General features: G+C 38.9%; 2 protein-coding genes across 3 annotated transcripts; one reads left to right on the top strand and one right to left on the bottom strand.

Annotated features, from left to right (window-relative positions):
• Positions 1–7,221: 7,221 nt before the first annotated feature.
• TUBAL3 (tubulin alpha like 3) lies at positions 7,222–16,206 on the bottom strand (the record flags this gene model as incomplete). The annotated part of the gene is made up of 4 exons (XM_084254022.1): positions 7,222–8,165; positions 9,739–9,891; positions 14,395–14,638; positions 16,051–16,206. The coding sequence occupies 4 exons, from the start codon at positions 16,204–16,206 to the stop codon at positions 7,222–7,224; spliced, it is 1,497 nt and encodes a 498-aa protein (XP_084110148.1).
• Positions 16,207–24,002: 7,796 nt separating this feature from the next.
• NET1 (neuroepithelial cell transforming 1) lies at positions 24,003–59,188 on the top strand (the record flags this gene model as incomplete). Of its 2 annotated transcripts, XM_084253706.1 has the most annotated exons (12): positions 24,003–24,175; positions 32,009–32,075; positions 37,621–37,680; positions 53,882–53,989; positions 54,391–54,558; positions 54,970–55,032; positions 55,359–55,455; positions 55,586–55,662; positions 56,357–56,614; positions 56,981–57,151; positions 58,382–58,568; positions 58,785–59,188. In XM_084253706.1, 12 exons carry the CDS (start codon positions 24,003–24,005, stop codon positions 59,186–59,188), a joined length of 1,833 nt encoding a protein of 610 aa, XP_084109832.1. The 2 variants fall into 2 exon arrangements, with proteins under 2 accessions (XP_084109832.1, XP_084109833.1); XM_084253707.1 differs by lacking the exons at positions 24,003–24,175; positions 32,009–32,075; positions 37,621–37,680 and adding an exon at positions 48,835–48,927.
• Between the last annotated feature and the right edge of the window lie 12,901 nt (positions 59,189–72,089).

Below are 72,089 nucleotides of genomic sequence, written 5' to 3'. Positions count from 1 at the left end.
CAGAGTCAAATCATTATGATCACAAAACCTCAACTCATCCCTCCATGCAGAACTGCCCCATTCATATGCACAAAGCATAAAAATACCAGCCATATATCACTGTCTCTCAGGTTCTGCCTGAGCCCCACTAAGCCCCGGATGCGGAAGCTGCTTCAAGAGCAGCAATAGAAACTCAGATTTGCAAAGATTATGTCTCCAGCAGTGAGTCTGGTTACTGAGAATGCTTTCAAAGCCTAACAGATGATTTAAATGTGAGTGTAAGTATATAATTAAGGTAACTAGGGTGGGCTTGTCAAACTACCACTGACAGGAAAGGCCAGTGCTCTGCTGTGTGATGTCAAGGTCCTAGATTCACACACTGATCTGAACCTCCTCTAAGGAGACAAGAAATCCTGAAAACGGGCCTCACTTGTGGCCCAGGCGGTTGAGTGCAGCTCTGTGAAGCTGTCCACAGCCTCTGCAGTGCTGGTTCCATCCCTGCTGGTCTCGGAGCAACCCACATGGCGAGTAGACCTCTCCTGTCTCACCTGCTGCTCCCCTCAGCAGTGTATTTCAGTCAGTCTGCCTGTTCTGTTTCCCGCTCTGTCTCTGGTGAATCCCTCTCACCCTCCTGTACATCTGGCCTGTACCCTGGCTCTTGTATAAATAAAATAAAATCTTTAAAAAAAAAAAAAAAAGAATTCCTGAAAACAATACTGCCAGTAAACAAAGGTATCTACTTCAGGACAATAGAATAGAATAATAGAATAGGAACTCTAACAAATAATGAGGGCAAGCTGAGTGATTTTTCAATCTGATATTTATATAATTCCAAGAAATGGAGGGCAAGTTCGAAAGTATGTAGTATTAAACTAGAAAGACATCTCCATATATTAGGAGTCAAAAGAAATGCAAAATCTAATCAAATGGTGTAGCTGACTACCTTCGAAAGAATTACAGATGTAATCTGAGTTGGAAATTCAGTAAACATGACTCAAATCTAAGTATTTTATGAACACTGCTTTCTTTCATTAATGAAGTTCCTATTATGGACTATTGCATACTCCACCACTGTCACAAAGACCAGGTCACAGCCTGGTCAATGTCACCTAGAAGCTTCAGCATGCTGAGAGGACAAAGACAGACAAAACAAATAACTGTGGGAAGGTAACACCAATCTCGTAGGATGTAACCCGGCTTCCTTAAAGCATATTTAGTCTCGGTCCAGAATTACCCCTTCTTTCTCTTGAAGCCATCATCCCCCAACTGAACCTCATGTCTTAGATTGACTCACGGTCACTGTCCCACCACCATTGTTGTGATTTACCAACACCTAGTCCACCCACCTCCTTTCTTGATCATTTTTTCTTGTCTCTCTAACACTGCCCCTCCATAACACTTGGTTTCAACATACTCATAGACCACCTATTCAGCACATCCTGGAATTCAGTTCCTTAAGCTCCTCTGCTTCGTGATCTGTTCCCCTCCTCTTTCAGCCACACTCCCAGTACCATACTCTAGACTAGGTCGTTACAAATTATAAACTTTCTAACCACCCCTCCTATCCTTCAAAGATGGAACACCAACAACCTTTCAGCCCCACTGAGACCAATAATCCATTGATCCTTCTTCCTTTGTATACTCCCTAACCCCTGCTTATAACTTCCCTTCACTCTTATTCTAATGGTCAATCTTTTTAAGTGTTCCCTGTATACATCTGTAATTTCCTTGTTCCACTTTTGCTTTGTCTGAAATTAAGCCTTGATAAATTCAAACACTCTCTGTTCTTCCCCTGTACCCTGAAGCGTACCACAACTTAAAACACACATATACACACACACAAACATACACACATACACACAGTTTGATATTGATCTCAATCTAAAATCCTAAAGACTCCTTCCTTACATGTTTTTTTTTTTTTATACGGTTGGGCAATGTATCACATTTCTGTATACCATCCCTCTCTTGCTGTCCTAGATTTTCATCTCTCCTCAAACTTTCAACATATCAATGCATTCCCCTGTCCAATCTCAGCTGGTATCTTTGCTTTCTATTTCACTAAGAAAAACAAAAGCAAAACCACCTATCTCCCTACTCTGCCTTCTGTTCTGAGTTAGACAAACTATTCAAGTGCCTAGTGAAGGGCAAACTTTGTGTCATGCACTAAATTCTCATCCCCATTTGCTTACTTGAGACATTGATCCAACAACTGTCTTTCTTCTGCCGTATTATCACTGTCAACCCTCCACCGAATCATTCACATCAGTGTACAAGCCCATTAGAAACCAGACTTCTGTATATTTAAAAAAAAAAAACACTGCTGACCCACCACACCTTCCAGACAGTAGCCCGTTTCTCTGCCCCCTTTCATGGCAAAATTCTTTAAACTGTTTCTCTGCACTTCCTCTTCAAAGCATTAAACCCACTTTAGTCAGGTTTCCATTCTTCTCATTCCACTGAACTGCCCTTCAAGGTCAGCTAAGATCTCCATGTTGCTAAATTCAGTGTTCCAGTCATAGTCCCCATCCCTCATGACCAGCAAGCATCATCTGAAATAGTGGCCATGATAAACTTTTTTCCAGCTACACTTTCAAGACAACATACTGCTCCCCTTCTTCCTCAATGACCACTCTTCCTAAATCTCCCTTGCTTGTTCCTTTTGCCAGGTAGACTTCCTCCAGATATCTGCATTCTCCTTTGTGACTTCCTTCAAGTCCTTGTCAAATACTTCTTTCTCATCAAAGTCCCCATCGGCCACCTGTTAACATGCACTGTGATGTAATTATTATGTTTCTTGCCTTTGTCCCTACCTGCTTTATGTTATGAATTTAAAGAGGGCAAGAATTATTGTGCTTGGTTAGGGGGTCAGAATAGTGAGTAGAACAAGATGATGCTCAGTCACAGGTGCTGAAAGAGCAAATTAAGTAGGATGTTTTAAAGTTCTGTGATAAAGAATCTGTGCATACTCAGCATTTAAAGTGTAGTATTTGGAATATTTAACAGTATTTATCCTAACAGAATCATATTCAGCCTTATAATTCTAATTTGAAAATACATAAATTGAGTAAATAATTTACACATGGGATCTTAAGTAAAACTAATGATAGATGGTTTGGATACACCATGTTTATACTTTATTAGATTTTAATAGAACCACTGAGGTACTTGAGAAAATTTGTTGAAATCTTTAAAGGAAAATGTATTAAATTTATAAAAGCAATTTAAAATAGTTAAGAAGGTTTAAGATTGCCAAGGGGACCAAATATTCATATATACTATCTTAAGGATTAATTATTTAAATTTGCTAGAGTTAGAAATAATAAAATTCACATGTTGAACTTAAAAGTTCAATAAACAATCAGGCCTTGACTTAATTTTAGTAGGTTATTAATTTTTAAAAAGAAAAACCTTATCTAAGTGGTCTGTTCTGGGGGGGGGGTGTGTATGATGATGCAAAAGTGCCACACACGCCCCAACAACTGAACAGTTACTGAGGCATTTCACTAGTGACCTCCAGTGTCTGAAGAGAGAAACAACACTTGTAAAGACAAAATTTAAATGGTCAGTAAACGCCCAATAAAATGGATAAGGACAAAATTTTTGTTAATGAGTATATAACTACTTTGTTTTCAAGATAGTAAGAGATCTTACATATTTCAAATATCCATAAGTCCTGGGGTGGGAGACTTAGATATATAAGTAGGGAAGAAAAAAATCAATGGAGAAATAGAATATAGATAGAATATTCTAGAGAGATTAAAGGAGCAAGGTTTTCTAGAAGAATAAAGGGAGAAGGTATAAAAATAATAGATGGTCTTGGAAATGAGAGTATTTTTCCTTAGTAAAGGGGATATATGAAGACAGAATAATTTAAAAAGAGAGATTGAGAGACATAAAAGAAATTAGGGTCAGGTGTATGTAATTTCAATAAAATAATAGGCAACAATGTCATCTCCTTGTGCTTTTCAATTAAGTAAATGTTTGGATACCTATTCTATGTCTTCCACAGTTGCCTCAAGATCACATTTAAATTATGTTTACAGTCATCATATTTATTTAAATGATTATCTCATGTGACCTCACTCTTTAAGGAAATATCATTTCCTCTCAACCCCAGCATTAAATCTGAAATCAAGAACATTAAGGGAGTTGGCCAAAGTCAACAGATAGTTTTGAAGATGAAACTTAGACTAAGACCTAATGTCACTTCCTCTCCTTAATTACTGTTATAAAACATAGCCTCTGTCATAGCTTACTTTCTATTTTTTGATAAGTTTCAAATTCCCTTGCTCCTTCATTTATAATGCAGAAGTTCAGAAGTACAAAATAAGAAATGATAGTAATAAGAGACAGTTAAAATAAATCTTTTTTAAATTTTTTTAAATTTAAATTTTATTTTTATATTCCCCATACAATTACAACCCCCTTATTTTGACCCCAATCCCTCCTTTCCCTGCCCTCCACTCCCCATAGAGTGTCTCTGGTTCATAGTTGTTTGTTGATTTTGATATTTTCTTTCTTATAGTTATTCTTTTTCCTGGTCCCTTATTTAAGTTTTCTAGATTCCTGCTATGAGTGAGACCATCTGATATAAAATAAATATCTTAATATCTTTCCCAGATCCCTCAGAAGTAGCATCATAACTTCAAAATCCATCACTCACTATCCATTATATTCATGACACTGTGTCAGATGCTAGAAGCACAAAGATTAAAAAAAAGTCTGTTTTCTTAGAAGTCACAGTTTAAAAGAAAAATAAGAAAAGAACAAAAATAACACACCAGCTCTAACCATGTTGAGACCAAGAAGAGAATAACTGGAGGAATAAAACTGAAGTTAAACATTATAGGAAGAGTACCTGAAAATGAGCTACCTGATCAAGGGTAACACCATAGCCCAAGAGAGCAGTAGCTAGTTCACCTTAATTCAATCATTAATTAGACTAAACTTTTTTTTTTTAAATCTGACTAGTGGTTATAAAGCATTTACAGCATTTTAGCCCATTGTAAAATTATAACTTGTCTGCAGATGGGACAGTTTAGTACCAAAAATTAATTCCATTAAGTATACAGGTAACCCCAAATTGTTCCACTGTTTTTTTGTATAAAACGCAAACCGAGGGCCTCCCTGGTGGCGCAAGGGGTTAGGCACTGCACTATGAAGCAGTCCACAGCCTCTGCAGCATGAGTTCGATCCCTGGGTGGCCAGGGAGAAACCCACATGGTGAGGCAGACCTCTCCTGTCTTTCCCGTTGCTCCCCTCAGCAGTGTATTTCAGCCAGTCTGCCTGTTCTGTTCCCCACTCTGTCTCTGGTGGATCCTCTCACCCCCTCCCACCACCCACATCTCTAGCCTGTACTCCAGCTCTTGTATGCATAAATAATAAATACTAAAAAAAAAAAAAAAAGCAAACCAAGACATTAAGGTCCACATTTGAAAGAAAGGGGGAAAAAAATCACACTGAATACTCATTTAATTACTGTACAAAATATATCCCCAGGGGGAAGAGCACTAATAATTAGTACGTATGTTTTCCTCTTTAAATATAGGAAAGAGAAAGTATAAATTTTACGGGTTCATAGTCTCTTGGTTGAAAAAACACAAGAATAAAGCCAGGCATCTTTCCTGGTAAAACTAAACAAGGCAAAAGATTCACACTGAGACACAGGGCAAGCTAGGAATTATGCAGTTTTAGGGACAGTGCAGGAGGGGACCTTTGAAGAATTTAGGGAGGCTTCAGAAATAAGGACAACCCAGGAAAAGTAACCAATTCCACTAGGAAAAACAAACATCCCAGAACCAAGGACAACATTGTTAATGCTAGTCCTGGTTTCCTTCAGGTGGTAAAGGGAGGTAGAGACTAAAGAAATGGAGAGTGGTTTAATTTATGGACAACTTAGAAGGGCAGCTGTTTAACTTCAATGTAGAAATACTCACCCAGAGGACTAGGCCATAAAAATAAAGCGATAAGCATAACAAACGGGAAAAGACAAACCTGTTAAATAAGAAATGTGAAGATCCCCCACTCAGTAACAAATTAAGTGAGACAGCCGAGAACTAACCAATCACAAAGAGACTGGTGGAGCTTTAGAATAATCAGGGAAAGAAGGTATATATTCCCTGAGACACAACTCCACTTTGGCTTCCTTGCCCCTCCCAGGCCTGGTTCCCTGGCCTGGGAGTCCCACTTTATTTCTGCTCTTTTTCTCCTCAATAAACTTTTTCTTTCTCTAAACAAACCTGCCTCTTCTCGCTTGCTTGCCTGTGCATCTGCGAAGTTCCTGCTGCGGCTTCGTGAGACACCAACCCATGGGGGTCTAGTGACTGGGACTCAGCGCTGCCCTGCAGCCTGGGATCAGTTCCGGGTTGGGAGACTAGGCCTGACAATTGCGATATCAACACGATCCAGTAGCTCACAGTCACTTCCAAACCTTAGAAGATTCCCAGGTTGCAGTGCTGACTTACACGAAGAGACTGTCCCTTGTGATTATCAACCCATTTGGTTTAGAGTGGAATCTATGGCCTTATTTGATTTGCTTTCCTTTATCTTCTAATTGTTACAGGACAAGGAGAAGGGCACACCAAACCCCACAAACCTGCCTGCTCTAAATAGGTTCTGCCATCCGCCACAGCAACACAAAACATATGAGACTTTAACAAAAAAGAACTTTAATACAATTAGTAAACAATACAAGAAAGGCAAAGAATATAATTTCTAAATCAAGCACCCAAAGTTACCCGTACCCTCGTGGGTAAAACTCCATCCAAATGGGATTGGCCGAGAGCATGGCCCCAAAGCCTGTCACAAGGCTAAAGCATCTTCCAGTGGGGACCCACAGAAAAGGATCAGAAACAACCAGACAAGTTTATAAGGTAAAGGGCAAAATCAAAATCAAGACAAAAACTGCCATTGTCACCTCCCCACAGGTCTCACCCACATCTGTGTCACCCAGTCCACGACCAAAAGGGAAGCGCAGTTTCTTCACACGTCTCTCGGTCCATGTGCCTCCTCCAGATCTCCTTCTGGCTCCATCCTGCTTCCTTCCTTCCTCAGTCTCCTCTCCAGCTTCTTCTCCTCCCTGCTCAGCTCCACCCTCCTTTTGGGTGGGGCAGGGAACCTGGAACCTCCCCCTTTCCTGGGGACCACCCTGTTACATAATCAAGAAAACTCTACCCACTAAATGTATAAGGTCCTGAAAAGAAAGTATGACACTTTAACATCCATTTTCACCACTCATATTTAATCAGAAACTTTGCCCACTTCCTCATAATCCTTCTCCAGAACTGCCAAATCTTCCCTGGCCTCTGAGAACTCCCCATCTTCCATGCCTTCTCTAAGATACCAATGTAGAAATGCCCTCTTGGCATACATGAGGTCAAACTTGTGGTTCAGGTGGGCCCAGGCTTCCACAATTGCTGTGGTGTTGCTCAGCATACAGACTGCCCGCTGGACCTTGGCCATCTCCCCTCCAGGCACTACTGTGGGCGCTTGCCTGCTGATGCCCACCTTGAAACCAGTTGGACACCAGTCTACAAACTGAACAGAGTTCTTTGACTTCATGGTTGCAATTGCTGCATTCACATCTTTAGGAACTACATCTCCTCTGTACAGCAGGCAGCAGGCCATGTACTTCCCGAGTCGAGGATTGCACTTGACCAGCTGGTTGGTGGATTCAAAGCAAGCAGCAGTGATGTCTGACACAGAGAAATCCTCATAGTAGGCCTTCTCAGAAGAGATGATGGGGGCAAAGGCTGTCATGGGGAAATGTATTCTCGGATAAGGTACTAGGTTGGTCTGGAATTCAATGAGATCCACATTTAAGGGTCCTTCAAACCTGAGAGAAGCAGTAATGGAAGATATCACCTGACCTATCAGCCTGTTAATGCTGCTGTAAGAGGGACGTTCAACATCAAGTTTATGATGGCATATGTCATAGATGGCCTCGTTGTCCACCATGAAGACACAGTCTGAGTTCTCTATGGTGGAATGGGTGGTGAGGATGGAGTTGTAAGGTTCTACTACAGCAGTGGCAATTCTGGGAGCCGGATAGACAGAGAACTCCAATTTAGTCTTCCTGCTATATTCTACTGAGAGCCGTTCCATTAGGAGAGATGTAAATCCTGATCCAGTACCTCCTCCAAAGCTTCGGAAAATCAAGAATCCTTGAAGCCCATGGCACTGTTCTGCCTGGGGAAAGTAAGTGAGACATGAGAACTCAGCCATAAGTCCAGAAACAGAGATCATGGTGGGATACAATTCCCAAAAACAAACAAAGCTCTCAGAAGTGACTGGCTTGCCATTACTGAGTCTACAACAAACTTCTTACTTTGAATCATACTGGTTACTTCTGGAATGGGGGAAGTGCTTTAGAGCTTTACTATAAGCAAAGCATAAATATTCAACTATCTTTCCTGCCCTCCATGAATTTATCTGTATGTGATCTAAGGCAAGTTCATTATCGATCACAAAGAAAAAAAGGAAAAAGACTAGCAAAATATCGAAGCAAAATACCCCCAACCAGTAGATAAAGTGCATTATCCCCCTTACCTCCATCGACTGTGCTGGTGTAAAAGGCATTCATTATCCAGTGACTATGCCTAATACCAGAACATTTACTAGACAAAGGTTCTCTAGAGGCAGCTACTTGCAGACTTAACTCTCAGTAAACAGAGTAATCTCCAGGCAGGGCTTAACCCCTGTTAATTTACAGAGAGTGGTTACCATGGAAAATGACCAGGTTTGGAGTGTTTTTGGAAGTCTCTGATAAGGAGACAAACCTTTGCCTAAGCAGAAGGATGGGGCTATTCTTTAAAAAGAAGGAAATCATATGCAAGAATGTGGATAAATCTTGAGGGCATTACGCTAAGTGAGATAATTCAGACACAGAAAGACAAATACTCCTTGACTTTACTTATTTGTAGAATCAGAAAAGGGGAACTCTTAGAAACAGAATACTATTGATAGTTGCCAGGACCTGGGGGTGGAAGGGTGAGGGAAATATGTTAAAGGATTAAAATTTCCAGTTACAAGATGAAAAACTTCCAGGGATCTAATGATTGTGATAGTTAATACTGTATCATATACGGGCCTCCCTGGTGGCGCAAGGATTAAGAAGCAACCTATGAATCTGTCCACAGCCACTGCAGCACGAGTTCAATTCCTGGCCAGGGTGCTACCCACACGGCGCAGCAGACTTCTCCTGCCTTGCCTGCTGCTCCCCTCAGCACTGTACTTTGGTCAATCTGCCTGTTCTGTTCCCCACTCTGTCTCTGGTGAACCCTCTCACCCCCCACACCTCTGGCCTGTACCCCAGCTCTCGTATGCATAAATAAATAAATCTTAAAAAAATACTGTATCATATACTTAATATTTTCTAAAGAGCAGACCTTAAGTGTTCTCATCACCAAAATAATAAAACGAGATCATTTTGTGAGGTGATGGATGTGCTAACTAAACTTATAGAGGTAAACATTTCATAACTCATATGGACATTAAATCATCAAGTTGCATGCCTTAAATTTATACTGTGTTTATGCCAATTAATATTGCAGTAAAGCTGAGGAAAATAAATTTTTTAAGGAGTAGATAGGGGTTACACAGTTGCAGCATCTTTCACCCTTCCTACAAAACCCAGTGTAACTGAAGCCAACGGCAGGACACATCTTAGCTCTAAGAAAGGAGGCAGGTGGTGATGGTAGTGGGCAGTGCTGATGACAATTGGGAGGTGTCTGCAGGAATTATGGAGAAGGAGGTCACTTGCCAGCTTCCGGATCCTCTCTAATACAAGGTCGATGATCTCTGAGCCCACAGAGTAATGACCTCGGGCATAGTTGTTGGCAGCGTCTTCCTTTCCGCTCACAAGCTGCTCAGGGTGGAAGAGTTCTCGATACTTGCCGGTTCGAATTCCATCTGCAGAAGGAAAGCAGGTCAGGGCATCTATCCCACTCAGTGGCTACACTCTGTACATCTTCACACAGCCAAGGACTCTTACCCCAATTCTTTTCCCTAATATTGTGGTAAAGTAATAAATCTTAACTATCTTCCTAAGTCCAGGAAAAGGTACAATTATTTACATAAAGACTGAAAGCATAGTTTCTGTCCTACACCCTTTGTTAATTTCTTAGGGTTACCAATACAAATCAAATAAATTAGAACCTGGTGAATTAAAACATGAGAAATTTATTTTCTAACAGTTTGGGAGACCAGAAGCCCAAAATCAGGGTGTTGGCAGGCTTGGGTTCTACTGGAGCTTTTGAGGGGGAGATTGTTCTGGGCCTCTCTCCTAGCTTCTTGTGACTACTGACAATTCTTGGAGTTGCCTAGCTAATAGCTGGATCACCCCAATCTCTGGTTCCATCATGCATTGTCCTTTGTCTCTGTCTATGTGTTTTCTCTTCTTAAGAGAACTTAGATCATTGGATTTAGACCTACCCTAACCTAGTAAGACCCACTCTTATATAAATACATTCGCAAAGACATATTTCCAGACAAAGTCATATTCTGGAGTTCCAGGCTGATGTAGACTTTTTGGGAGACACCATTCAACATGGTACATGGAGTGTGGCACTTGGAAAATTTTAGACAAGTATTTCTACCCTCAAATAGCAGCTATGTGCTAGGAAAGCATACCTTAGCAATATATATTACTATTTTTGTGCTTTAAAAAAGACTTAACAAAGGTGAGGCAAACTCAAATGCCCACATGACTCAGATGCAGTTTTCTGTGTAGACAACAGCAACCTTTGCTGGGGTTCATTGCCTTTCAAAACCCTGAGAAGCATGAGAAATATCAAAACACAGCCTGTCCCACAACTCCACCCAAAGAGCATGATTCCTGAAGAGTTACACAGTGACATTTGCTGTAAATAGGCCTGGGAAATGTTGCCATGGTTACAGTGGGCACAGCATCCCAGCCCATAGTAGTTAATAGCCTCATTCAAGAACCACTTTCCTGGTTTATAACTTGCCTTCCTCACTTAGCTCTAGAGTAGTGACTTAGACTATCTGAGTCTCAATTGTTTTACCTCACAAATAAGGACAATAATAAGACTGACTCCACTGAGTTACCATGAGGATTAAATGACAACTTAATGCCCTATGACAACTTCCCCCAATAAGACCTATGACTCCTCTGAACTCTTTTCCCAGTCTTATCTCCATTGCTCTTCTGCACACACACCTAAGTTTTAGCCTCTGGCTCCTGTTAAATTTGCATGTTCTACCAAACACACACACCTAAGTTTTAGCCTCTGGCTCCTGTTAAATTTGTATGTTCTACCAAACCTCTGTGAACTTGCAAGTGCTGGCCATTTGTGGGAAGATATTTGATGGTTCCAGTTAGTCATCCCTTCCTTGGTGATACCTCTGCAACTTGCAGAAATTTCTATTTATTATTAGGTTGACTCATATGAAATTGACATTTTTAAGTTTAAGAAAGGTCATTCATTGGTAATTTTATGTGGTTCAATATAATACATTTTTCAGTGTTGCTATAACTGTTTACATTTTCTTCTCCACTATGTTTTGCTGCTTCCCTGGTAAAAGAGAATGGCTTTTATAAGACAGCAAACCCAGTGGCTCAAACCCAGTTCTGTCCTCAATAATTCAACTATCTTAGGAAAGTTTCATAACTCCCTGAGACTCAGTATCTTCATCTATAAGCTGAGAATGACAATAATATTTCCTGATAGAGTTGCTGAAAGGACTAAAGCAAAGTATCTATGTAGTTCCTCAAGTAATAAATAATAGCAGCTTTGAACTGACTAATTATTCACAAAATTCATCTGTTGAGGCTCCAGTTCCCAATATAATGGTATTTGGAGGTGGGAGATTTGGAAGGTAATTAGTTCAAGAGGGTAGAGCTTTCATGAATAGAATTAGTCCACTAGAGAGATAATCTCGCTACCACATGAGGGCACAGCCAGAAGATGGCTATCAGCAAATCAGGCAGAGAGTACTCACTATGTTGCCACCCTGATTTTGGACTTCCAGCCTCCTGAAATGTAAGAAATAAATTTCTATCGTTTAGCCAACAGTTTACAGTATTTTGACTAAAGAGCCCAAACTAAGAGAGTAGAAGGGCAGGCATCAGCATATATTTAACTTTATATTTCCACTCCCTAACCGAAATGTTGACTGAATTATGTTCAATTCTCCCCTCTTACAACTTTGACTCTCTCAGCCTTTCCTTTTCCCCACCCCTCCTCCCTCCACAGCATTTTCATTTGTCTCTGCAGGCAGCCTGGCTAATGATCAGAGTGATGGACTCCTTGCCAGCTCAGAGTCCATCCTTACCCTGCCCCCTCCTTGCGTGCAACATGAATGACCTCAACATCCAGTACAGTAGATCAAGACAAGCAGGAACTTTGCTCTCTGGTTCCCTTCAAACCCATGCTCAGCAGCCTCTTCTTTCTTCACTTTGACCCTCAAGCCTATTTTTCAAAATGAGTACTCTAAACTTCTCCTTTCTTCTTGTTCTTACAAACCACCCTCATTACCCCATTTCCTGAATAAACCCTTATTGTTGCCACTTCTTCTGTCCTCTCCTTCAAAGAAGAAAGAGGGAGAAGGAGAAGCACAAACTGCAGTCTTTCCTGCCCATCTGTAACATAACCGTTCCTCCGCTTCTCTCCTTGCTCTGTCTAAAAATATTCTCAGTGGAATTCTTGAAAAAACACAACCAAAAATGCATTTTCTTCATTCTAAAACCACTAAGACTGATTTGGTCTGGATCATCACCCACTATCTTTGAATATCACATCTGTTGATAACTCTTTAACTCTGACTTTTCGCTGAACAACTATATATCCATTTTTTCAACTAGAATCACTCTACTGACACTTTTAAATGTGTCATGCCCACAACTGAACTAAATTTATTTCCACAAAAATAGGTCTCACTCTGGAATTCCTATTTTGCTAATCAATCTCATTATTGAATCAGTAACATCTGGTGGCACCTCCTATTAATCTCTAGAATATTCATTGCTCTTATATCAGGTCAGAATACAATGCAATTATCTCTCAGCCTCCACACTAATCTCACCTGTTCTTAAAGTCATCAATACCTCCTTACTTTTAATTCTTTTACAACATCTAGCAAAGAAATATTGAATCTGAAAAAAAAAAAGAAATATTGAATCTGTATATTCAATATTGACGTATCCTGGCCTTGACAATTCTCAATGTCCCCCTTTTAATAAAAGCTGCTATCTTTTTTTTTTTTTCATTTTGACATCACTCTACTTTCTCCATCAGTTGGCTACTTGATTTCCCTTCTTTGTGATAAAGAAAAAAATTTCAAACCAGTCTGTACAGACTGGATTTTCCAAAGATGGCTACCACAATATTTCCCTCCCATATGTGCTTTTAGACTCTCCTTATTTCTGCCTCAAAAAGGTGGACTCTATATCTTCTCCGTGAGTGGATCTTTGCAATTGTCCCAACCCACTAATAACAGTTGAACTAATGTTATGTGATTTCTTCTCAGGGAAGGTTATAAAAATGCCATGGACTTGTGCTTTGTTATCTGGGATTTTTGCTCTTGGAACCCAGCTGCCATGTTATAAGGCAATCTAACCAGCCCACAGAAAGGCACATGTCACCCACACTTCAGCCCAGGCTCCCAGCCAACAACCACACCCACTTGCTAGCTAAGCAAGTAAGCTTTTCACTTTCAAAGTGGAGCCCCCAGGTTCTATTTGGGCTTCTAGCTGATACCATGTGACACAGAGTGAGCTGTCCCCTCTGAGCCCTGCTCACATTATAGATTCATGGACAAAATAATGATCATTACTTTTTTTAGATCATAACTTTAGATGGTAATTTATTACATAGCAATAAATAACTGATATATGGTATTAAACCCAAACCCATCCTGCTCTCTACTTTTTTTCTCAAATCAGTATCACCCCTTCTCTCTATATCATTTCTCTAGCTTCATTTCCAGTATTTTTACATTATATACTATAAAATCTGTCAGTTATAATCATAAAATGATACTGATTTTCCACACAATGAGTAGATTTGGTTCCTTGCTTCTTTGGAGTCATTTTCAAATATTCTACTCTTAAGCAGGTAGCTAATGCCAATTTTTGAGATTCTTTGTCATAAGCTTCTAGCAATTGGCTTTCAAAGCCAAGAAAAGATACAATGTCTATTGTATTTGGTGTGTGTGAAAAAAATGTTTCAAAGGTTTTAATTCATTTCACCACACAGTAAAAGAAGGCCAGCTCATCTTCACTTTGGATATACCTGTCATGTTGATCATCTGAAATGGCCATTGAGTGACCCTCTACGTTTGAAAAAGGCCCATATGAGACTGTTTAAATAAATTAAATAAATAATTTGCTTATCCTACCCACTGATACTTGATATTTGTTTCAAGTACCCTGGAGTATAAAATTCATGTTACCTATAACAGTTGGCTCCAGGTCCATGAAGAGTGCTCTGGGCACCTGCTTCCCAGCTCTTGTCTCATAGAAGAACGTATCAAAAGACGCCTTCACATGATCCTGTTTTACATTTCCCAATGGATCCACTCTACTGTCAAGAATGATGCCATCTGGCTGGATTCCATGTTCCAGGCAATAGAGTTCCCAACAAGCATCCCCAATCTGGACACCAGCTTGGCCAATGTGAATGGAAAGGCACTCCCTCTGAAAAAAGCCACAGTATGTCAGAGCTGAGGAGCCTTCTTAGACAACATGAGCTCAGCACTCTGGACAGAAACCAAGCCAGCACAAGCCAACAAGAGAAACTGATTATAAGGATAATTAAAATTGTCTCATAGAAACCAAAAACCAGTATATAGTTAAACTTCAAGGATAATTGAACCAAGGACTCCAATTCCATTAAAGGGTTTCTTGCAGCAGTGTATGTTAAATACCTCTTGTGTGTTAGGCAATTTGAGATATCTATATATACATATATTCTTATACAATCTGCATTTGTACATACTATATAGTTACATATATTGTATATGTATATAAAATTGGTTTACTCACCCAGAAAAAAAAAAACTAGCTAGTTGTTCGAAAGGAATAAAAGCAAAATCAATGTATAACCTTGTCATGTATTAAAATCCATTGCAAATAAGTTAAAGAAGTTGCCTTATATATTGAAATTTTACATTCACTATTCATGTAGGCTGTAATTAAGGAAGGCCATACTAAGCTTAAAAGGAATGGAAAATTTGCCAAGAAAACATGAAACAGATTTAACAAGTCCAGAATGTAAAACTTCTATATCATAACTAATAGAAATATTGAATATGTATCTACTAAAAAATACCTGAGTCATCCACAAGATACATATGTAAATGATATAAGCAAATTACAAAAGAATGAAATAATCCAAAGGCAAAAATTTAGACACGATGGTGTTCACAGCATTATTATTCATAGGAATGAAGAGCCACGAACTAGTATAGTAAACAATTCACCCATTGTTGGACATTCAATGCAACCATTCAATATTTACAAAAAAAAATTATGGCATGGGAGATGTTTATGATAAAATACTAAGTAAAAAGTATGTAAGTTGTATAATTATATTAAAGTATGATGTAAATATATTTTTAAATAAGCATAAAAATCTTTTTAAAATGCATCAAAATATTAACTAGCTTTATCAGGGTAGTGATTTTTTTTATTTAAGCTTTACTGTTTTCCTTCATTCTCATCAATCTCTACTCTCCTACCCTACTTTAAATCACCACTCACTTTTTTAAGGCAAATATTTTTTTTTTATTTAAACAGACACAGAGACCCAGTTATCTAAATAAGGGACAGAAGTTAAACCTTAAAAATCTAAAGAAACAACAATCACTGATTGTACTATTGTGTAGTCATGGAACAGGTCTTACAGGAAGAGGAGCCTGTTTTCTGCAACACCAGAGCCCTTCAAATTGTTGGTGTGATAAGTTGTGAGGTAGCCCTGCCAGCCCCAAGGCTGCACTTTTCCAAGTGCAAGAAGGCTAGGGAAACCTTATCAATAATTGGCCTGGAGTCCATACAGACAACTCCTGGGAGGAACAGAGAGAGAAAGAGAAAGAATGAACTAGTCACACCCCTGCAATCTGACTTGGACTCTGCTCCTGCTCAGAGTGCATCACAAACACTTGCACTTTGGCTCCCACATTCAGAAGACATAACAGAGACCTCTTTGCTTTCTGGGCAATCAAGTTCACTGCTTGAATACAACTTCCCTCCTGTTTCTTCTCCATGCAGCTCTCAGTCCCTCATGTCAAAAATTAAAAAATCAATTTAGAAAGCACTTCACTTAGTACCAGCAAATAGTCTAACCTCTATCTAGCACATTAAAATAACAAAACACATTCCATCATAAACAGCTTCAATCCTCTCCCCTCCTATTAGGTTTAATATGATCTCAGTACATTAGCTACTAAAATCAGATCAAAACTTGATTCCTAGGGCCTTCCCTGGTGGTGCAGGTGGTTGAGCGCGGCACTGTGAAGCTGTCCGCAGCCTCTACAGCGCCTCACAGCCTCTGCAGTGAGGGTCCCACCTGGCGCTGCAGACCTCTCCTCTCATACCTGCTGCTCCCCTCAGCAGTGTATTTCATCAGTCTGCCTGTTCCCTGCTCTGTCTCGGGTGAATCCTCTCACCCTCCTGCACATCTGGCCTGTACCCCAGTTCTTGTATAAAAATAAATAAATCTTTAAAAAAAAAAAAAACTTGGTTCCTAGATTTAGGGGGAAATGCAAAAGATGGGGAGAAGGCAATTCCTAATTTCTACATCATTAAAATCACTTATTGTAGATTTCTCTTATAACACCCCTCCTGCGCTATCTACCACTCAGCGCATGCACAATGCACAGACAGTATTCGTTCACAATATTCCCAGTGAAAATAATAACTAATAAACATAAAAACAATCACTATTCTTCATGTGGCCGGTTACCCAAGCGGTTCAGACATTGGAATGAAACTGTTTTGAACTACACATGAATACTTAGTGGGAGAAGTAACAGAACTGTGCCCTACGGTATAGAAGGCCATCACCATTGCATTCTTCTCACAGCCTTCCCCTCCTTTCCAAACTGTCTATTAAAATACTAGTCACACTGTGAAATATAAGATTGAGAGATGCCCACTGGATGTCAACCTTGATGAATCACAGCACATTAACATATACTGCTACAAAACTTATTTGAATTACTAGGAAGGTGCAATTTTCTGCTTAGCTTTTTATTTTGAAATAAATAGGAATTGTGGATTGACATAGAATTTTAAGAAATAATACAGAAAGATTTCGTGTACCCCTTGTCTATCTACCCCCATGGAAATATATTGCAAGACTACAGGACAGTACCACACCCAAAACTGATATTTCTATTACATACAGAGGACATTTCTGATACCATAAGAATCCCTCATACAGTAAGGCAAAAATTTTAAGTTAAACCATTTAAACAATTTAAAATGTTGGTGAGAAAACCCACTGGCATGAGATGAACAAAGACAGAAAGCAGTTTTAAAGGTTGCTTCCACTTCAGAGTTAAAGACTCTAAGACACTAAAAGTTACTGTGACTGGCACATAGGAGATTAAAGAGACAGTGGATCTGAAAAGGTGGCCCTCAAACAGAATTATTGTAACTGTACTCATTCTCATCCCCAATGAATTGAACTGAAGAGAAGACATGGACAACATCAGTGTTCTTTACCATGTCAGCATTTAAAAGCTTAGCAATGTTAATTAACCTGACTTGAAGTCTCCAGAAACTCTAAAGACATAATAAAAAGTGAAGCAATTGGTTCCTACGAAAAAACCAACACAGTGGGTCTAAAACAAACGTGAAAACTAAAGCAAGGATAGTTTCTCATGACAACATTTCAGTTAAAGACAGTGACTAACTGTAAATCAACTAAGCTTTTCCTAAAACCAACAAAACTACAGATGAATACATGAGTTCTTCAAATCTGCTTCAGACATGAAAATTAAAAAAACAAATGTCTCTTTAAAAATGCCTTTTCTTATATTAAGAGTTGATTAAGTACTGTTTGGTGGAGGGAAAAGTATCTAATAGGATGAATAAAATTTTCCATACCAACAAAGCAACACTGTCAAAAAGGCAGAAGTACCTTAGCCACTCACCATGCTGATCTGGGTGCCCCCACCGCCCTGAGGTAATGACTGAGCACACAGCCCAGGTTGGCCTTATCACGGGCAGGAAATGACTCCACCTGATGGCTGGCAGCTTGACTCACTTAAAGCAGCACAGCCCCTTTCCAGTTCTTCAATTCTCCAGTCTCCAGATCCGTGTGGAGACTGAATACCGTGAAATAAAGGGGTGCACAACCACAGATGAGTAAATTAGAGTTTATCCAAACCAGCTTCCAACTTATACCTATGTTGAAACTAACAAATGTGTATTTTTTTAAATATACCTCTAATTTTAAGGATTTAAGCACTGGTGGGGAAAGAATATGAGTAAAACTTGCTTTATCCTTTTTTTTAAAAGATGTATTTATTTATACAAGAACTGGGGTTCAGGCCAGAGGTGCAGGGGGTGAGAGGATTCACCAGAGACAGAGTGGGGAACAGAACAGGCAGAAAGACCGAAGACACTGATGAGGGGAGCAGCGGGCAAGACAGGAGAGGTCTGCCATGCCATGTGGGTATCTCACCAGCTGGCCAGGAATCAAACTTGTGCTACAGAGGCTGCAGACAGCTTCACAGCACTGCATTCAACCCGCTGTGTCACCAGGGAGGCCCAGTGTCAAAGATTTTAAATAGCATTGGTGTGCACAGGGAGAGAAGAAAGGATTTCAGATAAAAATTTCTCATTAAAACTCCCCCAATTACCCATCCCCTTGTGGGCAAATACCCAGCCAAATAGACTCAGTTTAAAGTGGGGCTGCTGAGGCCTGAAAGCTTGCCACAAGTCTAAGTTACCTTCTGGTGGGGAAACAGTAAAAAGGGGCTAGGCCCATCCTAAAACAGAAGGAGAGGCCCAAAATTCAAAATGTACTATGGGGTACATTTACCACATGTAATCCACCATGGGGTCCAGATAACAACTGGCAATAATAACTGTGTGATCTTACTAGCTGAAAAAAAAAAAGCAGTATAATATGTATCACTTGATAAAAAGTTTTGCTAAACTAGCTTGATTTATTTATATACTGTAAGAGCAAAGATTTTAGAATTATTTATTTATTTATTTATTTATTTATTTATATTAGTATACTGTGCCTTTAATTCAAAATAATCCTTATGCTAAAGTAGCTTATATTAGTGACATATTCTACCTCCCTTATTGTAATATATTTTTATTTTTTAGGATATATTTCCAGAAATAAAAACATAGTGTCAAAGCAGAGATTTTTAAAAGCCACTGGCACATAAAAAGCAGTATATAAAATCAAAAACTGTGCTGATTCAGCCATTGTATTTTTTTATTTGAGAAGTTCCTTTAATATTATATTATTATACCCTTTTGGTGCCTTCTTATTATTAGTGGATGAAAGCATTTTCATTCTATTTTGCTAAAGAGAGAGTATCTCTTCGTATTGGGTGTCAGGAAGCTCATAACTAGATACAGTGATGGGAAGAGGGAGTATCTCCCCAAGGTCCCGGCAATCAGAGCGCTGCCTCAGCCTGATGTTTCACCTGCTGGCAGCAGAGAACCCATGGTCTAGGTCAAATGTGAGGGATGCCTGGACAAATGGGCACACTATTCCTCAACAGAAACCAGAGCCCTTTAGTACTTTGAGACTAAAATTAGAATGAAGAACTTGAAATACTGGTTAAAGGAAAGATTTACTGAAAGTAATAGAGCTACAGGGAGACCTTTTTAAACAAAGTAGTTGGGGCCTTTAGCTTGGGGTCTATATAGTTTGAGAGTTAGGGTTTGAGAACAAAGGAATTAACTCTATTGGCTGAAAAAGCAAGGAGCATGGACTTAGTTAAAGTCCCTTTGTCCATCTGTAATTATTACAATTGTACCAATCAGCTACTGCTTGGTGATTATGCAGGGCTTGTGAACATCTCATGGTGAATATCTCATGGAGGCTGTGTCCCAAAGCTCCAGTTCGAACTGGACTGGTCTCAAGATCTGTAGCTCCCTTCTTCAATGGGTTAATTTGATAAGTTGTAAAAAGAAAATTCAGGAATGCGCAAACTGTGGAGGGGGGTGTGTGTTGTTATTAAAAACAAATGACAACAAAAAAACATGCAATAGGCAAAGGAAATTTATGGATTTATGGCAGCACATGTCTGAGTCTAGGGTCATCAGATTTGTTTAATTTCTTGTTTACCAGTCTGATAAAAACAATGGGTTCAGCAAATTTCTGTCCTGGAATACTGTCCCTGTCCCAGGACTCTTCCCATGTTATTCCCTCCTGAAAGACATATCACTCCTCATTCTTAAGGTGGAGAATGGGCAGAGGTCTCTTCTCTGAAGCTACTTCCTGCTGGCCAGGGTCATAATCCCTCCCTATGTGTTAGAGGAGTGAAAGTTTATTTCTGCCTGAGAGAGACATAGGGCTCTAGGTTTTGGACAGTTTGAAACCCCTATAATATCATTTGTATGTGCAATTGTTAAATGTTTGAATAGACCAGGAGTTTGAATAAACAAGGACTCACAGCATTAGGAGAATAAGAATAACCATCAAGACACTTATGAGTGAGGAGACCCAAGATCACCATACTATAAACCTGCCCCATGGATTTGACATCCCTTGAATTCTACATCCTTTTGGAGACAAAGGAGACTATGTAATTCAGGAAACAAAGGTCAAAAATCAAAAGAAGTAGCATATTCTACTAAAATGGCCCCAGGACCACAGGATCAGGATTCAGTTTTGTTCAAGGTGCCCCACCTCTGGGTAGTTGTTTCTTTCTCTGTGTTTTCAGCTTTCAGCTAGCCCTGGAGCTCAGCTCAAGGTTGTTGCATTACTCACCTGCTAAAAGAAATCTTAGAGAGAAAGTTAGAGAAGATTTTTTTTTCTCTTTGGGCTCATTAAAGTCTAAGAGCAATTAACAATTTAGCCTCCGTAATTAACAATTTTGCCTCTAGTCTCCTAGAGTCAGCCCTAAGAGCACACTTCCATTACCTTTGGTAACTGGGATTTATCTCACTTGAATAATTTTGTATGTATATGGCCAATAGTATACCTCATTTTAGTTATCACTTTCAACCTCTTTTCCCCCAAATGCTAAGAATGATCTAATATTCTTCTGTGGAAGGATCAGTACTGTTAAAAAATGTCCACATTACCCAAAGCAATATATAGGTTTGTGCAATCCCTATCAAAATTCCAATGGCATTTTTCACAGAAATAAGAGTAAAGAATCCTAAAATTTGTACAGAACAACAAAAACCCTGAAGAGCCAAAGTACAACCTTGGAGGCACCCCATTCAAACTATATTACAAAGCTATAGTAATCAAAACAGTATGATATTGGCATTAAAAAAAAGACACGTAACTCAGTGGAAAAGTACAGAATCCAGAAATAAATCCACACATATTTAGTCAATTAATTTGTGACAAAGGAGCCCAAGATATGCATTGGGGAAAGTATAGTCTTTTCAATAAATGGTATTGAAAAAACTGGACAGTCACATGCAAAAGAACCAAACAGTACACCACACAAAAAAAGATTAAAGCAAAATGGATTAAAGATGTGAATATAGACCTGAAATCATAAAAATCCTAAATGAAAACATAGACAGTAAACTCATTGACACTGACCTTGGTAATGATTTTTTGGATGATTCCAAAAGCAAAAATAAACAAGTGGTACTACATTAAACTAAAAGCTTCTACACAGCAAAGGAAATCATCAACAAAATGAAAAGATAGCCAAGTGAATGGAAGAAAATATTTGGAAATCATATATCTGATATAAGAAACCCATTTTATTCAGTAGCAAAGAAAAAACGAGAATATAGGCAAAAGATTTTTACACTTTTCTGAGAAAGACATACAGATGAACCAAAGTACATGAAGAGGTGTTCGACATCATTAATCATCAGGGAAATGCAAAATCAAAACCATGAAATATCACCTTGCACCTGTTAGGATAGCTATTATCAAGAAGACAGGCGATAACAAATGTTGCCGTAGATAAGGAGAAAAGGAAACTCTTGAATTTTGTTGGCAGTGGAAATGTAAATTGGTGCATTCACCATGGAAAACAGTAGAGGTTCTCAAAAAATTAAAAATAGAATTACCATATGATCCAGCATTCCCACCCTGAGTATCTATCTGAAGAAAATGGAAACACTAACTCAAAACGATATCTGCACCCCCAAGTTCATTGTACCATTGTTTACAATAGCCAAGACATGGAAACCATATAAATGTCCTCAATTGATGAATAGATAAAGAAAACATAGTATTTATATACAAAGGAGTATTATTCAACAACAAAAAAAGAAATCTTGCCATTTCCACCAACATGGATAGATCCTGAAGGCATTATGCTAAGTAAAATAAGTCAGAGAAAGACAAATACCACGTTATCTTACTTATGTGAGGAGTCTAAAAATAAGAAAACAAAAACCAGGCTCATAGATACAGAGAGCAGATTGGTGGTTGCCAGACGCAGGGGTGGTAGGTGTGGAAAAATGAGTGAAAGTGGTAAAAAAGTACAAACTTCCAGTTATAAAATAGTCACAGGGATGTAACATAATGCAAGTGCCTAGTTAGTAACTCTATCGCAAATCAATCTTAAAAGCTTTCATGGAGGAAGCAAGAGAAGGAGAAAGAAGGAGAAAAAAAAAAGTTTTTATGACAGGAAAAACAACTATAAATACTTAGGTGAAGGATCTTAAACTTATTGTGGTGATTTTGCAATATATACAAAAGTCAAATGTAAAACTAATATAATGTTATATATCAACTCTACTTCAATGAACAAGTAAAATGTTTTCAGTCTGCCTTGGCTTGTGAAGACAGTCCTGATAAACAGTAAAACAGGTAATGGGATTTGGGGATTTAGAATGGTGACAATCCAGTAAGAATGGCACATATCAAAAAAACTAGCAACAACAAATGTTGGCGATGATGTGGTGAAAAGGAACGCTCCTACATTGCTGGTGTGAGTGCAAACTGGTCCAACCACTATGGAAAGCTGTATGGAGGCTCCTCAGTTTACTAAAAATGGAGCAAGCATAGGATCCAGCAATTCCACTCTTAGGGATTGACCCAAAGGACACAAAAACATTGATGCAAAAGAATACCTGTGCCCCTATATTTATTGCAGCACTATTTATACTAGGCAAAACCTGGAAACAACCCAAATGCCCAAAAATAGATGACTGGATCAAGAAGATGTGATATATACACACAATGAAATACTATTCAGCAATAAAAAACGGATAAACTAATGCCATTTGCAGCAACATGGATGGAGCTCTGCAAAGCAAGTCAGAAGGGAAAAGAAAAACATGGGATGGCTTCACTTATAGGAGAAATATAGGGGAACCAATTAAGACATGAGGGGGCAAATAATAACAACACAAAACACAACACAACAAAACAAAAACAAACAATTATAAACCAGAGACAACCTGCAGGGGAAGGGGAGGGATCGGAAGGAGGGAGGGAGGGAGGGAGGAGCACAGGGGACTGTGGTGATGGTGCAGGGGTGACTAAGTGGAGGAAATTCTATGGGGACTACACCTGAGGGGGGAAAGCAAACATTGTTTAAAAATGAACAATGGTATAAATATATTAATTAATTAATTAATTAAAAATAGAACGGTGACAATTAAATCCAGTAAGATGCACTCCTCCTCAGCAAGGTTGGCTCATCACCCTGCGAGTCCACCTTCTAATTACGTAACGGAGGGCGGGACGCCACGTTTTCCGAGCAACTCTCTACTGCCTCCCGATTGGCTGAGAGCCACGGCCGCCATTTTCAAACCCCCCGGAAGATGGCGGCGGCGGTGCTGTCCTGACAGCAACTTCCCGGGGCAGAGTGGTGGGCGCGGTGCCCATCCCAGCCAGCCGCCGGGCACCGGCCAGCGCCCACCCCTCTTCCGCGCCATGGAGCCCGAGCTGGCGGCCCAGAAGCAGCACCGGCCGCGGAGGCGAAGCCGCCGAGCCTCCGGACTCAGCTCGGATGGCGCCGCTGGGCCTGCAGACACTCGGGGGCCCGAGCCTGCGGACACCCGGGACCCCGGGCCTGCTGACACTCCGGTGCCGGAGCCTGACGGCAGGTGAGGCAGGGGGTCGGCAGAGACTGGGCGGGTGTGGGGTTGTGGGGTGGCTGGTAGATCACCCCGCTTTGCCTCCTCCTCCCTCTCTGGCAGGGGTGGGCTGGCTCCTCTTCTACTCCACCTCCTCCTCTGCAGACCCTTCAGGGGGCGGGCTGGTCCCTCCTCCTCCTCTGACGCTTCTTCGGGCGAGGGCGGGCTGGTCACCCTCTCTTCTGGCTCATTGGGTTTCTCGGACCCTTCTTGGGGGTGCAGGGTCCGGGGCAGCCCAAAGCGGTCTTTATGCCCAGCAGGTTTCAGGCTGGAATGCGGGCGGCTCCTAAGTGAGAATCCGCGGGCGGCTCCTAAGTGAGAAACCGCGGGCTGAAATTGTCAGGGCGCCTGCGGTGTATGGGGAGAGAATTCGGCTATGGAGCCCGGACTTCCTCCAAAGACACCAAACTTTTATCCTAAAAACGATTGTTAGAGTGAAATATTATGCCGGGGCCAGAGCTCTGTTGAGAATGGCCAAGTTTGCGAACGGACATTTTTAGCTAGTGATACATTTCACATTCTGCTTCGCTTGTCTGGAGAAAAATGGCCAGTCGATGAAGGTTTGAGAATTTGCGGCTGGAGTAAGAGCAGTGAAAATATTCTCACCTTGTTCCCCTGTCATTGTAACGGAGGTGGGTGGTAGGCTCCGGTGCCCAGTTCTTGGACCTCATATCTCTAAGGCGTTGTCCTCATCTGTAAAATGGAAATTGTAATAGTACGCGCTTCCTATAAGTTGTGAAATTCAGTGAGATGATGCACGTAAGGTACATACATAGTGCCTATACATAGAGCTCTCAATAAATTTGTTGATTTTTATCTATAAGAATACACATCTCTCTGGCCTGTACCCCAGTTCTGGTATGCATAAATAAATCAATCTTTTAAAAAAATACACATCTGCCCCATCTCTTCAGAAGTCCCTTTGGTTCATATAACATTATTGCTTTAACTAAACTACAGTTACTTACATAATTTACATTCTAGTCATGGCTGGATGTGCCCATCCCTTTTTTAAGAGATAGGAGAAGACCTTTCTTTGACAAATCAGGCACTTAAAAACCCATTGTAAGTTGCACTGCAGAGAGCTGGACTTTTTCATTAGATGCTGATTTTTATTATTTGAAGTTTAGGGGAATCATTACCTAAATAAACATTTGTGAAATCTTTATACTGATTGCAGCCTACATTTAAGAGGCAGTGAAAGAGCAGAAAGTCATCTCTGAGACTGAGTAATAGGAGAACCAGGAAAAACTGCTTAAAGGGAAAAGGAAATTAGAATATCAAAAAAGTCAAGTAGAGGCAGTATTAAATTCACTCTTCATTCACTCAATAATACTGAGTTGAGTACTGGCCTGGTGCCGGACATCTTTGTAGATGCTAGGAATTCTGGTGAACAAAACAGATGAAAACTCAGGTTGTCATGCCGTGAAGAGAATTAAAGCATGGTAAGAGGGACAGAGATAGGTGGAGAGTTGTGTTGTTATTTTTTAAAAATCACAAGGGAAAAACCTCTGATGATAATGATGACATGTGAGCAGAGATCTGAAAAAATTAAGAGACTAAGCCACATGAATATTCTGAAGGGCAGCAAGTACAAAGGTTTTGAAGGAGAATTCTATCGGGAGTGTTTACTGCAAAGAAACTGAAGTAACTGGAGTGTTATAAATCAGGGACAATGGTAGAAGATGAAGTCAGAGAGATAACTGGGGTCAGATTGTGTAGTACCTAGTAGATCATCAGAAGGACTCTGAATTCAAACTTGTGAGATGGGAAGCAAAAGGAAATGTGATCTGTATTTTCAAAGTATCACTCTGACTTACATAGCAAAGATAAAACCGGGGAGATCAATTAGGAGGTTATTGAATTTAAGAGATCATATGAGAATAGGAAAAGTAGTGCTGACAGGATTTGCAGATGGATTAAATGTGGAATTAAGAGAAAAAGGAATGAAGAGTGACTCCAAGGTTTTTGTTCTGAGTGCTACAAAATGGGTTTCCAGGTTCTCAGAAAGGAAAGACTAGGTACGGAGTTTACTTTGGAACATATTTTGAGTCTCCTATTAACAAGTTCATTACAACAATTTTTTTCTTCTTATTTTTGATGTTTTTCTTTTCTTTTTTTAATCTTTTATTGAAGCATAACAATTGGATGAAAAACAAGTGTTTAACTCAGTGAACACTTACGTATAAAGTGAACCCACTTGCGTAACCAGATGTGAATTTGGGAGTTATAACAAATAGACTTGAAATCAGGTACTAGGAAGTCATATAGATAGTATAAAGAAGAGTTGTACCAAACCCTAAGGTATTCCCACCATTTTGTTTTTTTAATTGAGGTAGCCTTTGTTTACATTGTTATTTGTGAATTAAAGGTCAGAGTAATGGGATGTGTAGAAGAAGCAGCTAGTGACAAAAAAAAAAATGAAAACATTGTACAGGAGGCCAGATGAAGAAAGCATTTCAAGAAAGAGGACATAATGTCAAATGTTAATAAGTAAAGGAGGAATTGATAGTTAAGGAGTAAAAACTCTGGTAATGAGAACATATTGATCCTAAGATAGAATTCATAGGATAGTCAGATTCTGTATGTAGATTGTTAGCAGTGGGTTGGGAAGAAATGAGGTATAATTTATTCAAGAAATATGTCAGACAATAGGAATATGGAAATAGAAAATCTGGTCTTTAGTCTATAAAAGCCTATATAACCTTATAGTTATGAAAGACACATTTATAATAGTATGTGATCAAAGTTACTATAGAGGTATACACAAGAGGTCATAGATATAGATAAAATGCATTTATCTTGACTGCAGGAAATGCTTCCAATTGTAATCCCTGAGTTTTAGAAGACCAATTTAGAGAATAGAATAAAAAGGTGATTTTATGTGGGGAGGAAGCATGTTAAAAAGGCCTGAAACAAATGAGCATGATGGGTTTTGGGTTTCATAACTAGTTCACTGGCTAGATACTAGTTGTGTAGGGAGGGGGAATGAAATGGGGATAGAGAAGAGTTAGGGATAAGCAATTATGCAGAAGAGGTAAGAGCTACATAATGAACTGAACAGGAAAATTTACAGCTCTAAATACCTGTTTAAGAAAGAAAAAGATTGCAAATAAATAAGTCTTCCATTTTAAAATCCTTAAAAGAAGGCACACTAAACCTAAAGCAAGTAGGACAGAAATTAGAAAGGTTAAAGCAGAAATAAATGGTGTTTTTTTCCCATTGTAAATCCATAAGTATTTACCTTATAAACTAGTATCTTCATATTTTATGGTTTGTTTTCCTTCTTAAATGGAAGGACAAACTCATTTATACTGTCCCATACATTTTATGGGCTGTGTTACTGCCATTTATACTTCCAGTTCAGCTCTTATCTGCATGGACAGTGACACACATCCTAATCTCTGAAAATATAATTTGACTTAAGAATGAATGAACAGGGGGGCATCCCTGGTGGCGCAGCGGGTTGAGCACAGCGCTGTGAAGCTGTCCGCAGCCTGTGCAGCGCAGGTTCAATTCCCGGCCGGCCAGGGAGATACCCACATCCTGTCTCACCCGCTGCTCCCCTCAGCAGTGCTTTCGGTATGTCTGCCTGTTCTGCTCCCTGCTCTGTCTCTGGTGAATCCTCTCACCCTCCCACTCCTCTGGCCTGTACCCCAGCACTTGTATAAATAAATCTTTAAAAAAAAAAAATGAATGAGTGAACAGGGTGATTCCCTTTTTGCACATCCCCTTTACCATTGCAATTATTGCTTTGTTTAGACTAAAACTAGTTTAGTATAAAAACAGTTTACATTGTCAGTAACTTTCACACTAAACAATTGTTAGAGGTCAAGAAATAGTGATAATGGTATTAATAGGAAACAATACACCATGCTAATTCATTTGTGTATTAATTTATTTTATACTTCAAATCTCATATAGTTTTATTTGGTGATATGAAAAAAAAGAATTGGACAAAAGGTCTTGAAAAGATAAAGAACCATTACTTCTTATTTCAATCTTTAAATTTTTCTTTAAATATCTATACTGGTTATCTTCAAGAAATCCATTTATAATGTCATTGTTTTATGAAATAAAAAAAAATTTTCCATAAGCGTTTAAAATAGCTATTAGATTTTGAGCCTGACTTTTGTTTTTGTTTTTTTAAAAAAAAGACTGTATTCTTTTCCAAGATACTTGAAAGTTGGCACTCTCTCACATACTTTCTGGGCACAATTTGGATTTTTTGGTTCCTTTTTTTCCATAGATATTCAAATAAAAAGAGACTTGTTATTAAAATGGAAAATAATAGCATTACTGTAAAGCTGATTATAACTAGTGCTGGAAAGAATCTTGCCATTCAATTGGAAATATTTTTTCTAGTTTGTTGGCCTGTTTAAAATTCCTAAGAGCTGTGTTTCTTTCCAACTCTCAGACATCAGATTTTCATTCTGTAGTCAGTATGGTCAGTTCTAGAGAATAAAGAAATGAATAGTTTTAGTTTTCTGTTCTTAACACTTGTCTTATACCTTAAAGGAAAGGTATTTCCTAAAGGTATTGAGTATTTTAAGTGCCACTATGGTTACTACTTTATAATACGTATTTGTGTTAGATAAAAAAATATTCTTCTGAGAAATTATAATTGCTGCTTTCCAGCCCATTTCTCACTGATGGCTTTCTTTTAGCCATATAGTATGTAATAGCACTTACCTAGAGCAATGTTTATAAAAAGTGTCATCTATGGACTCATGATATGAAGATACTGTTTTTCCTGTAATCTTTTAGCACTTGTTTATAATATTTCTTTCTTAAATCTTGTATTTTTTTAAGATTTTTTTTATACAAGAACCGGGGTACAGGCCACATGTGTGGGAGGATGAGAAGATTCACCAGAGAGAGTGGGGAACAGAACAAGCAGATTGACTGACATACACTGCTGAGGGGAGCAGCAAGCGAGACAGGAGAGGTCTGCCGTAACATGTGGGTATCTCCCAGACCGGCCGGGATTGAACCTGCACTATAGAGGCTGCTGACAGCTTCACATTGCAGTGCTCAACCTCCTGTGCCACCAAGGAGGCCCTGTTTATAATATTTCTATATATTGTTTAGTCATGTAAATTATGATTTACTTCAGATGTCTTTTTTCATGATCTTAAATAATACCTTGTTCTAATGTTTGCTCAAAAAGCTACTGTTTTTGGGTGAAAGGGTTAAGTCTCGGCACTGTGAAGCTATCTGCAGCCACTGCAGCACGAGTTGGATCCCCCGCCAGGGAGCTACCCACAGACCTTTCCTGTCTCTCCCACTGCTCCCCTCAGCAGTGTATTTCGGTCATTCTGCCAGTTCTGTTCCCAGCTCTGTTTCTGGTGAATCCTCTCACGCCCCACACCTCTGGCCTGTACCCCAGTTCTAGTATGCATAAATAAATAAATCTTAAAAAAAAAAAAAAAAGCTACTGTTTCCTTCATTGTTGCTTAACTTTTATGCAGTGGCAAAAAAATCATTTCATTAAGTCATCTTGCTCCAATAAAGAAGCCCTGAAAAAAATTTTGAGCTCCACGAGTAATAAAAGGTTTACCATGTTCTCAATCTTTCCCAAATATATTTTTTTAAAGATTTATTTATTTATGCATACAAGAGCTGGGGTATAGGCCAGAGATGCAGGGGATGAGAGGATTCACCAGAGACAGAGCAGGGAACAGAACATGCAGACTGACTGAAATACACTGCTGAGGGGAGCAGCGGGCGAGACAGGGGAGGTCTGCCTTGCCATGTGGGTTGCTCCCTGGCCAGCCGGAGATCGAACTCTTGATGCAGAGGCTGAGGATTGCTTCATAGTGCTGTGCTTAACCCCTTGCACCACCAGGGAGGCCCCCTTCCCAAATAATTATTTAGAGATTGTTTGCTGTTAGTCCTAAAATCTTTCTGCATCTAATTTTAATTGCTATTTAGTGGTACCATATTTTTTTTAATGCCAGAAACCTTGGCAGTAACCAACCAAGGAGAAAAAGGAAAAATCTACCAATTTAGTTATTGAGCCCTCTTTCTAATCTGTTCCTCTTCTCTAACCTAGCTGCTGTGGCTGCAGCCTCTTAACCATCTTTTTGTATGCAATATTGGAGCTGCTTCAGAACTGCTCTTCTTGACCAGTCTTGCCTTATTCCAACCCATCCTCCTCATTACTTTTAGAATTCAGTAGTTAATAGCTGCATATTTAAGATCCAGACATATTCTTTTAAGCATTGTGTGTAAGGCCTTTTATCATGATCTAGCCCTTCCTTATATCTTTCAGTAGTCAAACAGGAACTATTCAATTGTAGTAAGGATTATTTGAATGTAATTCATTTCATTCCCTCTTGTGCGGTTCCCTTTGCACTTATAGCTTTCTTGGCTCTTGTGTGCTTTGCTAATTACTGTTTGTCTTGATTCAGCTTTGATTTTACTTAGCTTTGACATCCTTGTAGCCATTTTCTCTTGTGTTCCTTGTCAAAATATAAACAAAATTCTGCATTCTGTTTAGTTCGGAAAACTACAGAAGTCCTTGTATGTGATTTAACTTGTTCATTTTTGCAGGAATAACATCCATCTGTGGTATTTCTGTACTTTATGATGAATAAAGACCATGAGAGTCAAGGGTGAGAGAGGGAATATACAAATAGACTGTGTCTTTGCCATTTGGGAATTAAACAATAACTTCAGTAATAATTGGCCCAAAATGTTTAGGACTTGATCAGTTACTGCCTGCTTCCCAAATTTTTGTCCTTTTTTTCCATCTTAGAACCAACAAGCCAAATAAGCACCCTAATCAATCACATAGGATACACACTTGTAATTAGCCTGCCTACAGCTTCCCTATGCCAACAGCTTCTAATCAGAGCTCACTTGTAGCCCTCCTTTTTCCCTCCACAAATTTTTAACCCTCTTCAGCCTGCCTTTGAGTCTGCCTAAATGCACGTAATAGTGGATCTGAATAAACAGCGTTTGCTTGTTCTCATTTGGGCAGTCCTCATTTCCAGAAGGAGGTGGAATTTATTTACTATGTGAAGTGATTAACAATAAGTATAGTTTTTAAACTCACTATTTCCTGTGCTAGCTAGTTTTGTAGTTTTCTACATGTCTTTAGACATAGAGGTTTATGTTTTGTAAGTAAAGACAGGTTTTTGTCGTAGGATTCTCGCTTTATTCTTGAATGACAGAAGAAAAATCTGTCACTTAATGGTAAAGAATAAAGTCCTAGTCAAATTTTAGCCCTACTTGAGACATTTGTCTTAGATGTAGTTAGTTAAAGCCTTTTATTTGGTTTATTCAGATATTATATAATTTTTTAAAAATCAGTACTTGGAAGGGATTTAAATGAAATGCAGATAAATGCATTTAGGTTTTATTTTATGTTAAGAATATCCTATTTTTAAAATAATAGGCATCAATATTGAATTTTATCAAATAATTTTTTTGCATCTACTGAGTTTATTTTCTGTTTTTTTTTATTTAACCTATTAATGCAATCTGTTATATAATTAGATTTCATGTTATTGAACCATCTAAAATAAACTGTTTAGTTTGGTAAATTATTTTTTAATACTTATTTTGTTCACTGATTTTATAAAGGCTTTTTTCACTTTTGTAAAGATTTTGAAAATAACCAGAACTTACATCCTGACATTTTGTTTGCATATCCTCCTTATTTCTATGATTAAATGACTAATAAGGCTACAGTTTTGAATTTATGAAAAAGGTAGCTTTTTATTTCCATACTATGTAATATTTTATTATACTGAAGTCATTCTCAATTTATTTATCATTTGAATTTCCTATTGACAGATATTCCCTTCGGCGAGGTAGCTCCTTCACATTTTTAACACCTGGCCCCCACTGGGACTTTACTTTGGTGAGTAGATACCTAGGGTTTTTATTTCAAGACATTAGAATTAACAGCTGGGTTATCTTTTCATTTGGTATTCAGCTTGGTTATCTGTACTTCTCTGAATATCTTAAGGTACAGAGTTTCTATACCCATCTTTGGCAACCTAATTTAATTATTTTCTGCTGACAACCTGAGAAATTTTTATTGCAATTTAAGTATAGAACAAATTTTGAAAAGTATTAGGTCTATTCATCTTTAACTCTATGCAATTCTTTTTCTTTTTCCTACAGTATTAAAATTCAGAGAATTATGAGTCATGAAATTATTTTTATGTATATACTTTTACATCTTCTTTATATATAGTTGAAAAATATAAAAATGATTGCAGATGATATGTATAATGAATGATTTTCTGTAATCACCTTTGTGTAGAGGGACTACTTCATTATTTTTAGAGTGAGACTTTATAGATACCTCTAACTTTGTGCAAAGTGACACCAGAAAATTGATTATTTTTGTAATTTAAAAACTCATTGCTATTTCCTCTTGCTTCTGGAGCTTTAGATTTCCTCCGTTCCTACCCCTTCTTATTCCCCTCCAGGACCTGCCTGATCACCAACTCACCTTGTCACTCTCCAGTCCCTGCCCTGCTCCCCAACCCAATATTATACATTAGACCATGGATCAAAATCACTGATCATCTGAACTCTCAACTCACGTGTACACTCTTGGGAGGATACTTGTTGATGCCACTACCATGTAGAGTGCTTGAGTTTCTTCAGCAAAACTCCCATGTGCACTCCAATTACTGACCCTTTTGTGATGTGTAAGTCCATAAAACCTACCACTGCTGAGCATCAGATCTGGCAGAACCATCTAAGACATTGTCTATAAATTGGTCCCTGGGCTTTCTTAAAGATATGATGAAATGGCAATAGGATTTCTATGCAGCAATGCCCACTGCATAAGTCTTCAACATCTCCTTGAGGATCATAGCAAAGGTGTCAGGGACTTAGAGGAATAGGACCCCCTGAATAATGGAGACCAAGATGAGACAACAGTGAGCTTCCTGCTATGCACAGAAGCTATAACTGTCATGCATGTCACCAAGTTTCTCTACAAGATGGATGTGTTCAGCAAGTACAGGTGGAGGTTCTATCCAGGGAAAAGCCACTGAAAGAATACAACGCTCTCATGGATATGGCCTATGTGCACTCCTGGTAATGGAACCACCTTGTCCCCTTTAAGTATCAGGTCCAGCTGGCTGACAAGTAGCTCTCCTTGCCCACAGGACCCACCCTCTCCAAAGCACCAACACCAGCATGGCATGCAAGTGTGAGTCAGTGACAAGACTACCAGCTCTGCCACCATGCCAGCCACATCCTTTTCTCTGCTCAGCTCAACCACCCCTTCCCATGGCTCTCCCAACTTCTTTGAACCCCCAGTCACCCATCCTACCTCCTCCACTTCACCTAAAACAGCTAATCGAGCCACCACAGCTACCTTCCTGGGCACCTGGAATGGCCTGCCACACCGACCTTCACCAGGAGAAGACACAAGATCAATGTCAATGGGATTCCAGTGCTCCCCTTAACTTAAGGAAAGGGCCCTCTCCCTGCTTTTCCAGCCACATCTCTCCACCCATCCACTTTTTCTGTGCCCCTTTTCCTACCTCTTCTACTTCACCTAGCTCCTCCCTCCTCAGGGGTAGGTTTTATAAATTTCTACCTACCTACCTATCTATATCTTTACAAACCAAATGTACATACTTATTTTCTATGACCTATCAGATTGATTTAAAAGCCACAGAAAGCATTTTTTTAATGTACTGCCTGCCTTATAATACTTAAAGTATATTCAAATAGAGCATGATTTTTATTTTTGTTTTGGAGAAATAGCAAAAATGATTCTTTTTCAGTTACCAAACATTACTTGTATGCTTATACTGATGATGTGCTAAGAGGATCAGCATTAGATACTTAATTTGTGTTTTTTTGTTTGTTTGTTTGTTTGTTTTGGCTAAGATTTATTTATGCATACGAGAGCTGGGATACAGGCCAGGCATGTGGGGGTTGAGAGGATCCACAAGAGACAGAGAGGGGAACAGAACAGGCAGACTGACTGAAACACACTGCTGAGGGGAGCAGCGGGAGAGACAGGAGAGGTCTGCATCGCCATGTGGGTTGCTCCCTGGCCAGCTGGGGATATAACTGGTGCAGCAGAGGCTGCGGACCACTTCATAGTGCAGTGCTTAATCCCTTGAGCCACTAGGGAGGCCCTAGATACTTAATTTGTATGCTGTTCTTCATACTTAATTTCTGTTTCTACTGGAGACTGCTGTTCAAGATTCTGTACTTTCGTATGGATTATGCTTTAGTTGGTGATCAGTAATATAAGCGGTCAGTAATAATTAGTGATCAGTAATATTTTCATAGCAAAAGTCCCCTGATTTTATGCAATTATGCATTTTCCTTTGAAACTTTTTTCATCCTGGCTCTTTCCCTCACTAGTTGGTGAGTCTAAACTTAAACAGCAAAAACTTTAGTAGAGAAGTATCTGCAAACTTGATTTTGCAAACATATCCCCAAAAATATTTTGAGTATGTACTCCTGGTAAATTTATTTATAATTTTTATCACCATTATTAGCTAATATCTCAAAGCATAAAACCCACTTAAGGTGAGGCTGATTTATTCACAAAATCAAGTAACTGTGATAACTTCACCATTTTGGGCTGACTTCTTATTGAATCACCATTTTTTTAGCTTTATGATGTAAGTGAAAATGAGCTCATTATTTGTATATTTAAGTATTAACTAGTAAAGCTTGTATTTAAGGATTGAAAAATATATAGAAATAGTTCTAACACTTTCCTCCTGTACTCCAGGAAAGTTATCTTGCATATCCTTCCTCTGGGATGGGTGCATACCACTTTGGAAAATACTTATCAGTGTCTTCAGTGAGAAAAGAAATATCTCATGATTCACATATTAAAACTTTTGGAATGTGATTAAGGAATATTTACAGGTGATTTATAGCTTTTAAATATATAATTTAAGGAAGGGAAAAAACAAAAATAAAGAATTTAGCACATGAATTAGGAAAAAGATAAAGTGAATCAAAGGAAATAAAAGGAAAAGCAACTGTGAAAAAAAACACCCAATCATGATAAAACTCCTGGCAAACCAGAAATCTAATAGAACTTCCTAATGCCTGGTGCCTACAACAAACAACATATATAATGGTAAAATGTTAAAGATATTCCTATAAATTTAGAAAAAACCTGTTGTCACCATATCTATTCAGCCTATACCACTGAGCCCAACCAACACAGTAAGATGGAAAACAAGTGGTATACAAATTAGAAATGAAGAGCCAATACAATTTCATTACTTAGAGACAATATGTTTGTCTATATAAAATATGTACGAGAATATTAATAACTACTAGTACTAGTAAGAGTTCAAGCATAATTACTAGCTATAAAAGTTTTATAGAAAGAAGTCGATTGAATGTATATTCCTAGCAATGAACATTTAAATGAAGTTTTTAAAAATGCTTTTATTAAAATAAAATTTAAAAACCAAGAATAAATCTATTAAAAGATTGTGAGACTTATGGGGAAAATTAGCATTAATAGAGAATATAGGAGACTTAATTAAGTGGAGAGATATATTCATGCAAGAAAAGACTCAATGACATAAAAATATCAGTTCTTTCCAAATTAATTCATAAATTCAGTGCGGTTCTGACAGAAATCCCATTAGAGTGCAATAGGTCTCATTCTACAATTCATTTGGAAAAGTAAAAGACCCAGAAAAGCAAAAGTAGTATGTGAGTAAAGAAGCATTTGATTTACTGGATTAGTTATTCAGACTTACTCCAAAGGTGCAGTAATTTTCAGCATAGCATGGGGTGCAGGTGTATATAAATAGACCAGTGAACAAAATAGAGAACCCAGAAACTGACCTACAAATAAATGAAACTATCATAGGCATCAGAAAGGAATGGCGCTCTCAACAAATGGTCTTAGGGGTATGGGCCTTTAGCTATGTTAACTCATAACACATGAATGCAAAAAGTAAATTCTAGATGAATATATACATATGAAAAGCATAACTTTAAAATATTTAAAAGAAAATACACTAGAATGTTTTAAATGTGTTAATTTTGTATACCTGTACCCACACATATTACATAAATGCATAAATATAATCATATGCTTGCCTTTTTTCCCTCAGTAGAATCTTTTCACTTAGTAATTTCCACTTCCTGTCCTCTCTTCTCCCCTTATTAGTCCTTCCATCCCATAACCTTCACTCTAATCCATGTTGATAACATATGTACCCCTTTGCATTTTACTCATATAATTATTTACAAACACAAAGGCTTACAGAATGATTGATACATGTATATGGGATTTTTGGTTAAATGCTTTTCAAAATTGAGATCATATTCATACTTTTCTGCATCTTTCTGCATATGACCATGGGAATCAATAAAGATTTTTTGAGTTCTGTCACCTCATGTTTTAGTTTTTTCAATTTTGATTATATTCTTTCTTGTATCATTTGGTAAAATTTTTAGCTAAAATTGAAAGTAGTGTGTTAGAGCTTTGGCCTCCTTCAGGCATTTCTTTCTGAGGTTTCTTCATTTTCTGAAGGGATGTTATTTTTCCCCTTGTTCTCTTTTTTCCTTTGAGTTAATTCGTGTAAGATTTGACTTAGAGAATTTTGTTCATTTTAATGTGAATTTAGTTTTTCTGAACTTTTTACAAAGAGGCTTGGTTCACATAATTTTCCTAGCTTTATAGAGTTCCCTCTTTTACTTTTTCCATGGTGGCCTGCTTCTGAGACTTCCAAGTTCCACAAATTTTGCCCACTTCTATCTGGACTTAATCTTTCCTGTTCTCTATTGTCCTTCTTTTGTAAGTTTTGATTGATTTCCAACAATTTCTCCTGGTCCTGGAAGACAGGTCATTGAAAGAAGCCCTGGGTAGTCAGTTTTAAGAGTTCACAAAAGCTAGGTTTTATAATAAGTAACCTGAAAAATTATTTGAGATGTGGGAAAATTAGATGTTATTTAAAGAGTCTTCTTCAATATTGATTAAGGACCAGAAATTAAAGATGTGTAGTTTTACTACTAATGGCACCAGCATAGCCAAATGAAGGTGAAGGATGATTACTGAAAAATACTCCAAGGATCCGGATGTTCATCTTCCAGCTGATAAAGCCTGCTTCAAGCAACAAATTTCCCTAGTGAAGATTCCACTAATAAATATGGACTAGCCCTTGACTTACATTAAGAATTCTGTTCTGAAAAACTTAAGTAAATGAGTTTTTAATAGAGTAGAATGACTTCACAACAACAGATGATTAAATTGGGGTGGGGGTGACTATTTAGACTATGCTAGTGGTAATTTATGAATGTCTCATAAAAGTAATTTTCATATGAATACAGCCAAAGGCTTGACTTTTTCAAAAGTGATTTCCCTAGTTATATGGTGTCTTTGTTTAATAGGGTAACATGCATTCCTTCTATATAAGTATGAATTTTTTTTTTAATTACAGAAAAGGAAACGAAGAGAGAAAGATGATGATGTTGTAAGCCTTAGCAGCCTTGATCTGAAGGTAGGCCTAAATGCTCTTTCAAAGAAAAGCATCTAAAACTATACAGATACCATTTTATTTCTGTGCTATAAGAATAATCTGCTTAATTTTTTTGCATTTTTAAGTGTAAAAATGAATAATGTTGGCTCTTATAGATACCCTCTTCAATTGTAAATAAATCCTATTTCCTGGTATCTTTAGAAATACTTATCAATTCCAGTGTTTACAGAAACATCTTGATTTTAAGAAACCTCTTAAAGATTGTTATAAAAAAGTTACACATATCTTAAGTGAACATTTAAAAAATACTTTACATGTTTAATGATGGCAGCTGCTGTTTCTTTTTAAAGACAAGGTATTTTCTAAAAACTAAATTTTTATGTGTCTGTCCATCAACATTTTAGTTAAGCAAGCAAGCCAGGTTGTGTGTCTACACAAATAATATCTGTAGAAGAACTCTGCTTAAATATTAGTCGTTTTGCAAAAACAGTTTTATTTACATTGTTTAAATTTTGCATTCAAAGAAAGAAAAAACTATTAAATGGCAACCTTGAATATTTTTAATTATACTTCAAATCTAATCATATCCAGAAATAAACAGTATTTGTAGTTTGCCATAATAAAAGCCATGGTTAAATCTACTTAAAGACAGTTCTCTTTTTCTTCACCCCAGCCATTACCATTGTACTAACAGATCAGTCTCCTTTCTTTTCCCTCTTCTCTTCCAGTTTCCTACTCTTTCCTTACTATTTTATTTCATTTGTATCATCATTTCTAGTGTTCACATTTTCTTTGATTGCCTTCTTTTTTGTGTGTTTGTATTAGAATTCAAATAAAGTTCATATGTTGTAATTGATTATATCTCTTGTATCTTTTAATCTATAGATTTCCTTTTTAGCTCTGTTTTCTTGCAGTTTTTTTGTGGTTGTTGAAGAAATCATCATTTTTCCGTAGTGTTCTCCATAGCCTGATTATTTATGATTGTATCCCTATTGTATCATTTCCTTTGTTCCTCTATCCCCTGAATTTCTGATAATTTGATAGTTAATTCTTGAGATAGTTTGTTTTGAACTATGTAATTTCCTCGGAAAGTATATGTCTTTTTGTAACATTCTCAATTAGGACCTAAGAACATCTGGGCTCTTTTTGTTTTTTTAAGAGATGTCCAGGTGGTTTTTATGTATAGTCAGGTTAAAAACCACTGGGTAGAATGTGACATTCTTAAAGTTATCCCTCCTCCAAAAACACCCTGTAAATGAGTACTCTAATACTGTTCCACCCGTTTTTTTGCATGAATTTTCATCTTAGTACAGTAGTTATTATATAATAAGTTAATGATAATCAGTTTGGTATTATCATTTATATTTGTTGCTAAGAACCATTTTATATACCTCTGTATTTCCATTACTTAGCCACACATGCATGATCTGCCACATAACTACTCAGTAAATATTTGATGACTGTAAACAGATGAAGTAATGTAGGTCAAATAAATGAAATAAGATCTTGACTTAGCTAATCATGTAATATGATTATTATGTGTTTTAACTTTATATATCTTATATTAAGAATTTAATACATAATTCAATTGAATTGTCATGTGATAAATCATTGACTGTCTTATCTTAAGCTGTGATTGCTTATTAAATTTGTCTCTAAGTAAAATTTTAATACTGTCTTATTGGGTTACCTTACTATTATGTATACTATTATGTATAAAGTTATTGACTTTATAAAAAACACAATATTTATTTTATAATGGTGTTTCTCAGTTAAGTTTGTTAGAAACCATAACCTTGACTTTTCCTTCTGATAGGAAGACTCAAAAGGGACTGTTTATATTATTAATGAATTAATATTGGGATGAGTAATTATGAATCATTTTTATGGCTGAAGTTCTTTAACTCTCATAGTGATCCAAAAAACCACAGAAAGGGCCTCCCCTGGTGGCGCAGTGGTTGAGCGCTGGGTTGCAAGGCTGCCCGCAGCCTCTGCAGCGCCGGTTCAATCCCCAGCCACCGGCGAGGATCCCACAAAAAAAAAAAAAAAAACTCACAGTAAAACATTTTCAAAAGAAATGTTTTAAAATATATGACTGTTTCATTCTTTTTCTGAATGTTCAATTTTGAAGGTCTCATTTCATTTTCTTACAAGTTAAAAGTATTATATAAGTGACCATGTTTTGAATATTTGTGTACTTTGCAATTTTTTAGATTAAACACAACAATAAGTTGTGTATTTTGTTGCTAACAGAATAAATGATTTTAAAAGCACTTGCAATTGTTTATAGTAGTCGTTTGGCAGTTCATGCTATAATGTTGAAAATGTCACTTTTGAAAAAACAACTTCTAAGAACCATGAATAGGTATTTGGTAATTTTTTTTTATTATTTTTTTTTTTTTAGTGATACTGCACTCTATTTTTTTTATTGAGGCAACATAGGTTTACAACACTATGCATGATTTAGCAGAGGTGGGGTCACTCCTCCTCCTATGTATGTTACCACATCACCCCCACCACCAAGGCATCCATAGTCTTTTACCATTGTCCACTGGGCCCCTCCCTCATTGCTTCCCACCCTCATCTTCCATCTCTGGTAACCTCAATTCTGCAGTCAGATTTCTAGGGTTTGTTTTGGTTTATTTTTTTTCTGTTCCTTTGTTTTGCTTATCCATATTCCATATACAAGTGAAATCATCCAGAATTTATTTTTCTCTTTCTGACTTACTCTGTTTAGTTAGCATTGTCCTCTCCAGTTCCATTCACGTTGTCACACATGGCAAGATTTCATCTTTTTTTTTTTTATTCCCCATATAATTGCAACCCCGATTTTGACCCCAGTCCCTCCTTCTCCCTGCCCCCCCGCCCCCGGTAGTGTGTCTCTGGTTCATAGTTGTTTGTTGATTTTGATTTTTTCCTTTCTTATAGTTATTCTTTTTCCTGGTCCATATTTAGGTTTTCTAGATTCCTGTTATGAGTGAGACCATCCGGTATTTTTCTTTTTCTTTCTGGCTTATTTGACTGAGCATGATCCCTTCCAGCTCCATCCATGTTGCTGCAAATTGCATGTGTTTATCTTTTTTGAATGCTGAGTAATATTCCATGGTGTATATGTACCACATCTTCTTGATCCAGTCATCTATTTTTGGGCATTTGGGTGGTTTCCAAAGCTTAGCTATTGCAAATAGTCCTGCTATAAACATAGGGATGCAGGTGCTCTTTGAAATTGATGTTTCTGTGTCCTTTGGGTAAATACCTAGGAGTGGAATTGCTGGATCATATGAAAGCTCTATCTTTAGTAGGTTGAGGAATCTCCACACAGCTTTCCATAGTGGTTGGACAGGTTGCACTCCCACCAGCAGTGCAGGAGAGTTCCTCTCTCCACATCCTCTCGAGCATTTGTTGTTGCTAGTTTATTTATTTATTTAGCTAGTTGTTTTAATATGTGCATTCTCACTGGTGTGAGATGGTATCTCATTGTAGTTTTGATTTGCATTTCCCTGATTGCAAGTGACATTGAACATTTTTTCATATGCCTGTTGGCCATTTCTATTTCCTCTTCGGAGAAGTTTCTTTTTAGCTCTTCTGCCCATTTTTTGACTGGGTTCTTTGTTTTTGTTGAGTCTCATCAGCTCTTTGTAGACTTTTGTGATCAGCCCTTTATCATTAGTGTTGGGTGCAAAAATGTTCTCCCAGTCGGTGGGGTTTCTCTTTGTTTTGGTTGTTGTCTCTTTTGCTGTGCAGAAGCTCTTTAATTTGATGTAGTCCCAGCTGTTTATCTTTACCTTCACTATCACTGCTTTGGGTGATGCGTCTGTAAAGATGTCTTTGAGGTGCATGTCATGTAGTGTTTCGCCTATATTTCCTTCTATATATTTTATGGTTTCAGGTCTTATGTCTAGTTCTTTAATACATTTGAGTTGGTTTTTATGCACGGTGTGGGGTAGTAGTCAAATTTCATTCTTTTGCATGTAGTGACCCAGTTTTCCCAGCACCATTTATTAAACAAACTTTCTTTGCTCCAGTGCATATTCTTTGCTCCTTTGTCAAAGATTAGTTGACTGTAGATCTGTGGGTTTATTTCTGAGTTTTCTATTTGGTTCCATTGGTCCGTGTGTCTGTTCTGGTTCCAATACCATGCAGTTTTGATTATTATGGCTTTGTAGTATAGTTTGAAATCTGGAGAGTGATGCCTCCATTCCCTTCTCTTTTTTTCAGGAGGGTTTTGGCTATTCAGGGTTTTTGGTGGCTCCATATGAATTTCATCAATATTTTTTCTATTTCTTTGAAGAATGACACTGAAATTTTAATTGGGGTATTTGGTAATTTTTTGAGGCACAGATTTCAGTAGTTTGAAGTTAGCTGGCACGCTAAAGCTAGTGACTTAACTTTTGAATAAGGCTAGCTAGCTGCCCCTCATTTTACATTTTGACGTTAGTTATATAAAATAATAAAGCATTGTTTCTCTGTGCCACAGGTCTAGAAAACAAAACCGGTGTATGATACATGTGATGAAAGTTGAGAGAAACCAGAGATAGATTTAAGAAAATGATTCTTGTCTAAAAATTTAAAAGTTAAATTTAAAATAATTACTCTGATGGGGGTTGGGGGGCAGGGAAAGGAGGGCTTGCGGTCAAAATAAGGGGGTTGTAATTGTATGGGGAATATAAAAATAAAATTTAAAAAAAAAGAAAAGGGGGTCGTAAAATTCATTGTATTTGATTTTTAATAAATGTGGAAGTTATATCAACAAAAAAAAAATAAAATAATTACTCTGAGAAGCATCCAGAGCTATTTATCCTTAACATTAATCATTCCTAGATTATTGTGAATCATTCCTAGACTGATGTATATATTTAAATACTGCACCTGCTTTTAAGTTGTACATTGTTCTTGTATATCATTAAAACAATTTTAAGTACCCTTTTAAAAGACTTGTCTTTTTAAGGAACTGAAGAGAGAGATTTTATCCCCTAGTTGCTGTGCTCCATTAGTCAATTGGTTGTTCTGCGGGGTATCAGTTTGTCACAATACCAGACTGCATATGTAAATACCACACTTGGTGTCTAAGAAGCCAAAGGTGGAAAACAAAAGGCATACGACACAATTGAGGCAAAGCGCTGACAGGTTACACCTCTATGGAGTAGGTTGCTACTACAATGACAATAGGTGTCTGGGTACCAGACATACTTTGTCTGTCTTCAGTCCTTTATATTTTACTTTCTTTACTTTCAGTCTATTACTGCTACTTGAAAGAAATGCAGATTATTATTATTTTTTTTTTTTTAGAGAGGCATGCTTTATTTATTTATTTGTTTGTTTGTTTTGTTTTTTGTTTATACATGCACTGGGTACAGTCAGAAGTGCAGGAGGGTGAGAGAATTCACCAGAGCCAGAGTGAGGAGCAGAGCAGGCAGAAGGACCGAAGTACACTGCTGAGGGGAGCAGCGGGTGGCAGGAGAGGTCTGCGCACCATGTGGGACCCTCCTCTGGTGGCCGGGGAGCAGCCGGGGATTGAACCGGCGCCACAGAGGCTGCGGGCAGCTTCGCAACCCAGCGCTCAACCGCTGCGCCACCAGGGAGGCCCAGAAATGCAGATTATTTTAAGAGCATTCAAGACCCTAGAGGCTGAGGAAAAGCTGTTGTCCTTATCTCAGTCCTTTGCCCTTTTCATAAGTGAAGAAACAGGCACTGCTCTTCCTTTTTATGACCTAGGAGAATACAGTTTGAGAGGTATCATTTGACCTTAGCTAAGTTTCAGGGGAAAACCCCACTCCGATCCCCTTATATTGGAAATTAGTTGTTATGTGTACAGGAGGTAAAAAGTCACCACTAACACCAGTATCCCATATCATTTGGTTTTTGTATTATTGGAAAAAGAATCATGGTTTTGATAATAGTGAACTTCATTGCTTGTCAGTTATCCTGTTTATAGTCTTTCTAGTAGTATTTAATCGATCTTTTCCCAAACCAAAATCTTACTAAAGTTTGAAGACACTCAGAATTTTTTATATGTATTTTTTTATTTCATACATTTTTTACATCATTTTTCATTTTTGCACAATATGCATTTTCATCTTGATTATAGTCCCCATACAATTCCCACCCCCCTTGTTTTGATCCTACTCCCTCCTCTCCCCCTGTAATGTGTCTCTGGTTTATAGTTGCCTGTTGATTTTGATTTTTACTTTATTATAATTAGATTTTTTCCTGGTCCCTTATTTAGGTTTTCTAAATTCCTGCTATGAGACACTCAAATTTTTAATCCAAATTTTTTAAAACTCACATCCACGTAGAGCTTTATAACTAACTTCTTTCAAATTCGTCTAGTCAAAATGTAACTATCCTTTTTGTGTGTGTGTTTTTTTTTTAACTATTACTGGATATTTTGGGAGTCATTTTCTCAGAAGTTCTGTTTTGTTAGTATTTCAATCAGTGCTTACTTTTTTAGTAAGATTTGAAATTCTATTTTTAGCTAACCTATTTTTAACAAGAAACAGTCATTCTCTGTACTTAACTAGAGTTTTAATTTGGAACATAGTTTCTTATATTTAGAAAAAGTTCTTAAAACCTTATCTTTTTATACTCTTGTACAATTTTAAAATGTGTAACACTAGGGCCAAAGAAACAAATTTAATGGTCATCCATGTTTCCTTACAAATTATAAGGCTATAGTCATCTGTATAAGGTTCTTAGAAACAAAATTTACAAAGTTGAAAAGAGGACAGGTTGACCATTGCATTTCACAATGCCACATGTAGAGGGCAGCAGAGACTTAGATTTTTATATTTCCCTGTAATAAGGCTTTCCAAACCTAATGTCTGATTGCTTGTTATGGTGAAGACAAAAGTATATATAAATACTATTAGACCAAAAAGAAATAATGATTATTCTTAAGCTCTAGTTCATTTCTAAATTCTGAATTCTAGCTTTACATTAAAGGGGGTAGAGAGGGAGTATGTAATGTAACAGTTTTATAGAGAAGGGAAATGATATTATCTTTAACTTCTTCATATTTTAGGGGAAAAAAGCATTAAAGGCTCCTTACCAGCAGAATAATAGAAATTAAGTAAACCTGGTCTTTGGAAACCAGTAATTTTACAAAAAAATTGGCATCTTATATAGAGCTGCATTGTTATTTCTAGGTACAATTAGTTTTTAAGTTCATAAATGTTACATATTTTACACCAAAAAAGGCATTTAACCAATCTTTGCTTCAGTTATACCATTTTTAGAAAATCGTATAAGTAATTATTTTTATTAATGTAATCATTAAAGTCTATCATTGTTTGGAATTGGATCTCTTCTAAAACTTAAGCAACTAGAACTATTCTTTTTTACTTACCTGTTTTGTTATAAGAAAGAAGACTATAAAGCACATAATCTCAGTATTTTTTATGGTTTCCTTCTCTATACAATGTTGGCAATCATTGAGCAAACACTGTTCTCCAATTGGGTGACTTAAGTGTTAAACTTAGTTCTGATTCTAGTTTACTTAAGAGTAATTACCACAAACTGAGCATGTGCCAAATATGTGCTCAAACTGTTACATTTATATTCTTAAATGAAAGGTATATCTTAATAGGAATTGAGAAGACTAGATTCAGATCTACACAGCCACTTAGGACAAGTTTCTTAAACTTTCTGAGTCTTGGTTTCCTCCATCTGTAAAATGGAGGTAATAATACATACTTTTTAAATTTGGTTAAATAAGATATCATCCATAAAACTTTTAACACAGAATAAGGACTCAAATTTCCCTTTCCTTTTTTACCACCACCCTTCAATTTCCTGAGGTTGAGTTAATGGTCTCAGAAAACCTTTTCAGCTCTTTGATTTAATGGGACATTGCTGAAATATTCAAGTTTCTGAAGCTCAACACTCCAAGTACTAATTGAATATTCCCATATCATTGTTCTCTTTTTCAGATGCTATCTAACCTTGTCTAAATTATATTTAGACCACAAAACTAAACATTCAAATTAAACTTAGATTTTTTTTAAAAAAAGATTTATTTATTTATGCTTACAAGAGCTGGGGTATAGGCCAGAGGTGGGGGGTGGGCGGTTGTATGTGTGAGAGGATTCACCAGAGACAGAGTGAGGAACAGATCAGGCAGACTGACCAAAGTACACTGCTGAGGGGAGCAGTGGGCGAGTCAGGAGAGGTGTGCTGCGCCATGTGGGTTGCTCCCTGGCCGGCCGGGGATCGAACTCGTGCTGCAGAAGCTTCAGATTGCTTCATAGTGCTGTGCTTGAGCCACCAGGGAGGCCCTAAACTTAGATTTTAGGATTGGTGAACTGAGATTTTCACCTTGTGACAATAGTCACCACTAGAACTATCTGGCTCATGCAGGCTTTCTATTTTAACATGTGAAGGTTTCTACCTTTACCTTTTAAATCCTCAACTAAAGGAGCGAAATGAGAAATACCCCTTCCTCTCATTATTTTTACCTTACTTCTGTTCAGAACTCAGTAGAAAACATAGTTTGGGAAAAGAGATATAGGCTAAGAGACCCATGAAAACTCCCTAGCACCATCTTTCCTAACTCTCACTGCATAAGTCACTTATTCTTTTATGAAAATAAGTGGCCATAAAGTATTGGCCTTACTTGCACCATATTTTAACTAATAAAACTACTAAACCAGACTACTTGGTTCTAATCCAAGCCACTGAGTAGTCAATGTTTTACCTTGTAAAACGAAGGAACTGGATTCCATGATCTCTAAGCTGCTCCCACTTTAATACTGTATAGCACTATCGTCTACAAATAGTCAGCCATTCAAACACCAGCCACATCACATGTATTTCCCAGGTTTGACCGGGTGATAAAGGCTAAACGATGAGATATTACCAATTACCAGTTTTTTAGGTCTCAAGCCAGAAAGAGCAATTATTAACATCATCCTGAATATGAAACATTGGTGTTTACAGAAGGTAACATTGATCCTTCCTGCAAGGAGTAACAGTGTCCTGCAAACCTTAGAACATTGTTTTTTAGAGGTGGTCATTATTAATAGCCTGTGCCCACTAATTACTCCTCAGCCTCTGTGATTTGTCTTTACTCCACTGAACTAGCATACTTGAGGTCCTCATTAAACCGCTAATCACTGAATCCATGAATCTTTTCTTATTCTCTTTAACCTTCTTGCTGTAATTAACAGCTTTTCTTCTTGCTTTGCTTCTTTCCTTTTGCAGAATTCTCTTTCCTTTGGCATTTGCCCAAAGTTAGGTCCTTGGACCTGTGTTCCTTTTGCACAGATTTTCTCTCCCAGGCATCTCATCCATTCCCAAAGCTTCCGCTCTTAATTTCTGTGTATCTGACTACTTGATCTAAATTGACATTCTGGCTTTCTAGTCCTTGTCCAATATTTGCGAGTACTGTCTCAATTCTCATTTTGCATGTTTTTCTACCACCTTAGACTCAGTATATCTAAAATGAAACTCAGAATTTTCTCTTAAAACTTGTTCTTCCTCATTTCTTTGTTTGCACTGTTACCTCTCCTAGTTTTAAAATCACTGGCATTTCCGAATTCTTGCATATGTTGTCTCTTGCTTATTTCCTTTTCCATTCCCCCATACCTTAGGCAAAATTCTTGATACCTGTTTTCTACATTGTTTCCAGTCATCTTTTAAAACATCTTAAAACACAGCTTACAATATAACTTTCATTATCTTTCTCACTTGCTCAATTACCACAGCCCATAACCTCACAGTGTAGTTTATCCCCTCACCCTCCTTGGGGAAAGCCTTGAAGTTTCCCCTTGCTCAGACCTATGAAAAACGTAACATGGCCTTCAGCCACCCCTGAAATAGCATCTTACAGGCACTCCCTAGCCATCTTTCCCAGCACCATCGCACTGGGAAGACTACCACAAGTAGTTCCTCCTCCTTCAATGAACTTCTGTAGCAGCTACTGGCTCTGCAACTTGGGAATTTTCAAAAGCTGTCATATTATTTACTTCTTTATGTGACCTACACAAAGGTCTATTAGCACTTTAGGAGTATTCTTTTGTGTCACCCATAATTTCTAAGAATAGTGCCTTTTACATAGTAGATTTCTCAGATTTCTCTGATCCTAATAAATCCTAAGAATAGAAATGTTTTTGCATCTAGCAAATTATTCATAGTAGAATACAGTTAAGATGCAACTCTACCTTTCGAAGCAGAATACAGTATTCTCTGTTAAAGAATAAAGTCTTCTTTGTACCAGGCCTACCAAACCAACAAAAGTAGTGTTTTCCATAAACGCTACTCTAGAAGTGTAGTCTGTCACCACTGTGTGACTTTGGGCAGGGAACTTCACCTTCATGCTCATTTCTTCTCCTGTGAAATGCTAGACTTTTTAAGTAGTTCTTTTGATCCTATTGGAGTAGATCAAGATCAAAACATATGGGGGATTTGCCTTTAAGTCTAGAAATACAAAACTTTATCTGAGCTAGCCCAGTATACTCTACCCATGGTAAAATACACTTTGGAAAGAATAAACTGAAGTATACACAGTGTATTTAGCTTTCTAATCTTAAAAAAAAAAAAAAACAACTAGGAACCAGTTTATAAAAACTTAAATAATTTTATAAAGCACTTAGGCTTTTCTTTAGTATGTGCCCTTCTTTAACTCTGAATTACAATTTTCTTAAGTTGTCAAATAGTCCATACCAAATTCCTTTCTTGCTAATAGGGTTTCATCATAGGAAAGATCTCACTGTCTGTGACTAAGTAAGTAGTAAAATAGGTAACCTAGATAAGCAACTAGTTTTCCTTTGGGAATGCTTTTTAGATCAGGAAAAAGCCTTACATTGGTCTGGTTTCCTTTTCCCTTCTCTTTCTATAGGAATTCCAAACCTCTTGATAAAGAGCTTTCTCTTCCCTGGTGAAAATTGAGAAGCCTAGGTGTGCCTAGCTGTCAATTACTAGTGTCACATGGTCCCATAGTACCCGCCCACCAGCCTGTTTGTGTGTTGGGCCCCGCCCACACAGCCTGGAGTCTGTGAGCTTTTTCTTTGCTGCTCCCAGAAGCAGTAAGCTCCACCACAAGGAAGAGGCATGGGCTAATGGCTGCCAAGGGTGGCTGAGCACTCAGATGAAACTCCTATGTGCCTGTGCAGTGCTTCGGTAGAGGGCTGTCTCGGATGTGGATTAATTCTAAAGATTTTAGGGGATACTTGGTAAAGCATGGTGGCGCATGATGAGATTGGAGGTCTCCTACCTGCTAAAAGGGCTATAGGACTCCTAGATGTTAACAATCCGTCCTTCAGAGAACAAGAGGTAAGACTTTAAGAAATTAAGAGAAGAATTAATTCAAAAAAATACTTTCTAACTCCACGAACTTTTAAGATTTTAACCATTTATTAACTTTTGATCTTACTGAGTGTTAAAGTATATGACTTTATATGGAAGCTTGAAATGTGTTTAGGAACTGCTGTCTAAGTTTAGAAACTAGTATATAGATATGTATATACAAAGCATGGCTTGACTATATGTAAGAAAAAGCTTTTATTTAAATTTATGCTACCAAATTTGATTAAATTGGTCAATTTTTGATGCTTAATACAGTTTTCTTTTAACGTGCATTTTTATTACCTAGTCTTAGAGACTACTTTATGTAGTAAGAAGAAAATAAATACCCCTTCTTTGCAAGTTAATGCTGGTGAAGGGACTGCAACTAAAATGCTGTCAGACTTAGTGCTCAATTTTATTTTTCTTTTCATACCCTAGTAAGTTCATTGTGCACCCTTTTTTGGTCCAGAAAATAAGAAATATGTTAAAATATTTAAATAAATATATCATTATTTAAGTAGTTTCTAGGCTCCTTTCTTTAAGGGCCTGGAGTCATTGTGACTGCTATTGGATCCCCAAAAGCATGTGTGAAAAGTAAAATAGTATATTTATTTACCAAAATAGCCAAATGATTTTTATGACCTCTAATTTTGGCAGTTGATTTAATACTATATGAGGATTCTGTTTATACTGCATACTATAATGTATAATTTACAGTAAATACTATATTATCATTGATGTGAGAGAAATAGTGTTTCAGTATTCAAATAACTTTATATTTCTTATCTTGATTATGGTGATTATTTTTTGGCTTTGCATTATATATCAAAACTTCTCTAATTATGAATTTTAAATTTGCAGTTTAAATAAATTCAGTAAACTTGTATCATACATACACATACCTTTTAGTTGCTGAAAGAGCTGCCATCTTTAGGCTCTATGCTTTAATTTGTTGTAGTTTGGCTTTGGTTTTTGGTTTGTTGGTTGATTGGTTGGTTTGGGGTTTTGCTTATGTATTTTAGTTTTCTTGAAATGTGCAGGCATTCCTTTTGGTAGAACAAGTTATACATGATCATCAGTGTAAATCCAAAGCTGATCATCTTTTGATCAAATTAGTCTTTTCTGTTTGGTTATCAGACACAGGCCTGATTCTGACATACCTTTATTCTAAAGATTGAAAACACCATGAATATTATCAGGTTTCTGGTACTAGCAACACACACACACACAAAAAAAAAAAAAAACTAAATTTTAACTAGTTCTATCACTTAAGTAGAAAGGGAAGAAATCCTATATGATCATAACTCATTTTTATCTTTTTACAAATAACTTTCTTTTTATTCTTGTTTTAAAGTTCTTGCCAGATAGGAGACAAGATTTTTCCAGGAACCAAACAAACAAACACAGACACAGGTTTTTCTTAAGTCTTTTGACTTGATTGACAATAAAAGAAACCCTCCAAAAATACATCTTCTTAATAGAAAACTTTTTTATAAAAAAAGCTGAGTTCACAGCAGCATTTTTCCATGTTGGTACTTTTATGTGCCAATATACATCCCAATAAAAGACTTTAAATTGATCTTAGCAATTTTCTGTTTGTAGATATTCAGAAATATCTGAAGGTATAAAAATCTGAATTAATGTAGATTAATAAAACCTCAGCCTTAAGGCATATTCATTATAATAATGCATGTGATTGTCTAATCTGTATAGTCTAGTTAAAAACTAACTTAAATAGACAACATAATTTTATGGTAAAGGGTATTGGGGTTTTTTTCCCCAGTCTAAATGTACTTTAGTCCTGGTGAAAGGTTGACTACAGTAGAAAGACACCTTGAGCCTGTAACCCTTGGTATTCTTTGCTATTACATAGATTTTCAGATCCTCTTTTGAGGGGCGTGTATAGTTTCAATATCCATACCATTCTATAAGCTTCTTGTATTCACCATAATGCTGTTAGCAACACTCCAAAATAAAAATAAAAACAGGAAGAAAACCATTAAGTTAGCTTTATTTAGGAGGATAGTCAGCTAAATAGACTTCTACTCTCCTCCCTTACCACTTTAAATATGCATCTGTGTACATGGAAGAGCAGATGTAGGTATGAGTTCTCAAAAAATTTGTCTTTGAAATATGTTTTGTGACAGTACAAATACTTAGGTTATAATAACCAAAGCAGGATAATTAAAATGGTTTTGTCTAGATCTCTTAAAAAAATTGCTTTTGGTTTTACCTCACAAACCACAAATCCTAATATGTATTTTAAAAGAGACAAATTTTGTATGACTGATGATTGCCTAATCCATATCACTTTTCCACAAAAGTTTTTTATTTATTTCTTAGAAGTAGTGTATGTGTCCTGAAATTAGCGTGTATCATTCTTTATTACATTTTTGTATTTCAAATATTTTGTAAGTTTTTCAGTAAAATTTTTCATATTTTCAATATATATATGTGCTAAAAGTTTGTGTTGTATTCACATAGGTCCTTTTAGTAAGGCAGGAAAGTTACTATTATATACCCAAAAGCATGTTTGAAAGTAAAAAGGTGCCTCCCCCCCCACCCCATATCCCCTGACTTAGGAGACATTTTAGATTCAGTAAACTCTAGTGAATAACAAGCCCTGTGTGAAGAAGTAAGACTATAAGTAGGTTTCTAAAGAACTGTGGAGCATACTTAACCAATTCCTGCCACCCTAAAGAGACTATGCTTAACAACACAGTAAAGAAAAATGCTTTAGATACACTTATACTTAATCATCTAAATCTAAATTCTGTGCTTTTAATTTTTAATTGTCACATTTTGAGTTAATAGGATGTTATTAATTATACAGTAACTGATCCTATAAAAATTAGAATTTTTATCAAATAAAATTTTTGTCAGAAATTCCTTTCGTCCTGACTAAAATAACTTTTCCTTTCAAATGCATTTGGAAGAACACTTTTCCAAATACTTTTAAATTAAACTTAAATATTTTGTGATTTGCTAGGAAGTCAAATTTGTTAAGCTTTAAAATGAGGAAGAGGAATTAACCTCTTTCCAAAAAGTAGAACAGAACTTTCTGACAACTGCTTTGTTTCTAGCTAACATTAGCATATCTTACTTTGTGAGGTAATTATATCTCCATTCAAACAGAAGATTCTTTGTACTGTCTTTACTAAATAGAAAGGAATGCCTTATGCTGGACCTTCTGCTGATGCATGTGTCACTTCAGTCTCTCACAGATGTATGTAGTAAAGGCATTCGCACATGTGCTTGGCCACACAGTCTGTCATTTTACTAAATACGTTTCTTTTTAAGTTCATTTAACCTTCACACATTAGTGGCTTTACATTCAAGTTTTATTTTGGAGTTAATTATATGGAGTTGAGGGATGGGGGCTGGTCTACACAGAGCTTCACAAAACTGAATTCTCTTTGGTTATCTACAAAGTGTCCTTACTCAAGTTGTTCACATTCCTCTCTGATACATATGTGTACATTTAGGAATTGTCATAAGTCTGACTGCTTTTTTGAATATTTGAGTCGTGAGTTTTTAGAGAATTTTAACTCTTTATGTCACTTTATTCATAATTACCCAAGGGGAATTATTTTTGCTCAGTTAACTCACCCCTCACTTATTTACATTACTTGAAGGAATATCAAAGAATTTTTAGAAACTGTTTCACCTGACATTTTTAAATAATAATCAGTATAATTTTTCATTATATATACTTAGGAAATCTCATCAGAATTTTGTTGAGTAGCCCTTGTGAAAGGTACCAAACACAAACAAATAATTATACTCCATAGACATAAAGGATAGCCCTGTTTTTGTGATCTGGCCTTACTTCAATAACTGTGTAAATTGCCTAATGATGTTTCTCCATTTTTCAGATAGTTAAGTTACATGATAATGCAATTTGTAAAGTTTTGAGATCCTTAAATGATAATGATGTATTTGCTATACTATTATTGTTTTTCAGACAATATAGGTAGAATAATTATTTCTTCTAAATTTGTGTATATTTTTCTTTTAAATAAGTAAATGTGTAAAATGTATGAACTTATACTTATTTATAAATGTGAAATGTATGTACTTATTTATAGATCTCAACATTATGCATAGAAAACCAAGATATCAATAAGAAAAAAATATTAGTAATAGCTAAAACTTAATGTGTTAAAAGCTCTATTCTGAGCGCTTTAAGCATATCTTAAACTTAAATATAAAATTTAATCTTCATAAAAACAGTTGTATGAACCCCCATTTTACAGATGAGAAAACTGAGGCCCAGGATATATCCTAGCAAGTGCTAGAACCAGGATTAGAGCCCAGTCTGATTTCAGAGCCCAGGGCTCCCTTAGCCACTGTCCTGGCTCTGCATGAGCACCTTCCATCACAGGGACCTCACTACCTTCAGTCGACCCATTCCAATGTGGTAGACATGTTCATTTATAAGTTGCTTTTTAACTGAGGCTTGTGTTAAAATATTCCAGTAGGTGCAGAGATAAAACAAATTGTTATACAAACTGTTTAAGCTGAGCGATAAGTGTATGAGATCCCTTATGCTATTCTCCACTTCTGTGTATATTTGAACTTTTCATAATAATGTTTTTTTTAATTATCCCCTATTGTAAACTGAAAAGTTTAATTGGATTTTAGAATCTAATTTCTCTGTGTTAATTGTAGTTTTTCTTCTATGATAATATTTGTTATATTCTCAGAGTGATGTTCAGATAGTTGACTCTCTTATACCATACATTTTTTAATAAACTACTGCTACTCAGCAGTGTTCTTAGTGTTTCAACAATGAAAAACAACATTTTTTTTAGAATATCATGTTCCTTTATTTTATAAATGAACAAATATTGGTTCTTGAGAGGACTTAACTTTATCCAAACTTGTTTGAAATCATTGCATCTAAATACGCATTTAGTATAACCTATTTTTGTTTTTACAGGAGCCAAGCAATAAAAGAGTTCGACCTCTAGCTCGGGTCACATCCTTGGCAAATTTAATCTCTCCTGTAAGAAATGGAGCAGTCCGTCGCTTTGGTCAGACAATACAGGTAATGGGGGGACAGGGCTAGAGGGCCAAGTGATGGTGTGGGAGACTTTTATAGAAACCTGAAATTTGTATTTTTCTTTGAGCTGTACAGTTTTTACTATTAAACATGTTTTCTTTTTGGAATATTCTGGTAAGAAAAATTGTTACCAGTGCAACAGTTGTATAAACACACGCACAAATACGTTTGCATCTTATGTCAAAGCATCTTGGAAGGTTTTTATTCCCAAAAAGTAATTTGGGCTGATATTTTAGAATGATAGATTGACATTTAGATAAATGTTTTATGTATTGAGAAATTCTCAGAACGAAGTTTTGTCTTTCTTTAAAAAATAAAAATTTGGGGGCTGGTGAGGGTGGATAATTACTGTATCCTCTAAATCATTTCTGTTTGTTTCCTTTAAGTCATTTACCCTTCGTGGTGACAACAGATCCCCGGCTTCTGCCCAGAAGTTATCAAACAGATCAACAGTCCCAATGCCTACCAAGAGGAGAAGTAGTGTTCTGTGGTCAGAAAAGTTAGATATCAATATGAAGGAGTCTTTAACTACCAATGAAATCAAACGTCAGGAGGTATGATAGCTTTCAATAGCAAGACCATACTTACTGACTCATGCAACAAAAATAGAATCCTTGTTTTTTAAACATATGTTTTGCCTGAAGAATAGCAAACTAATACTGTGGCAAAACCAACTTGCATTTTTGTATCTGTGCAGTAATTCGTAACGCATGCTGAACAACGTTCTTGTTAGTAATGGTCATCAAATTTAAAAACTCTAATGGAATAAAGTTATAAAACATGGCAACCTTTTATTCAAGATTCCATTCTGAATTACAGTTTTCAGACTGAGTCACTTTAAAAAAAGCACTGTTCAAAACACCAGTTAAATAATGGCAAATATCAATTGTATTTAATTTTCTTTTCTCAGAAGAGGGAATGATTGACCTGTGATAATTTACTGGATTTTTTTTTTTTTTTTTTAGGCAATATATGAACTGTTCCGGGGGGAACAGGATTTAATTGAGGATCTCAAGCTTGCAAGAAAGGTCAGTAAATAATTTTTCATCATCAAATAATTTTTCATGCTCTAGTTTTTAAAAATTTCACAAATTCTATAGAATAGTTTTTTCCCTTTAGAAGTAGAGAATATCTACTAGTGAATACCTTTTTTAGATGTGGTTAAATCTTTTCAAAGATGAATATTAGTAAGAGAATCTATTTGGGTATTAACATAATTTAGTTTCTTTATATGTAACAAATAAAATCCACGCCAGCTTTTATATAGTTAGTCATGCATGCATTGAGTACAGATCTCTCATCATGTTTTATTTGCTTAATCTCTATGTGTGACATTTTTCTCTCCCTCTGATAGGCCTACCATGACCCCATGTTAAAGTTGTCTATTATGTCAGAAGAGGAACTTGCACATATATTTGGTGATTTGGATGCTTACATACCTCTGCATGAAGGTTAGATATACTACTTAATGTTCATTAGTATCTGAACAGCAGTAACATAAGCAATTTTAAGTCTGAACTCCTAGTTTACTACTGAATAATTTTTAAATAAACCTATTAATCATAATGTTTTACATTTCAGATTTGTTGGCAAGAATAGGACAAGCAACCAAGCCTAGTGGAACAGTGGAGCAGATTGGTCACATTCTTGTGAACTGGGTATGTGGAGAGTTGCTTGTTTTACTCCAGATAGTTTTCTACAGATATGTCATACTTGTAACTTTGGCTGAATGTCATATCAATTTGATCCAGTAATTATATTCTACAAAAAAGATAAACAGGGCATTCAAACTGGACAAATTTTTAGCCTTAAAAATGGTCTGTGTTTAAAAAAAAATTATCTCATGAGTGATACATTTTTGTTTTAAAATAGTCTCTGGACACATTCCCATATTTTTATGCAATTAATTATCCATTTCATTCTTCCAGTTAACATATGAGTGCCTACCAGATTCTAGGCTCTCTTCTAAGAGGGATCATTGGGGATTCAGTGATAAAAGATAGTCCCCTGCATTTATGTCTAATGAAGAGAATAGTAAAGGATATAGTCTGGTTGGTGACGAATGCAATAGAGGAGCACGTGGCTGTCTTGAGGATACATTAGACGAGCATCTAACTGGTGTTGGGGGAGGTAGAAGTCATCAGTCTTTGGTTAGATTTAGCCAAATTAGGAAAATTTCAAAAGGGCACTCGTATGTTAACCCAGAATACTATCCTATTCCCATTATCCCGGAGGAGAATTTTCATGGCTTGTTAAAACTTTCAAGTCAGCTGTAAGTTTTGTGTTCATAGGCTTATGAATAGACTAAATCATGACAGGCACATATCATAGTTTGTTTTCTCTTATTTGCAGTTGCCAGGCTTGAATGCCTACAAAGGCTACTGTAGTAACCAGCTAGCAGCCAAAGCTCTTCTTGATCAAAAGAAACAGGATCCAAGAGTCCAAGACTTCCTTCAGCGATGTCTGGAGTCTCCCTTCAGTCGAAAACTAGATCTTTGGAGCTTCTTAGATATTCCTCGAAGTCGTCTAGTCAAATACCCTTTATTATTAAAAGAAATTCTGAAACATACTCCAAAAGATCACCCTGATGTTCAGCTTCTGGACAAAGCTGTAAGCACTCTAATAAATGATTTTATGGTTTCAAGTTTATACATTAGCTTGCCATAAAAGTGTATAGTGAAATTCTCAAATATTATGCATATTGAAATTTTTTTTTGTTTTAAGTGTCCAATACATTAGTACACTGTGCACTGAGCAATAAAGAGATGTATCATATTTTATATTCCTATTTTAATCAAGGAACTAGAATCTACTCTGATTTCTTCCACTTGCTCCCTGTATGATTTTGGGCAAATCACTCAATTTGACCAAGTCTGTTTCTTCATCCATGATGTGACATTTTAGCCATGTAGAAAAACAGCATTTAACATAAGTTAGATGCTGATGTTGCTCCATCTATTATTTCATAATTTTTAGATATCCATAATACAAGGAGTTCTCTCTGATATCAACGTGAAGAAAGGCGAATCAGAATGCCAATATTACATTGACAAACTGGAGTATCTGGATGAAAAGCAGAAGGACCCTAGAATTGAAGCAAGCAGAGCATTGCTCTGCCATGGGGAACTGAAGAATAAAAATGGACATGTAAGTGCGTGAATCTAATATAAAAGGATTTAATACTTTCCTTTTCCTAACCTTTCATATTTATGAAGCAGACTTGTCAGATAAATTCATTGCATAATGAAACATGGTAACCAGTTTTTATATTATGTTATCAGCTTTGGTAAATCAAATTTGTTTCCATGCTACAGAATAACTTAAATGTCTCATTGGAAATTCAGTAAAACTGTCTTTTTGTTTTGAAGCATAAATCAATTTATTTGACTAGGGTTTCTTTTTACATAAATGATTAGTTTTTTAATGCTTAATAAAAAGCTATATCCTTCAAAAAAAGATTTTTGAGGGATTTATAGTGGTAGAAGTAGTTTTTAGCATTGCTAAACAAATTTTTACAGCAGGTTGAATGAAATCAAATTTATTTTTAAAATCATAATTTCAAAAGTACCTGCTAGAAGTAAGTGTAAACATGGGATGATATCTTTGTTTAATTGTGTGCTTTTCAGAAGCCCAATTCATAAATTAAGATTCCTTCTAGAAAAGGTTGAAATCTAACATCTCTGATTTCTATCCTGAGGCCTAATTGTCCTATAAAGACATAAAGGTGCCTTAAGATAAAATAATAGCATTAAAATTTTTACCAGTTTGCATTTTTCAACCATACTTTGTTAAAGAACTATGGTATACAACACTATTGTGTCCAGTCATGTTGTTTTCTGGTAGTCAGGCCTTTGTGATTTGCCACTTACTCAGCTGTTATTTGATCTAATATTACACATCAATAAAGAAACATTTTCTGGGGCCTCCCTCTTGGCGCAAGGTGTTGAGCACCGCACTATGAAGCAATCCGCAGCCTCTCAGCGCAAGTTCGATCCCTGGCCAGCCAGGGAGCAACCCACATGGCATGGCAGACCTCTCCTGTCTCACCCGCTGCTCCCCTTGCAGTGTATTTCAGGCAGTCTGCCTGTTCTGTTCCCCACTCTGTTTCTGGTGAATCCTCCCACCCCCTGCACCTCTGACCTGTACCCCAGCTCTTATATGCAAAAATAAATCTTTAAAAAAAAAAAGAAACTTTTTTTGTCCTCAAAGGGAAAGCTCACGGCATAGCCATCTTTATAAGGTCATTTGAAAGGAGAATCTTAATAAATTAACTTCATGAATTTAATTCTGGCAACTCAAGTTATTTAGCAATGAATTTCAATCACTTAATGTCACAAAGTTTCATATTTAAGAAGCATTTGTTTCCTATTTCTCCAGAAACTTTACATTTTCCTGTTTCAAGACATCTTGGTTTTGACTCGGCCTGTTACACGGAATGAGCGCCTCTCTTACCAGGTTTACCGGCAGCCAATCCCAGTCCAGGAGTTGGTTTTAGAAGACCTGCAGGACGGAGATGTTAAATTGGGGGGGTCCTTTCGAGGGGCTTTCGGCAACTCAGATAAAGGTAAAGATACAAACTATAAGAGGTTATAAATAGAAGCTCAGAACCTAACTGAATTTCATTTTCATATTTGGTAATTCTGTCTTTCCACAAAAAATTAAAATGAAAGCTGTACATGTTTATAAATATCAGTACCATGTAAAGGTTGTATGAGCACTTTATCTAAAATAAAGGTTTGTTTTAAGTGTGATTTCCTCTTTTATATTTTTGTTTTTCCAGCTAAAAATATCTTTAGGGTTCGCTTCCAAGAACCCTCTTCAGGGCAGTCTCACACCCTGCAAGCCAACGATATGTTCCACAAGCACCAGTGGGTCAGCTGTATTCGCGCTGCCGTCGCCCCTTTCCGGCAGGTCTCCAGCCCGGCTGAGCTGCAGGGGCTACCGGAGCTCCACGAAGGGTGTGAGAATGACCCCGCTGCCGGCAATGTCAGAGCCCAGAGGAGAGCGTCCACGGCCTCTAGTGTGACTCAGGTCGAAACTGAAGGCGACGCTTCAGAATGTGGTTCCCCGGTGCCCACCACAAGTCACATCAAGAGCGTGAAAACCCACCGGACACAGCCTGGCTGCCGGAAAGCCAGGGACAAAGCCCCAAACAGTGGCAAACGGAAGGAGACTTTGGTATAAAGGAAGCCCTGTGCACTAACTAGTGGAGAGACTGTTAATTTATAAATGTGTACAGTTTGTTTTTCCTTGGAATGTGAGCATGTAACGAGCATCGCAGGGTCACTTAATACCAGTCTTAACACCTATGGTTTTGGTGGTTGTCCCTTTTTTATTTTTTCCCAATGGCAGCTAAAGATATATATGCAGATTACTGCTGAACAGCAGGGGCTTTTTTGGGGTTTGGTGTTTTGGGTTTTTTGTTTGTTTGTTTGTTTTTTTTGTTTTGTTTTTTTTGTTTTGTTTTGTTTTGGTTTTGTTTTTTTTTTTTAGCTATGTTCTCAGATTATTTAGAACATTCAAACCTGGTCTTTTTAATCCAATGAAATAAGTTTTCTCCTCATTCTGCATTCATCATGATTTGTCAATACCAAACCATTGTGGGATTTACTATATTTGCCAAAACTTAAAATTTTGCAAATACTGGGATTTTACCAGTAAAATTTTGCAAATACTGGGATTTTACCAGTGTTTCTTTGATAGACCTAGCATAGACTTTGAAGTTTTAACATTGGCATCTGACGTCTACATGAAATAGATGTTTGTAATGTTTTAGGATTTACATCAAAATTTAATTTCTTTGGAAACCATCAAACTTAATAGATTTTCCATTTTATCAACTGGAATGCTATATGTTTGTTTTTCACTGCACATTCCTCATTTTTCATTCATTTAACCAACCGATTATTTAATTTTTTTATTGTAAAGTAGTTTTTAGTATTTGCTTTTATTTTTTTACTTTAATGCCTTTTCAAATTGGCATGTCTTTAAAGTATTTTTCTTCCTTGATTAAAAATGTGTGTATGCGTGTGTGTGTGTATATATATATATACTTATATATGTAAATTTTTTTAGTCATTAACTTTACCAAGTGAAACCAAGCCATACTGTTTTTGAGCCAATTTTGAAAACTGCAATGTTGAAAGTAGCATTTTGGGGTTGCAAACACACAAAGCAGCACCTCCTTGTGTTCTGGACTACTGAAAGGAAACCACCATCATGATTTGTTGAAAGTTTTAGTGGTGTCTGAAGAAAAGAGGGAGAGCAATTGATGACTGATAGTAAGTAAAATAAGAAGGAAAGGGAGAGTAGTTTTGTCTTAAAATTAAAATGTCTGGTTGTGCCAGAATGTGGGAGAATAGAGAAAAAGCTAAAATTTGAGGGTATGTAGTAAGTTGTAGAAGGTTTGAGGGGAAGTGAATTTTATTTGCCTTGGTTTATACAACCTGCAAATAATGGGTTTGAAGAGAAACAATGATATGTGTTGGAAATTTGACTGTATTGCATTATTTGGTCAATTTATTCATATGATGGAAAAAAGACTGATTAATCTTTTATTGTAAAATGTTTCTGTTAAAATGAGATCCTAGTCTTAAAATTCTTCTCACGGCAGATTTACAATGTTGATCCATCCAAGTAAATGTTGACTATTTTGTGAAATATATTTGGCCAGTGAAAATGAAAACAAAAAAAACCGTGTAAATAGATCAATCCAAATGATTTCTCTGTATAAATGAATTATATAATTAAAAAGAATCACACACATAATCACCATTAAACATTTCTTGTCTGATGAGTTTTTTGGGGGGACATTTGCCAGCACGTGTTGCTATGGCAAAGGAGGCAATGGCAAGCCTCACAGAAGTTTTCAAAAATTGTAAATACTTAAACCTTTAAAAACCTGATGAATAAGAAAAAGCCCTAATTCGGTCAACTTTTGTGAATCTCAAACCATTTAGAGCACAATATAATCAGAAATAGCAATTGGATTGAAGACAGTTGAACTTTGGATATGCTAGTAAAACTAATAGCAAAATATTTGCATTCATTTGATAAATTTCATATTCTAATTTAGGTATCAGGTTTCCAGCTTTGGAAATGCAACATTTCCACACTCCTAGTCAACCTAACCGCCTTCCCACTTCTAGTGATGGGCCCTTCTCCAGGGTTCCCTCCAGGACACAAACCACTACTGCTGGGGTCTCTCCCTTGCGTCTCCCCACCCCATTCTACACTGTCCCAAACATGATTCTGTCTTCACTCACGTTGGGTTCCAAATACTCTGTTAAGTCAGCCCCACCCCAGGGCCAGAGCAGCTGGCTCCAGCTCAAACCAAACTTGCTTGCCACAAGGGGCTTCTCCACCAAGGCACCACCATTTAGGAATCATCTCCAATGGAATGCTTCACGCTGAGATCACACTGTGGCAATGCTAACTTGTCCCAGCTTACCCTGCTCCATAACTCCAGCTTCCTCTGAAGAAAGTTGACTACAATCCTTCCATTCCTCCCAGCTCCAGTGGCTGCCCCTTCTAAGATTCCCTCACCAGATGCAACCTCCAGCCACAGATGCCAGCTCCCTTTTGGAAACAGCCTCCTCCAGCTCCTATACTCCTCTGCTCTGCCCACCTCATCTCCCCAACCTCTTTCTCCTTTTGATCTTTTCTCCTTTTTCAGACTATGAAATGTTGGAAAGCCACAGGACTCAGTCCCCAGCTCTTTTCTATGTGCTCCCGAAAAATCTGATCATTCCATGATTTTTAACACCACCAACACCCACCAACACTTAAACCTTCATCTCCACTTATGACCCTCCCCATGGTCTAGGCACACGGCCTACCAGCCTGTCCGACTGACTTGGAAGTCAAATGTATCTCACATGACCCCAGATGTGGGGCTAGTGCTAGTCTACCCTCTCCTCCCCTGATCTTCCCCCATCTTAGTAAAGGCCAGACCATAAATCCATCCTTGATTCCTCTGAACCACTCACACGGCATGACCATTCTCCCATTTGAAGCCATGACACCTCGGCTTCCACAACACATTCGGATCCACTGCCCAGCACCTTCATTCTTCTCAATGTAATATTAGCTGCCTCCTAACTGGCCTTTCCACACTCACCACCTTAAAATCATCCTTCACATGGCAGCCAGAATGGTCTTCCTAAAACAAAAATTAGATCATGATAAAACATCAAAATAAGACATTTTAGTCTTAGAAGATTCAGGAAATTACAAAAAAGAAATACCTCAAGAAGGAGCACCCTCTCAACACAGGCTGCGTGAATGGGCAGATAATATCTGTAAAAGACACATCTGATAAAGGATGTGGTCAAAATAAACAAAAATCTCATTATACTCAATAAGACAACAAATCAGTTTTTTAGAAAAACTGAACCAAGGATGTGGAAAGATACTCCACATCATGTCATTAGGGGGTTGCCCATCAAAACAATGAGGTACCACTATACACATAGTAGAGTGGCCAAAATCTGGAATACTGACAACACCAAATGCTGGTGAAGGTGGGGAGCAGCAGGAACTCTCAGTGCTTGTGCAATGAGAAATGGTGCAGCCACTTTGGAAGATAGCTCGACAATTATCAAACTACGAACAAAAACCTACCACACCATCCAGCAATCATGCTCCTTGGTATTTACGCAAACATAAGTGAATACATACACACAAAAACTTTCACGAAGATGTTACAGCAGCTTTATTCACGATTGTCAAATTTTGAAAACAAGAAAGATGTCCTTCAGTGGTGAATGGATGAACCGGTACACCCAGAAAGTTTTTCAGCATGAAAAGGAAAAGTGCTACTAAGCCCCTGAAGAGACATGAAAGAAACTTAAGTGCTTATTATTAAATTAAATAAGTCAATCTGAAAAGGCTACAGATTGATGATTCCAAGCATATGACATCCTGGAAAAGTCATAACTATGGAGCCAGTAAGAAGATTTGTGGTTAGAGAAAAGGGAAGGGTGAGTGGGCAGAGCATGGAAGATGCTTAGGGCAGTGATACTACAACGTATGAGGCTGTCATGGTGCATACGTGTCATGCCTTTGTCCAAACCCAAAGGCTGTACAACACTGAGTGAACCCTAATGTAAGTGACTGTCTCTGGGTGACTGTGCGTCAGCGTAGGTTCATCAACTCTAACCAACGTACCATCTGGTGGGGGATGTTGGTAGTGGGTGACTAGGTATTTGGGAACAGGGAATAAATGGGAGCCCAACTTTCTGCCCCACTTACCTGTGAACCTAAAACTGGATGGAAATACTTGGCAAAGTGTCCAGAGACGTCCTCCCTCTGGTCATATCCCTCTCAGAGAAGTTCTTCTCCAAGCCAGGTCACAGATGCAGTGCCCAGAGCAGCCCACTCTACTCCTGAAGATCAGAGCTAGAGTGTGGATCCACATGCCCCTTCACGAGCAGGGACAAATCAAGTGGCACAGGAGTAGAGGGTGACAGCTCTGTGTCACAGTGTCAGCCAACAGGCGCTCCTCACTTCTTTTAGTCCAACCACCATTGAGCCTGGGACCAACCTGGGGTTACCTAACTGAGGCAAAGACGCCTGTCTCTGCCTTTCTCCATTCTCTGCCTCCTGGGGGAGAGGGAAGAAGCAGAGACCCACCCCAAGTCAAAGCAGACCTCTCCTCTCCCACCATGACGTGCCCCCCTGCTTCACCCCGCAAGGCTGACCCTCAAGATCATGGGAACCAGCTGTCCACTGGGTTGCGCCGATTTCTACTTCCCCCAGGCCTGATTTCCACAGTTCAAATCCAACTGTCAGTTGAGCAGGACTGGAGAAGTTGGCAGCAGGTCTCTTCCACTCCTGGAAAGGGCTGCAGGGCTGGAAAAGAGTGTTATCTGACATCGCTTACCTTTGCCAACTCTCAGGCATACACCTTGTCTGTCTTCTCCCTGGCAGACTCCTCTCCAGCCCCCAACACACCCCTGCCCTCGGGTCTGTAATCTCTATCTTGGGCGATCTCCAGGTGTGAACTCAGCCCTCAGCACCCCACCCAACTGTGCAGAGAAAACACATGTGGATTCTATGATGATGGGGTAGTGGGGGTCGAGGGGGTGCAGAAAATGGAAGGGAGAGCAGAGCAGAGCAGGGGAGGGCCACAGGGTGGGGAGTGGAGGGCCAGGCAGGGGAGGGCAGTGCAGATCAGAACAGAGCAGGGAAGGAGAGGCATGAGCAGGAGAGGGGAAGGCAGGGAAGGGAGGGTGTAAGCCTTGAGGGGTGTGGATGGGGGGAAGGAGCGAGGCAGTCCTCTCTGATGGGCTCTGGAGCTGAGGGAAATAAGGTGTAGGCCCACTGTAGGCTCACTCTTCTCCCCATTTTCTCTCCTGCTTGGACTGCTCCTGGGCAGTGCTCGCTGTGGGCACAGGAGGGAGGGAACCGACTCAAGGTCTCTGCCCCAAAGGAATATGTAATCTAAGGCTGACAGCAGGGAAGCAGACACTGGACAAACCCCACAAACCGCTCATCTAAGTACATGACTGGCATAGTAATTTTCTGCAGCATCAAAGGTCTGTAGCACATTTTATAGGTGACAGATGGAGCTGAAAGCTCAGCACAGCCTTAAATTTACTCTGACTGGCCGGGTGCAAGCCCCACCTGTCCCGTGCCTGCTGATTCCAGTGGGGTCTGAACTTTTCCAAAATAAGGGAAAATGACACAGAGGTATAAATACACAGTCAAACACACCCTATCTGAGGGCACAGGGGGTTCCTGGAACTGTGAAATGATGTTTGCCTATAGGGTGGGATCATGAAACTGTCTTCCCCACACATGGAAACTATTTCTGACAGTCTCTGCTGCCTCACTTACAGCCAGGTCCTCCAGGGAGAACCCTCCCAAGAACTTTCTGCTGAGTTTCTTTGTTGCAGGAACAGACAAGCAAGTGTAGTGGATGGTGTGTGTCTGCCTGTTCATAATACCCAAGCTCCATACCACACACACAGAAGTACTCTTTCTCAGGTTCTGAAATCAGAGCTTGTTGGAGAATTAACAATCTCACTAGCAACACCCAGTACCCAGGGTCCCTGGCTCTGAGCTTTCAGTTGCACAATTGGGCCCCACCCACATCTGGACCACCGCTCCTTGCCCGCCTCTGCTCTGTGACACCCCCTGCAGGTGCACTCATCCTTCAAGACCCAAGCAGTCAACCTGGTCCATCCATATATATATATACCATCCCCCAACCAGGTCCCCACCCACCCCACCAAGGACACCACTTCTAGCTTGAAAACCACCTTCTTTCTGGTCTGTAAGTTTATTGATCTCTCTGGCTCAATGTGGGCCAGTTCTGATACAAAGATATGCTCAAACGTGTTTGTGGGATGAACAAGAAAGGCTAAACTACTTGAGTTCATATTGGCAGAATTCATGGCACAGGGAACAAGCCAGTCAAAGACTCACAGATTTCCAGACCCTCGAGGGCTCTGTAGACACCCCCTCCAGGAATTCACACCCTTCTCCACAACCTTCTCACAATGTACAGGGATGGTCTGTGTGACCAAGAACATAACATGAACTTGACTGTGTGATATCTGAGCCACTTCAAATTGCTCCACCTCAGGCGACTAACCCTGGAGGAAGTCAGTCGCCCTGCTGTGGGGGCACTCGAGTTGCCCTGTGGCCACATCCACAGAGGAAAGACTAGCCATGGTCTGGGTGGACTAGCCTACCGTGCAAAGCCCTGGGGACAGACCTTCCAGTCGAAGGCCAGCCTGGGGATAATGCAGCCTCCCCCACCGGTGTGTTGACTAAACCCCATGCTGAGCCAGACCACAGGCGAATTTTACAAAGAAATTGTGAGGTAGTACACCTCTAGCATTGTTTGAAGCCACAAGGCTTTTGTATAGTTTGTTATGCAACGATGAACACAGGCCTCAGACTCAGCTGATTTGTGTGATTGTGGTAGAATTCCCGAGAGCCAGGCCAGCAGGGGCCCAGCAGAGGCAACAAATAAGATTTTGATGAAACCAGAGCCAAAAAATAAGATTTTTCAGGAAGAGAAACCAAGGCTCATCTCCTGGGGCCCCAAAGGGGGAGTAGGTTACACAAACACTGGCCAGTGTGCGAGCCTGTGGTGTGAGCCTGCAGCTAGCTGCCCTCTGCCCCCGAATCCCACTCCCAGAGGATATAGCGAACAAGGCGACTTGAATGTCCTGGTCTTGCACAACCTCCCAGGGGACGACTTGCCATGGCCTCATGGCTGAGAGTGGCCGCAGGGGCCATCTCCTCACTCAGCTCTCTCTGGCTCTTGCCAAGCGCCCTGCGGCCCAGCAGATGAACAGAGCAGGTGCTCCCCCCACTTCTCACTGCCCCCCATCTTTGTCCCTGTTTCTCTTCTTTCCTCTCCTGCCCATCCCGTTCTCACACACAGAATGTTCCTCATCATCTTAATCCTGGATGCATAACAACAATACAAGGCTTGTTGGACACTTTGGACACGGTGGCTCAATAACACAATGAGAATTACTACTTATCAGGCGCCTATCCTTTGCATATCACCGAACCCTACGTTTTGCAAGATCCAGGAGAAAAATTATACACAGGGGCTTCTAACCCACAGTCTGTCCCCTTTTCTTCCCACTGAAACTCTGTCCTGCCGAGCTCTGACATACACGCAGCACCATCCACCCCACCGCACACACACCACCCACCAAACAACCATCATCCTTGGACCAAGCTGCGCCAATTTCCATGCCCCAGACTCAAGTCAGAAGCAAACCCGTGCCTGGAAGGGGTTTGGAGTCACTGGGAGGGAATTCCAAGGACTCCTGCACCACATCCCCTGGCCTCCTGGGGCATGCAGGGACTGGAAAGGGCCCAGGAGCCTCCAAACTAAGAAGCCCAGCAGAGTCCTGATGTCCTAGACTTCAGGACAGTGCCTTGCAATATCACTCGCTGTTTTATTGGATCCTCAGCTGTTTACTGACTGATAAAATATAAAGTTTTGCTCATTTGCCCAGCAGGAAAGCCAAGACCCCCACCCAGCTCTGTCTGACAGAGCAGGAAGCCTCAGGGGCCTTGCTCTGTCCCCTGCTACACAGGCCTGACCCAGGAGCTTGACTGACAGTGTGAGAGGCCGCCAGGCCAGCCAACTGCATGGGAGGTAGTGAGAAGCTGAGGGACAAAATGATAACATGGTAGAGCCCTGACAACTCCAATGCCATGCAGAACCCAGGACGGGACCAGAGAAGTCGGGATAAAGGGCCCTGGGCAGGTCTGTGCCCAGGCAGGGAAAACCAGGAGCACAGGCAGAGCTGGGAGCAGCTCTACCAGCCTCAGTATGGAGGTGCCCAGCCAGCACCTGTGCACAGCCTTGCCAGGCCTCCACCCCATAGATTCTAGCTCTGGTGGGGGCTCTGTCTTCCCTGAGGACTTCCTTGGACTTGGTCCCTGGGCCTAGATGCTGGGCCTGGCTGTGTGTGTAGTGGAGTAGAAGGAGGATCCCAGGAAGTGAGAGAAGACATCACCTTGGGCTGTGCAGTGTCCTGATTGCTCCTGGCCTTGAGGAAGGCCCAGAGACAGTAGTGTCTGCAATGACCAAGCCTGAGCAACAAAACCACACAATGAGAGCCTCCACCGCCAGGGCATCCTCTCCTTTAGTCAAACAACTAGGGAGCCAGTGTCCTCTTGGAAATCTGCTGTGGTAGAAGCCACAAAGGGCCGCACAGTACTGTCCTGAAGAGACTCACTGATACTTGGTTGGAATGAGAGCAATGGGGGTGGGGATGGGTGGGCAGTGGGGCTAAGGGCGGCCTTCAATCATGGTACACTGCTTCCGGTTTTAATAATTCTGTGCAGGCCTCAAATGCTCATTTTTCTCATTTATTAACATTCTTTACATAAGTGTAAATAAGCTTAGGGCTGGCCACAGACTTTTGGGTTTGGGTTTGGAATGACCTAACCTAAACTTATTGGCTGGGTATACTTTGGATATGTGGTGGGTGTGCAAAGACAGGTCAAAGAGACTGACAGCAGCCCTCAGCAGGCTAGCATCTCCGCCCAGGGACTGTGATGGGACACTCAAGCTGTACATATCAAAGCCATGGATGGAGATAGCAAGTGGGGGCTTCAAACATTAGCCCACATTGGAAGTCAAGATCCTAGATGCTCTGTCAATGTGGCCACACTGGAGCCCGTAGTCACAGGCACCTGGCACCTGCAGAGGAGAAGTTGGGACTGACTTTCCCGTGTTGAACAATCTTCCTTGGAGATCCTGGACAGCCAGCTGTTTCAGTTCATGTTATAAGTATGAACTCATAGAATAAATTCATACAAATCAATAGCCACATCTTTCTGTGGACCTCAGCATAGGATCTTATGTTTATGATGCATTTCGCTGCTAAAATGTTTGAAGGCCCTTGAGATGGTGAGCTATAACCAAATGGAAAGCATGTACATAAGTTTAATTTAAGGAACGGTCCTGAGCTAAAAGAGTGTGAAAAGTTAAGACCATTGGATCAAGAAATATTTCAGTCAAGAAGCAGTTTTCCTGGGCCTCCCTGGTGGCGCAAGGGGTTAAACACAGCACTGTGAAGCTATCCACAGACTCTGCAGCACGAGTTCGATCCCTGGCCAGCCAGACCTCTCCTGTCTCGCCTGCTCTCCCCTCAGCAGTGTATTTCGGTCAGTCTGCCTGTTCTGTTCCCCACTCTGTCTCTGGTGAATCTTCTCAATCCCCGCACATCTGGCCTGTGCCCTAGTTCTTATATGCATAAATAAATAAATCTTTAAAAAAAAAAAAAAAAAGGAAGCAGTTTTCCTGGCACTACCTCAATACCTCAGGCTCACTTTGGGGTAGTTGACTCACCTCACATAGCCTCCGCCCCACCTCCCTGGCTCCATAATATGGAGACTCTGTCTTTAGCAATCTGATTCACTCAGTAAGTGCAGGCCCCAGAAGTTCTGTCTCCAGTCACAGGCTCCCCTCATCTGATGATCCTGTATCTCAGGGAATAGCCATCCCTCCCTCCAGGGCCATCCTCCAGAGCCTTCCTGTAATTCATATTTCATTGAAGGACCCACTCCATGTCCAGTGAGTCTGGCATCAGCTCTGTGATCTTCCTCAGGTTTTATCTGGTGGTTCCCAGATACCCCTAAACTCAACTACCCCCCTCCTCTTTGCTCCAGGCCTAGGCAGGGCTCCTACTGCTGAGGCCTTGGAGATGTCCCTTCTCTTGCTCCAGTCTGTGGAGAGATGGCTTCCCCAGAGGCAGTGCTGTGGGTCAGGTTCTGACAACATTCTTCTGTGGAAGCTCAGGAGAAGGATAAGGTACAGAGAAGGCTACCCTTCAGGGAAACCCTTGGAAAAAATACCCTCTCTCAGCATTTCCATGCTAGACTTGCATCTAGACTTGTAGATACACTGGAAACTTGCAGAAGCTTCCATCTTCACTCAAACCTCTGACTTCCATGCCTCTGCAGGTTTACAAGATGACCCAGTGTTGTTCTCTCTTCTTGTTGAGACTATTTTCTGGAATTCCCTAAATCTAGGCCTTCAGCTTTCCTGAACCTGAAGGATAAGCATTCGCCTTCATTTATTTCAGGTCAAATAGGGTCAATCCCTTAAAGGTTTCATGCTTCTCTCCCTCCCATTGCATTGCATGAAAATCTATAGGTCATGAGATAAAGTAGCCCTGGTGCTTTTCTTGATGAACAAAAACAGAAGTTTTGAGGTCTCAAGGGATTTTTTAAAATCTTTGGAGAGATGAATCAGAAAGTTTGGAAGCCATATAGCTAAAGGTCCTTGCTCTGACTGCAGCTTGAGTCCTGAGCTCCTCCCTGTACTTCAGAAAAGAACACAAGACCCTGGTGCTGGCCCTTCCTGAGGTGAGGGGCAGGAGGGGATATAGGAACACACCTGTCTCCAGCCAAGCGTCTCCCTAAATGGCATCTTTGCAGGTGACATTTCTTTCCTGTGTCCCTGTGTCTCCTACTGTCCAGCCCACTCATCCCTGTCCACATCACTGCTCTCTCGACACACTAGTCAGTCCACTCCTCCTGGGGCCTCAGTGCCCTCCTCTGCATACCAGGAGTCCGGGTGATGTGCATGTTCAAAGGTACCATGATTTGAGCACCACCAGCACAAGTGTGCATTATTGCGCTAGTCTCTACTTGACATTTTTTAATCTATACATTCTGCCTGCAGTAAATGTCTTTTAAATGAACTCTTTATGTCAAGACTGTAAGTGGAAAACCAGTAAATAGAAGGAAATGCTGTAAATAGAAGGAAATGACAACAATACGTGTACTGAAAATACAATAATATTAATAAATCCTGCTGAAATACTCCAGCCTAAGAAAGGGAGGCCTGCTCTCTTCTTTATTCTATTTGCCGATTAAATGCTAAAATCATCTCAGCTATCTTCCTACCCCAAACCTTGGCCAGCAGTGGAATCCAAGACCTCTGGTGTCCCATTCAGAGCTACCAAATTAACTATTTCTCCCCATTTCTTTCCAGAGACTTTGTAAACCTCTGTAATAGTTATAAACCATACATAAAATACAATACTCTGGTCTAAACATTCATGGCTTAAAATGATTTTTTTTCCAGAGCCAGCCGCAGAACAGCAACCAGCATTGTTTTCGGAGGGATAAAGGACTGTGTTTCCACCTCCCTCCCCACTGGCCTTAACAGATACCACGGTGGTTCCTGACAGGAAATCCCCGACTGCCTCATGGAAAACCCAGAGATAGAAGCAGAGCAGCCCCCATGGACTGTTCAGGGTCCACCCACATTTGCAGAAGTAAAAAGAAATACATCATCTCAGACCCCAGCCCGGAGTCCACGGCCTTGGTCGGCACTTGCCAGGACAGCAGAGCCTGCGGGGGGACATCTGACACCGCTGTGGTCTGCAGCGTGTTTTACCAGGTCCAAAGTGGGTGTGACACTAGCAACGTGATAAAGTCTGCCAGGGAACACAGGTTGCTACCTCTGTTTTGCAACTGAGGAAACCAAGGCCAAGAGGTTCTGCCCTAGAACTAACTCAAGGTCAGAACCCAGGTCAGCTTTACTCCTTCACCACGCCTCACCCCACCCACAGCTGGCATGGATGAGGCCTCACCGAATTTATTTCAAGCTTCCTTCAGAACTCATAAAGGTAAGCCCCCCGAGCACACCATGAAGTTGACCTGAGCAGATGCATTAGGAAGAGGAGGGGGGCTGCTCTTACTATTCCATGCCCCACCCCTGCCTCCCCCACAAGCCCCCAGGGCTTCCTTTCTGCCCCTCCTTCTCTACCTCCCAGGACCATGAGCCCAGTCTTCGCCTCTGCCACAGCCCAGGCCAGTGGAGTCCCAGTAACAGAGTTGGGTGTGCACATCGCACACCACCCAGAGAACCTTGCCTACCACCACTCATCCCCCACATGTCCCTGCCTGGGGTGTATGGAGTGCTGACTTGAGGAACAAGTGGTGACTGGAAACCCAAAGGACCCTGTGTACTGACTGGATCAGGTTCTGTGCTATGGCTCCTTCGTGAGCCTTCTCAGAGACCAAGTGAAGCCAGGATACGTGCACACATACACCCCCAGCCCCAGGCTCAACCTAACTAACTTAAAGGCATAACATGGGGGTCTCCCTGGTGCCACAAGGGGTTAAGCAAAACACTGAGGCACTATCTGCAGCCTCTGCAGCACGAATTCAATCTCCAGCCAGCCAGGGAGCTACCCACATGGCACAGCAGACCTCTCCTGACTCTCTCGCTGCTCCCCTCAGCAGTGTATTTCAGTCAGTCTGCCTGTTCTGCTCCCCACTCTGTCTCTGGTGAATCCTCTCACCCCCCTCACACACACCTCTGGCTTGTACCCCAGTTCTTGTATGCATAAATACATAAATCTTTAAAAAAAAAAAAAAAACATGACATGTAGCAGGGCTCAGGACAGAGCCCCGGGCTTGCAGAGTCCCTGCCTCTTCATTACAAGGCCGCACTTTTTGCTGCTTGTCACCTGAACACTCCACCTTCACCTCTGTGCTGGCCTCTCACGATGGAAGGGTCTCTGCAAACTCTAATCCAAGAGTTCCCAACTCTTTTCCTACCAAGTATCCCTTTTATTCAGAA

The sequence above is a fragment of the Talpa europaea genome (genome assembly GCF_964194135.1).
Source record: "Talpa europaea genome assembly, chromosome: 14".
Taxonomy (NCBI): domain Eukaryota; kingdom Metazoa; phylum Chordata; class Mammalia; order Eulipotyphla; family Talpidae; genus Talpa; species Talpa europaea.
Note: the sequence above shows the minus strand (reverse complement) of the source record. Positions and strands in the feature narration are given on the sequence as shown.